Source organism: Desmodus rotundus, chromosome 6 (assembly GCF_022682495.2).
Source record: "Desmodus rotundus isolate HL8 chromosome 6, HLdesRot8A.1, whole genome shotgun sequence".
Classification (NCBI taxonomy): Eukaryota; Metazoa; Chordata; class Mammalia; order Chiroptera; family Phyllostomidae; genus Desmodus; species Desmodus rotundus.
The window spans coordinates 109,557,514-109,627,747 of record NC_071392.1 but is presented as its reverse complement, the minus strand read 5'-3'; the positions used below and the strand labels follow the sequence as shown (position 1 = coordinate 109,627,747).

Genomic DNA, 70,234 nt, shown 5'->3' with positions numbered 1-70,234 from the left:
CTGGAAGGCAGGTTGTTCAGGCCGGCTGCATGGGGCTGGAGCAGAGAGGGCCCCAGGCATGCACCTGTACTTTGAGGCCTGTGTAAACCAGCAGGGCAGCTTCAGGGGGGTTGTTTTATTTCCTTTTGTTTTTTGTTTTTTTCAATCCTGACCAGAGGATCTGTTTATTGGTTTTAGAGAAAGAGGAAGGGAGGGGGGAGGGAGAGAGAGAGAGAGAGAGAGAGAGAGAGAGAGATCCATGTGAGAGAGCGGGGATTGAACCCACAACCAAGGTATGTGCCCTGACCAGGAACTGAACCCGCAGTCCTTTGGTGTATGGGCTGATGCTCCAACAAACGGAGCCACCTGGCCAGGGCCTCACCGGGTTTGTTTTTGCTTTTTTTTTTTTTGTCCTGTTCTCCTAGTCGATTCGGTTCAAAGTTTCATTGTCTCATCCTGTGGGCTTGGGTCAGGCTTTCCGGACTCTCTGCACGTCTAAACAGCCTGGCAGCCTTGTAAAAACTTTAATCTTGATCGTGGGCAAGTGGCACGGGATGGGGCAAAGGTGTGCTGTGTAGAGGGCATGGGATGGAATGGCCAGAGAAGTAGGTCCTCAAAGTGTGGTCCACGGACCGGCCGCATCAGCAACCGGGGAACCTGTAAGACGTGCACATTCTCGGGCCTCACCCCAAATCTACCGGGCAAGAAACACGGTAGGCGGCGCTAAAGCCGGTGTTTAAGAAGTCCTTTCGGTGTTTCCTACGCACGCTTAAGTTTGAGAAGCACTGGGCAGGGGAACAGAAGGAGAGAGGACGAGGGTCCCATGTGTGACATGGAGGCTTGCCAGGGAGTAGGCCTGGCTGGGACTCCCTCGTGCTGCCCCCAAAGTCTTCTTCCTTCGTGGGGGCAGTTCCCTAAATTTGTTTTGGCAGCACCGCATTCTAACATATGTCTTTGTCTCTCTCTCCCACTCGAGGACACTTTTGCCGTGTGTTACAGCATCGATCACAACGACATAATCGTGGATAATTGTAGGCAGTTCCCTTACTCGTGTGTCTGTGTCTGTGACATCACACCACTCCTCCAGTCCAGGCCCCGAGCCCTGATTTCTGGGAGACATGGCCAACTTCAAGTGCATGGCGGCTGCAGAAGGCTCAGCTGAGCATGGGTGAATTTGCGGATGGGACATTTATGGACAAGGAGTCCCCTGGAAGCCTCCCCCACCCCCTTCACCCCATTCTTTGTCTAACTCATTCTCGCTCTTGGCCTTTCTGGGTTGCCACTCCTTTCACGAAGCCTTCCCTGCCTGCCACTCCCCCACCCCTTCTCTCATGTGGATTATGCTCCCCATCACTATGAGCCTACGGCCCCCTCAGTCTCCCCCATTATAGCACCTCTGATGCTGTTCTCTTGTTTAACTGTCTCTTTCTCTACCACAGGCTGGAACTTTGTGCATCTTGCTAGCGTGATGTCCCCAGAACCCTGCCCGCTGTCACCGCCAATTCAGCAGCTGGCCATTCCAGCATCATGCCAAGGGGCTACAGGGCACTGTGCCATTTAAATTTGACAATGGGCCCTGGCTGGTGTGGCTCAGTGGATTGAGCACCAGTCTGCAAACCAAACGGTCACTGGTTTGAGTCCTGTTAAGGGTGCCTGCCTGGGTTGCGGGCCAGGTCCCTGGTTGGGGGCGCGAGAGGCAACTACACATTGATGTGTCTCTCCCTCTCTTTCCTCTTCCCTTTCTCTGGAAATAAATAAATAAAAATCTTTAAACTTGATAATGGCCCTATGAGCTGGGTACTACTGTTTTTATCCCTGTTTTACAGATAAGCAGACTGAGGCACAGGAAATAAAATACGTTTTCTGAACCCACAGGGCTGGTGAGCCACAGCCTGACTCCAACAGATAAGCACGTTTTGTTTTCTGTTAATGTTGTTAGTGTTTTTGTTATTGTTCCAGGGAGGGAGGGAAAGAAATGCGAAACTTCCCAGAGCATCTTCATCGCCCTGGAGTCTGCAGCCCCCTCCGAGCGCTGGCCTGAAGTCCCTTCACTCTGAGGGGCACCGAGGAAGAACCTGGCAGGGCAGAACCTTGCCTGGGTCCAGGGACTTCTACATTTTGAAGACAAGGAGCAGTGTCTCTGCCTAGACCCGGTGGTGGTCCAGGGATCTCAAAGGAACTGTCCCTGCAGGTCCCTGGCTGGCAGCTCTGGCTGACAGAGCCTTTCAGCCCCTCCTCACTCAGAGCTGTACCCATTAGGGCTGCAAATTAGCATCGTAATTGCCTTTTAACTATTCACAGCTGGAAAGAGACCAAGCTGGTCCTGTCCCTCCCCCTCACTGCTCCGCTAGCAGCCTTGGCCTCCCTCCCCCACCAGGAACACCCCTTGCCCCACCTTCCATGAAGAGTGTTCACCTACCCGAGCCTCAGTTTCTCCATTGCCTACATGAGGGTGACGATCCAAACCCCAAGTCCCACTGTGATGCCTGTAAAACGACTGGCACAGTTCCTGGCACAGGTGAGCTCTGTTGTATTATCGTGTTGTTGTGTTTGGAGACTCAGGGAGGGCAAGGATGTGCAAGTCAGCAGCACGAGCAGGGCTAGAATTCAAGTCCTCTGCACGCTGAGCTCAGGGATCTTCTTGTCCTTCCGTGTCAATCCTTAATTTTACCTTTCCCTGCCAATGACAAGATGCCTTGTGTTCGTGTGAGCAGACAGTAAACAAGACCTAGGTAGACATCCGCCTTCCTCCTCATAGCCGGTTTTTACTGTGAAACGATCAGGACTTCCTTAAGAGAGGGGACTTACCCCAAATGTGTCGCAACTCCTGGCTCGTGGATTCTGCCCACTGCAAATGTGAAGACGCAGCAGAGCAGTGATTAAGGAGACTGATGCTGAAGCCTGGGTTCAGATCCAGTTCTGTGACTCCCCACAGTGTGATGAAGGGCCAGTTACTTAACCTCTCTGTGCTTCAGTTTCCCTCTCTGAAAAAGGAGGATGGAAATAATGCCTTTCCTTTCAGGTTGTTGTGAGGTATAACTCAGTCAATGTGTGCACAGTGCCTGGAAGGGTGCTCAGACATGCTAAGTACTAGGTGTTGCTCTTACTACTTGTTAGGCGTCTTTGTCTACTTGCTTGTGTGGGTTCTAAACTGTGTTTAGGAGGGAGTTTCTGCAGTGCTGCTCTTGGGCCAGTCACCACCACAGGGACTAAGTGCTTTCTGGCCCTTTGTTTCCACTTGAATTGGACAGCACAGCCCTGCAGTGCCAGCTGCTCAGAGCCCGAGACAGGATTTGGGGAGAGGAGGAGTAGGAGGGTGAGGAGGAGGAGGAGGAGAAAAAGAGAGGAGGGCCACGAAAGTGAAGGGACATGCAGGAGGAAGAAAAGGAGAACTTAAGACACTCCAGGTACTCGGCTGGGTAATTGAGAGAGGGATAGTGAATAAGAAAAAGCATGCCCTGTTCTTATGAAGGTTTAAATAAATAAATCTCTAATTACAAATTTTGGTACATGCCTTGAAAGAGAAGGAAATGAACAAGATAATATAGAGACCAACTGGGGCATGGGAATTCCACTTCTCATAGGATGGTCAGGGCGGGCTTCTCGAAGGAGGTGACATTGAAGCTGAGACGGAAGGGGTCAGTCATGCAAAGAGAAGGTCAACAGCTTTCCAGGGAGAGGGAACAGCAGGTACAAAGACCTGGGGACAGGAGAGCGATTGGCTTGTCTAAGGAACAGAAAGGAGGAGGCTGAATGTTTGAGGAACATTAAGGGACACCGTGGTGCAGGACGGGCTGGAGCAGCGGCGGGGCAGGTCACACAGGGTCTTATGGGCCATGATGAGGTGTCAGGGTTTTATTCAACCCAGGTCCCCAGATGGGACACTCTTATGTCCACAAAGAGTCAAAGTTGGGCCCAGGCTGGAAGGACCCTGGGGCCTTTGGGGGTGGGGGTGGGCTTCTCTGATCGGGGGTCCCTTAGCTCCTCCAAGTACGGAGTGGGAGGGGACGCTCAAGGGGGCCCCACGATCGGCGTCCTCGCCCCTTCCTGCCATTTGTGCCGTCACGGCGCTCTCAATTTTCTCGGCAATAGACAATTTTCTGCTCAGCTCCACGCGGGCCAAAAAATGTAAAGCAGGGCTGTTACCCGTCCGCTGATTACGGGGGAGCGAGCGCCGCACAGCTGGGACCGAAAGACGAGGGCGGTCCGCCTGATTACCCGCTTTCGCAGCAGCTGGCGGGGGAGGCATCCCCTTACAGAGCGCCCAGGCCCTGCCTCCCAGACCCGAAACCCCGCTCTGGACCCTCCCTCCCCAGGCCCTCGGGCCCCAGACGCCCAGCGCTCCTGGGTCCGCTGCGGGCGCCCTCCCGCGCAGGCGCAGAGCTGTGGCCGAGGACTGGGATCTGGACAGGGGGCGGGGCGGCTCGCTCGACTCCCGCAGCGCGGCAGTCCAGGCTCTTTGTTCTCGGGGCTCCCGGGCTCCGCCGGTGGTCGCGGGCCACCAGCTTCCGTCCGACCCAGCACCTTTTCCTGCCCAGAGTGGCGGCTCGGGAGGGAGGTTTAAGTTGAGTTCTGATCAGTCCTATGCCAAACTCCGGGGTCTGGGTCCCCTGACTCCCGGCTCAATGCTCGCCTGTCCGTCCGTTCCTTCATTCAGCGCGGACAGCCATATTTAAGACTGAGGGGGTTCTCAGGCACTGTGGGAGCCCCAGAGCAGGGCCCCCAAGTTCAGCCTGTGGGATCCGGAAGGCCTCCTGGAGGAGGAGAGTCCACAAAGCGTGGAGCCTGGGTGGGTGAGGTTAGGTCTAGGAGGGCCTTGAATTTCAGGCACTAGACCTGGGGCCACCTGAGGGCAGCAGGGATCTGCAAGGGGCCTGGGGAGTGGAGGTAGGGGAGTGGCGTGATCCCATTTGTGTTCTAGAAAGATCCCTCTGGCTTTGAGGACTGGAGGGGTGGGAAGGTGAGACTGGAGGACGGGGGACCAGGGAGGAAGCCACTGCTATTCTGCAGGTGGGGGAGCATGCTGTGACTTGGGAGGGGTGGATCTGGGGGATAGAGAGAAGAAGACTCGAAGAGCTATTTAGGCAGTAAAATCGACAGAGAAGGGGGGAGGAGTTGAGGACACCTCAGGATTGCAACTTTGGTGACCACTCCTGAAAAGCAAGGGAGACGCAGGGCTTTGCTGGACTCAGCAGAACCTTCCCCATGTCCTCCCCTGCCCACCGTTTTCTTCACAGCAGTGACCACCTGTGTTTAGATTTGTCTGTTGGCTTCTTGTTTGTCTCCCTGGCTAGACTGTGAGCTCCTTGAGGACAGAGGCTTCCTTCTCTCCGCTGTATCCCGAGGTCTTGAAGCAGCACTGGTTAGTATTTGTCAAGTGAAGGTGTGAGTGAGGCAGTGTAGGGACCAGGCCTTGCAGGTTTACCACCCCATCCCAGGCCCCACACTCAGTGGCAGTTTCTCCTATGAAGCCATGAATGAATGGCTGGTTGCTTCAAAACCTAGCAGATGAAACCTGGAGTCAGAATGTGAGAAATGGTGCCACGAGATACCGTCGCGATAACAGACGAATAGTAGCTGGTGTTAATTGAGCGCCTCCTTCACCTCAGTGCTGTGCCACCTGCTGCAATGCATCCCCTCATTTAGCCTTCCCAACGACACTGTGAAGTCAGCATTGTTGGAGGCCCCCTTCCATAGGTGAGGAAACTAGGGCTCAGAGGGATGGAATAATATACCCAAACTCACAAAAGTGGCAGGGCCAGGATCTGAACCCAAGAAGCTGGCTGCAGAGGATGCACTATTACCGAGTCACAGAGCAGCAGGTGGATGCTGTGGCTTGTTGGAAAGCGTCAAAGGCATTTTCACAGCCATAGGCAAGGCTCCCCCAGCTAATATGATCCCTTCCCAAGGGATCAGAGGCTCCATGTTTTCCCCAGCTAGGCCCAGAAAGCACAAGTCTGTATGAGGGGAAACATTGAGACCAACCAAGTCAGCCGGCCTTGGCCCCCACTGGGACCATCACCCCACTTCCTGTGTGTTACAACATTTAATCTTCACAGCGAACTCAGCGAACTGTCCGTTATTAGCCTTATCCCATTTTCCAGAAGGAGAAAGTGAGGCATGGTGAGGTTAGCCAGATTATATAAGGCACATAGCTATCATGTAGGAGAGCTGGGGTCCAAACCGCAGCTGGCTGACTCGGTTCCACATCCTATGCTTCCTCTGTGCCAGCCACAGTGGGAGGCCGGGTGCAGCCAGGCCAGCCCAGTCCAGTTAACCACTTTCTGTGCCAGGTGACGGCTTCCAGGTGTGACTGGGGCAGCATCTGCTCTGTGGCCCTCCTGCCTCTGCTCAGTGATGGGGAAGCCCCTGGGGGCATCATAAATTCAGCTGAGGCCGAACCAAGATAGCAATCGCATCCTCCATCCCCTGTCATTGGACATCCTGCGTTCAATCACCCACATATTTATTTCTTTTAATCAGTCTCTTCTTGACTGTGATAAAGTCATTTTTATAGCACCAAGAACGTGCATTTCATTTGAATTAAGTGTGCTGGAGTCGATCGGTTTTGTTGGTGAATAGGCTGATAAAGGAAGACATATTTTGATGATCCCCTGCCTTTTAACTGATTGTTCTCCAGGGCACTATTATAAGACTCTCATTCAGGGAGCGTGAGTATGTGACGATCTGCATCCCCTCTTCTAGAATTCTGGATGCTAAGGAAAGCTTGGAGCCCTCCACAGTGAGGGATGGCTATCAGGCATGTGATTGTGCGTGTGTGCAAACCCATGCGTGTGCCGTGTGCATGCACTCTTGTGCCCTGTTATGGCTGTGCATGTGTATGGGCATGTGTGGTATAGGCTCTGTGTGTGTTTGTGCATGCCCCTGTGTGTGTGTGCACAGTTGTATATGTGTGTGCCTGTGTGATGACAGGAACTAGGACCCTTGGGTAACAGGGGAAACTCCCTGACCACCTCACCTGCTCTGACAGCAAGAGGACTTGTGTGTTGGCTGCAGACCGGCTTTCTGTAGAAAGGACCACCCAGTGGGTGGCCCAGGAAGGCCTAGTTACAGCCTGGAATCAGCTGCTTCTCTGCCTCAGATCTCTCTCCTGCATGGTCGAGAGGACACAGTGACATCCTCAGTTTATCTGTCAGAAGGGACAGTGTAGCCCTGGCCCCAGATTGTCCAGGGTTCTAGTGTGTAGATGGGGTGGTGTCCTCCAGGCCACTCACTGCTTTTTGCCTCCACCCGTGTGGGAGGGGTGTCCATCATGCAGAAGGGCAGCAGTTTTCAACTGGCTCTGCTGACCTTGGGAAAGTCATCTCACCTCTCTGAGCCTCAGTTCTCTTAAGAGAGAGAAAACCTCACAAGACTGTTGAGAATTACATAAAATTAAATCCTGTGTACAATGAGAAAGTGACCTTTGATTGGGCACCTCCCGAGGGCCTGGGCCATGTCTTCTGAGGTTTGCTCCCAGTACTTTGTAGGGGACCTGATGAAAGGCAAGCTCTTAGTTCATGTTTCCCAAAGGCATGAGCGAGTGGATGGATGAAGAATAGTGTTTGAAACACAGTGGATACACAATAAAAGTCTGATTTAATTTTCATGTACTCTAAGGCTGAATATCTCAGTGATGTTCCACAGAGCCTTACTGTTCCTTCAGAATCAATAGGGACAAATGATGGTGAAGGACTACTCTATAGTCAAATAATTTTGGAATATGGAAGCCCTAGGTGTTTTCCAATATTAGTTGATTAATTCAGTACAGTTTCATTGAGCATCTCCTATATGTCTGGCACTGTTCTGGGTACTGGGGATAGATAGAGCTTTGTTTAATTCCCATCCAAGTACTAACCAGGCCCTGCTTAGCTTCCGAGATCAGACGAGATCGGGCACATTCTGGGTGGTATGGGTGTAAACTGTTTAACTCAATATTTTCCAGCATTTCCATACCCCTCCCCTTTTTTTCTGAATGAAAATGTAATCCTGCTTCATTTCTCATTACCTCTCTCACTCTCAGCTCAAAGGCCTCCCAGAAGGGCTGTGGAACATAGTAACTAAAATGATAAGTTCTAAAGCCAGACTATCAGGTTCTAAATCACATCCTCACCACTTACTAGCAGTATGACCCTGGGTAAGCCTCAATTTTTTAAAGTGTAAAATGACAATAATAATAAAAATTAAATGAGGTAATGTTACATTTCATCTCAAAAGTTCAATAGTGTGCCTGGTATGTAGTAAGAATTCTTAACAAAAATTATTTATTTATTTTCAGAGAGAGGGGAAGAGAGGGAGAAAGAGAGGGAGATAAACATTGATGTGAGAGATAAACATTGATTGGTTGCCTCTTATATGTGCCTCAACCAGGGACTGAACCCAGAACCCAGGCATATGCCCCAACCAGGAATCGAACCAGCAATGCCTTGTGTAGTACAACACCCAACTAACTGAGCCACACCAGTCAAAACTGTAGTAAGTATTCTCTTAAATAACATTTATCACTATAGATCTTCTCAAAATCTACAAAATAATGGGCAGGTCTCCCACATAGTTTCTAATGCTCTACTCACATCACCAGAGCCATCTGAAACAGTTCTCCTTCCTAATATCTGGTCATTCAGAAACACTTACCAATCTCCATGGCTCCCAGACAACCTCCACTAGGTTTATACATTTGTTTATGTGCTGTTGTTTCTTCCTAAAATGTTCTTCTCAGTGCTGCCCACCTGGAAAACATAACTTCCATACCCATCTCTGGCATCTTCTCCATTAAATTCATATTCACTGCCTGACCCTCCAGCCCCAAAGGCTCCACTAGCTGTTTACAGTTGCATGAGTTACTCAGGTGAGGCCACTAGAAGGATTAACCCATCATCAGAATCACAATAAACAATTTTTGTTTATTGCCTCTAAGTTTTGGGGGTAGTTTGCTATGCAGCACTGCACAACTAATACAAGCTTCTTGAAGCCAGCAACAGCTGGCTTCGATTCATCTTCATCTTGGCCATTGTCATACAGACTAATAGGCTAATTCTAGAGCCACTGACGAAGCCAGGACACAACTGCCCTGGATTATCCCCTCTACAGGTGATAGCTGGGATCATTGAGGGACCTCCCCTAAATCATCGATAGAAGGACCCTAGTAAGAATGAGAATCCTCTGAGAGTGTACCTGCCAACAGGTCAATGGCAGACGCTGTGAGCTGTCCAGGGTCCTGATTCTGCTGTTTTAAGGGAACCCCGTACCTTTTTCAGTACCTGGCCTCTGCTACCCCAGGGTCATCCTTCTTAACCCTTACCCAAGGTTTGACAACATCTGCTTAAATGAAATTTAAGTAGAACGCTTGCATTTTCACCCTCCTTCCTCCCTTCCACCTTTCCTCTCAGGAATCATCTGACCATTATAATAAAAATCCAGCTTTATGTAAATACCCTATCCTCCAAGTAATAAATGCCATTAGCTAAGCCTGTCTGAGCAACTGCAGGCTTTTAAACATCCATTTGAAGATCTTTGAAAGCTCTCTCGAGGCCCTTGCTCATAATTCACTAAGTGGGAGTTGGTAATAACTGTGTTAAATGGCCAGGCCCAGCAATTCGCAGGAGATGTGTCTGTTTGTGTCTTGCTGTTGGTGGTGGTGGTGGGGTGTGCACTGAGAAAAGGTTGCCCTTCCTTCCATGCTGATCGGTTACTTATTTTTAAGAGTCCCCCTGGGAGCTCACAGTCCTTTGATGAGCTACTAATGAAACAGCCAGATCTGACAATTAATTTCCACAGAGTTATTATTTATTGTTTTGGCAACAATTCTCTGAAAAGCCTTAATACTCACCTTGGCTTCCCAATGGTTTAAAGGAGCCACGAGTTGAGGGAAGCAATGGATTCTACTTGTTTATTCACTAGTTAAGTATTGGGCACCTACTGTGTGCCAGGCACTGCATTAGATCAAGACACACCCCCTACCTACAAAGATTCCTCAGTCTGGTGCATGAGGAGGGGAGTGTGTGGAAGATAGGCAAGTGTATAGTAAGTCATTACAGTACAGTGTGAGGCATACCATGAAGGGGACAACGTAGGAGGCTATAGAATTATGGGAGGGACACGACCCAGATTTAAGGAGTCAGGGAATGCTGCCAGGAGGAAGAATCCTTGATGATCACCTACTAGCAAGATAATAAGAAAACAGAGAAAGAAATACTCTAGGAAAAAAAAAACCCTCAACATGTCCAAAGACTCCCAGAAGAGACCGTGTATCCAGAAAGTTTTGGCAAGACAATGGAGCACTAAGAATTCTTAGTCACAGCTGCTGGGAGTGTAAATTGGTACATTTAACAAACAGTTGGGTATTATTAAACAAAGTGGGAGATATGCAAGCCCTGTGGCCCAGCAATTCCATTTCTTTCTAGAAATACTGTGTATGTAACACAAGAAGACGTACACAACAATGGCCAAAAAGTGGAAACAACCCAAATACCCATCAACTGTAGAAGGATTAATTGTGTGATCACACAACAGAATACTATACAGCAGTGAAAACGAGTGAACTACAGCTACACATAGCAACGTGGACAAATCTTTCTTATATTGACACCAAAGAATACGTACAACATGAGTCCATTTATCCTAAATTATGAGCAGCCAAAACTACAACAATGTTTGGATACACATACAAAGGGGGTAAAGCTATAAAAGAAAGTAAGGAAATGATTGACCATAGCACATGGAATCATGATTTATTCTAGGGAGAGGAGGGCATGACTCAAAGGATCACACAGGGACTTTCAGGCAATGTTCTATTTCTTAACTTGAGTGGTAGTTACACAGGTGTTTACTTTAGAATTATTAAATAACTGTACATTTGTGTCATAATTTTTTCTAGATGTATGGTATTTCATGGTTTTTGTTAAAAAGGCAATTACTCTGGTTATGTCCATGGGAAGCCTGGCATGCTGATGGGAGGGCTGGGGGTGTCTCTTGGGGACTGGAGCCGGCATCCTGCTTTGTTGTGTATGTGGCCCATAGACAGCTCTCCCAATGGTGGTACCAGGGCTTCCTCAGACCCGAAGTCCCTGGGAGTCCCCTCAAACCATTTCCATGGAATATGGCAAGGCTCAGCCTCTAGAAAATCCCAGGTGGGCTTGGGTGTTAAGTTTCACAAGGTTGAAAGGAGCTGGGTGACACTCTGGAAAAGCCTGAAAAGATAAAGGACATCTTTCTTTGTCTTTTCACCTGCTAAGTTCCCAGGTTGGGATAGGGCCTGGAGGTGCAGTGCGGTCATGAAATCCAACTTCAGGGGCCTGCGTCTCTCCCACGGTGGCTCCGAGGTGGGTGTGCTAGAAAGGACATCACATGAGGACCTGGTATGGCTCTGGGTGACCCTGAATCCTTGATATAAACTGATCGTGATGCTGAGCAGAGGAAGGAGAAGGGTGTCCCAAGGTGGTCAGAGCTGGAAGAAATCTAAGTGATCCCTTGAGTCTGACCCTTAATACTTTGTGGCTCTTGATTAAGTCTAAAGTCAACTTCACAATTATTCACTTATATAAATAAATATATTCTTTTGGAATAAATTATACACTGTGGAAGTAAATAAAGACAATATCATAGTTTCCTCACCCCCTTATAATCTTATTTTGTCAGATCAATATTAATAAGCTTATATAATTTCTTCTACATGTCATGGCAAGCTCATATATATACATATATATATACATATATATATGCACAATCTAGGGCATTATTTTTTTTTCTCTTTCAAAAATTGGATCATATTATATCATTACCCTGTAACTTGACATTTCACATTATAATATGTTATGAACATCATTCAAGATCAGCCCTTCCAGATCTAATACAGTTTTTCATAACCGTGGAATATTCTTCAATTTGGATGTAGCATAATTTTCTCAATCAGTCCCTTGTTGGTAGACTTTTAAGTAATTTTCTATTTTTGCAACTAACAATAATATTCAACAAATGTCCATGGCTTATATCTATATGTCTTGATACATTTTCTTTGTAGAATAGATTCTCAAAGTCAAATTGCTGAGTGAAAAATGTACTTTTAGTTTTAATAAATTCTGACAGATTACTTCATCTAAATGTTGTAGTCACACTTTTACCAACAATATAGGAGATTTTAAAAAAGATTTTATTTATTTTTAGAGAGGGGGGAAGGGATGGAGCAAAAGAGGGAGGAAAACCTCAATGTGTGAGAGAAACATCCATCCAAGTCGTGTCTCACAGGCGCCCTGACAAGGAACCAAACACACAACCCAGGCGTGTGCCCTGACCAGAGATCAAACCAGCAAACATTCACTTTGCAGGAGGGCACCCGACAAACTGAGCCACACTGGTCAGGGCACTATGGGGGTGGGAGTTATTTTCCACTCCTTTTTCAGTGATGGCTATTATCCATTCATGGGTTTCCTCCTCCCAATATGATAAGCAAATGAGTGAAAGAAGAAAAAATAGAAATCAAAGCAAACAAACACTGTCAAAAAACACTTATTGCTATTTTTATGAGCATTTACCTGGCCATTCTTAAGGTTGATTATCTTCTCAAATGTTTGTTCATCATTTCTATTTTTTCCCTCCAAGAAATATTTTTTCTTATCACTGATTCATCTTTGTATGAAGTGGTTGATCCTTTTATTATGGATTTACAGAATATCTTTGCACATTAAGTGTATTAATTCCATTGTCTATTGTGTGATCCTTCATTTACAAAGAGAAGTAACGGGAGTGTGGGGAGTGAGTTGCCCAAGGACGGTAGAATGCAAGTGTCCAAGCTGGACAGAACCACACGTCTAGATTCCCTGCACAAGGCTGCATTCCAGGCCCTCTCCACAGCTCAGACCCTTGTGGTAAAATTTCCTGGAATTGCTAGAACAAATTTTCTTGGAGTATGATCTCCCTTCAGAATTATCTGGTGCTTCATTAAAATTCAGATATTGGGGCTATACCCAAACTCTATTGAATCAGAATCTCTAGAAGATCCAAGGAATCTGCCAAGAGTTTTAATATTTTTTCTTGTATTTACTGAAGTTAAAGAACCATCAACCCAAAAAGCTCAAAGTTCTTACATGAGCACGAAGGGCACCATCTGGAAAGGTGGGGTGGAGAAGTCAATGGGGAGATGGTATGTGATAGCATCTCTTCCCCACCCACCATCAGCAGCCAGAAAGGGAGCTCTTAGGGCTGAAGCATCAAAACAGAGCTACCACTGGGGACCTGTTGGCCTCCTGTTGCCCTTAAGCCAAAAGCAAGCTTCCGTGGCAATAGGGGTGAATCTAATATATCACTTCCTTGCTGGTATAAAGGTGTAACTGTCAATTTCTCTTCGTTTTTGAGAAGATTTGACAAAGCACTTAGAGCAGCACCCATTTTAATCAACAAAGCAGCCCAGAAAGATCACAGGGCAGCAAGCGTGCCACATCCTATCTGAGCTGTGGGTGGATTTGAAAATTGCACTTTTAATTAAAATTGGCATTTCTGAAGCTCGGGTTGGAGCTGGCCATTTTGCTGGGGAATTGCAGGCAGTGAGGCAAATAATCTGAGAGGGAGATTTAAATGAGCAAAGAGGAAGGCTTGTGTATGAACAAGATGCGCTTGTTTAAATAATGAAGCGAAGAAAAGATAATGTAAAAATGCCTTTGTGTTTGGTTAGGTTTCCTCAGAGATGCACGCAGAATTACAGCTGAGCTGTCCGAGGTGCTGACAGCTGGGCGAGAGGCTTTCTTGCCAGAGGTAAATGCCTGGTTCGTACTTCTCAGTCCACCAAGTTTGACCTCTTTCACCAGTTTCTTCCCAGTCAATGGCAAACACACTGCCAGATGTTATACCACAGTATCACTCGTTCATTCATTGCTATGTATAGTGGGCGGTGCTCTGAAGAATGGGAAAAAAAATCAACCCAGAATCATTGGATCTGACTCCGCAAATAATGCAGTGAACCTCAAAGTTGATATTATTGCAATATTTAAAATTTTTCTGTGATCCAGTAAAGTTTTAAAAAATCACAAACAACGCCAAATACTGAACACTAACTACCAGCCACTCTGTCCATCTTTTATTAAAACACACAAAATTTTACAACTAAAAAAGTAAAAAGAACATAATCTCAAAATAAAAAATAGTTATTTAAGATGACTTTATAAAAACTCACTTCATCGTTTTATTGTTCACATTTCACTAAGAGCCACGGAGCATTTCCTCATGCACTGGCATCAGTTTCAAAACCAGCATGTGGGAGGGGTCAAGCCGCCATCCGGGTCCTCGGGAAATAAACAGAATCTCTCTGTAAATGTCCCAACCAGAGGTCATCTGACTTCCAGGTGCACACATGACCTCCAAGGTCAGCCTGTTGGGCAGTCTTGTTACAGAGTTGTTCCTTTTCCATAGTTACGGCCCCTTGCATATGAACGGGGCAAGTGTCTATGCGAGTGAGTGGAAGGGGATGGAACTAGCACTTGTTGAGACCCTACTGTGTGTCAGTACTGTGCCTGTGACAGATGCTGTACTTTATCTCACATAATCTGGTTTTCACACTCATTTCATGAGGTGGGCAGCACTAGCATCCCAATTTGGAGACGTGAAATGTATTACATATAAATATTTCATTTATAATAAAGTAATTCTTTAAGATCAACTTAGAGGGGAACAGCTACTCAACAAATGCTACAAGGATAATTAGTTAGAAATAAATCTATTTCGACCTTCACATCAGAGCAGTCATCAAGCAAATTCTAAGTGAATTAAATACTTAAATATAAATAACACAAACATATAAAGTATTTTTAAAACAGAAAACATGAAGTTGAAATATTATCAAATCTCAGAAGGAAGATGTATTCTCAAAGCTTAGAAACAATTGAAGAAGAAAGGAAAAGTGAACAATTTTAATAGCCCGGATAGAAGAACTCTATCACACTTTTAAATGATATCTTGCAAAAGTTGGTAATTTGTAATAGTGGATCTCAAAGACTGGAAAGTGAAACTCATAATGACTAATTCAGCAGCAGAGGATTTGACTGGGACTCTTATAGGGAAATCATTCTCTATTTTGATCTGAGTGAAAATCGATCAAATTGAAAATATACTTGAGATTGTCATGCTTTACTGTGTATTAGTTGTACATTGCTTAAAAAAAAAAGCAGAAGAAAGTGAAATCCAACCTAAATGCAATACCCCTGTTTTGGACTCAGGTTACCGAGTCCCTATGGCAGTAAAGCCTCTTGAGACCATTACGCTTTGTGTAAATTCAGGCCAGACAACATGGACTGGCTCCCAGCTCCTGTGAAAAACATCTGGAGGCTTTAGTTGACACAAACTCAAGACTGCCAACCATGTAATTCAACTAATAGCAAGAGAATGCCCAATTTGGAGGTTTTAATAATAAAAGCATAGTGCTCCCCCTTTCAAACAAGGGAAGTTAAGAGGCACCTAGCTAAGGGACCATTACCCTGCCAGACTGGCTAATTCTTGAATAAATTAATGAAACTGACTTACTGTCTTACATGGCAAAATGTAAGAAGGAAGGAAACCCAGTCTGGGCTTTGGAGCTGCTGAAATCAATGTCCAAGGCAGTGAGCAAGGCAGGGGAGGGGGCTGTGTAGGATCGAGAAGAAGAAATCGAGAAGCCAGCACAGCAGCGACAGCAGCTCATTGACTCCCTCTCCCCAAGGGCCAGCTGGGCCAGCTGGGGAGGCCTGTCATTAATTCTCTTTATTGTCTTCATTTTCTGCCTCACTGGCACATCTGAGAAGGTGAATGGAACCGGCTGGAAGTCACTCCTTGCATGGACATTGCTTTATTGGCTTTTGGAACTTTGTGGAGCTGGAATCACTGAAAACATTGACTGCCCAGGAGGCATTCAAATGTGTGAGCTGGGAAAGTGGGTATGCACATAACTTGGTGTCTATACAGGGAACCTAAATGAATCGTGGTAGTTGCCACCCAACCATACCTTATTCTGTGCCCAGAGTCTCCTACAACTGCTATTTGGAGGGTCAGCCTTGTCCTTTCTGGCCAGACTCATACAGCTCACCCTTTGCATTAAAAAGTGTGTCTATATGGTACTTCCCCACAAGGGGAAGGGCATTGTGGAGTAGACTTTGCATGTAGACATTGATGTGCTGCTTACGAGCCATGAGACCTTAGACTCTCTGAGCCTCAGTCTCCCTGTCTGTAAAATGGGGATGATTGCATGGGCCCTGAAGTTCCGGGTGGAGATAATGGCATCATTCTCCATATAGAGCATTTATCAGACCCTAAGTGCTTGAACACTAGTTATCTCAATCTAACCCTCAGAACAATCCCACAAGGGGTGTATTACTACGATCCCCATTTTTAGGATAAGGAAACTGAGACACAGAGAGGTTAAGCAACTTGCCCAAAGTGATGCATCTCTTTTGTCTCCCAGTCTCCCACAGGAAACTCATTCATTCCCATGGCTTTCATATCATCTAGAGATAATGGCTCTTATGTTTATTTTTTAGCCCTATCCTTGCTTCTAAGGTCCAGCTTTGTATAACCAATGGCCTACTTGACTTTTCAACTTGGGGATTAAAACAGATCTTTTAAGCTTAAGTGTCCTCAGACAGATGAAGACAGTGAAGTGATTCTCCCAAGGCCAAACCACTAGAAAGTCATCAAGGCAGAATCTGAACCTGGGTATCTGCCTGCAAAGTGTGCACTCTTGGGCACACACTATCTACCCATGAATTGGTTCTCTTTTCAAAATATCCCCCTCCATTCTCTGGCTTATACCTTAAGTCAGTTTGCCAGATCCTTCCCCTGGACCACTGTGATACCCACTAAGCCACCCTAACTGCTCTCTCTCTTTCAAGCTGAAGAGGCCCTGGGCACCGGTCTCATGGGGTAGTAAGGACAGGGGGGAGCCTCAAAGAGGTCTTATCAGAGACAGTCATGGGGAGAAAGAGCTGTAAAGGCATCTTGTCCCCTTTCATTAAAAGTTACACCCCCCTGCTCTGTGGCTTGAGAGTTATGTCCCTGAGAATTCCGATGTATATAGGTTATTAAGGAAGATCTCTGAGTTTGCCCAAAGAGTTGAAGCATATGGTAACTCATTTATCCAAACTACCCAAACTTCCTCCCATCTGCCATGCACCTACCCCCTTCTTGCCCAGTGTTAAGCTCCCCCAAAGAAGATGCTCTGCTGTCTCCTCCAGTTTCATCCTCAGTGTGGGACACAGGCTCAGGCACTCAGGTGGGCCATGCTACAATGCAGTGAGGCCCTTGACTAACTAAAGAAAATTAGGTGGAGAAAACTCACACTTACTCAATAATGTATCTGCCAAGTGTCTGCCATGTGGCCAAGTGTCTGCCATGTTTGAAATTGTGGAGCCTCTGTGATGTTCCTCTGGGCCATAGAGAGAAGAGGCATTTTTCACAGGATCACCGAAGGTTGACAGCAAAGCCAAAGATTGACCTTGTGTTTACATCGCTTTCTGACTACTCCTTTCACATTGGATCTGCCAAAGGCACACAGAGCTTTCCTGAGATAACTTTATACTTGACAATATCAAAGACACATTGACATGCATGTGAGTCTCGCCCCTCCTTGGGAATCCGCCACAGTGTGACCAGGGGCAGCAAGTCAGACCTCAGGGCCTTGCCTGATAAGCTCCCTCTCTGGCTCAGAATATGTGGAACTAAACCATGTACTCGTTGGCTGATTCTGGCCCAGGAAATCCTAAAAGAGCTTTTTAAGCTAAAAGATGGAGCCCAGGATTCTCCTCTTGGAAACGTGGGGATACGTGAGCCAGTTAGTTAAAGGGAGGCCAGTTTTGTATTAACAGTTCAGAGAGGTGCTGGGAACTCAAACTGGATGGAGGAGGGTCAGGAAGGGTAGAATGGAGAGGGAGCTAAGCAGGATCAGTCCCCACCCCCACCCCACCCCATCACAGGCCATCTGCTGATAGTGTGACTTCAGCTGGTTATTAAGTGTCCCTCAGGTTGTGTTTCCCCATTTATAATACAGAGGATATAATAGCACCTGCATCACAAGGTGGGTGGCTGGATTATGTGATTGTCACCTATAAAGAAGTTAATACGGAGCATGTCACAGTAAACTAAGTTTATTATTGTTGTCACTTCCTTCAAGTTCCTCCTTTGACTGCTATTGGTGTAAAATATCTAATCGCCCCGAGTCCTGTTTGTCCAAGGTTTTATCTCACTCACGCTGCCTTGGCCAAATAGTCAGTCTCTTCTTCAACCACTAGGCAAGTTGGAAAGTGCAAACCCAGAAATAACACACCACTGTTTGGCCTGCAAAAGAATTCTCCTTTCCCTCGCCTGACCATTCTCTCCCCTCCCTCCCTCCCTTCCTCCTGGAAAGCCGCACAATGCACTGTCCTAGGTGCTGACTCATTTTTCTCCCTCGTTCAGCTGGGGAAGAAAACTACGTGCAAATGAAGACATGTTCCGCCACACCACCAGCCAGTGTTGAAGCTGGCTACATTCCCTAAGCTACGTTTTGTGCCTTTGATGTGGCCAGGGCTGCCACAGTGCCCTCAGGAATATACCTCAGAGATGCCAGCCTGATGCTGCTGCCCCTTCCCACAGCCATTGACTTCAGAGCTCAGGGCACAGGCAGCTAACGCTTTACCCGGGTGCTATAGGCACAGTGATGGCTCCACCGGGACCCTGAACGTGGAGCCCAAGCAGGATACCCAGGTCGGAGATAAGGCCAAGAACAGATTCCCTTTGGCGCTCAGGTGCTGTTCATCAGAAATCAACAGCCCCACAGCCCTGGCCGGTGACAGGCAAGGGTGATAACAATGCCACGTGATCAGCAGCCTTGGAGGACTGTCTGTCACTGCCTTCCAGAGATAAGGGAACAATGAGTAACTCCTCCACTGAGGGAGGGACCTGCCCAGAGCCTCCAGGGCAAAGCAGCAGGGGCTGAAGCTTGTCTCTGATCCCTACACCTCACCAGGACCCCTCCCCCCAGCAGGCCCCTGAAGTTCCCCCCTGTTAACCAGGGAATCCTGGCCCTCATTATGCTCCCACTCTTCTGACCCCTGTTCTCTGGAGTTAACCATGTTATCTCTAGAGCAGGTGTTAACTAATGATAACATGTAAGAGGTTCCCTTTCCACCTGCCTGTCCCACAGAGGCTGCTGAAGGAGTGGAGTAGGGAGGGGGGAACAGAGCCTCCTCCAGAAGGTTAATCCAGGCCTTGGACTCCTCATTAGCAACTGCTCTCTACAACCAGACCCCACCAGTCACACAAGTCAACCTCAGAGGCCAACCCCAGGCCAATGGAGGACTCTTGAGCAATCAGGAGAGTGGGTGTGAAGGGGCTGTAAGCAACATTTTTAATTATTCTCCCATCACTGTACTATGGAACCAAACTGCTACCCCCATACTTGGGCCCTAGTTTTTGGATAGGTTCTGCTGGCCCTGGCTCAGCTCCAACCTTCCCCTGGGCCACACAGTGCTTTTCCACCACCTTTCTCCCATGGCTGCCAGGATGTCTGGGTTCTAGTCCTTTCCCTTGCCCAACTTTGATGAGTGATTGTAGGGAGCAAAGGTGAGTCGGTCACTTCACCACCTGGCCTCCGCTTCCTCCCCTGTAAATTGGGTTGCTGCTGGGTGACTATTGCATCTTCCAGGAGGTGTGAAGTTCTAGTCTGGTAAATACATACACATACGGAGGATCTGAAATTCACCTGTCCCAAAACAGGCTCCCAGAGCAGAGGATCCACTTCCAGGAGGACTCACTCACCTGGAGAGCAAACTGGTTCTGGCTGTTGGTGAGAGGCCCCCGTCCCTTCCCACATGGGCCCCTCCCCAGGGCTGCCTGAGTGTCCCTGAAACACAGCAGCTGGACTCCCCCAGAGCTCTGATCCAGGAGAGAGCAAGGTGGAAACTGCAGGTCTTTTGTGAAAGCCTTGGGAATCACCTCTCGCCACTTACACAATATCCGATTGGCGATACAGGTCAAGGGGGATGCCACTGTGCTTGATCATAACCTGAGAATTTCTCAGTCATTCTGCTTGTGCTTTGGGGGACATTTGTTAGTCTTGTTCATTTCCCTTTGCTTTCCAGCTCCATGAAGCTAACTAGCAAAGCATATTTCTCTTTTGCTATAAGTGCAGGGTGTAAGTTGTCACCACGTCAGGGTAATGATAACAGCCAGGCCTCATGTAGCAGTTATTATGTGTCGGGCACATCCTAACCACTCTACATATATGAACTCATATATGAACCCATAACCATTACAAAACACAAAAGTTATCACTGCTCCCCCTCCCCCCATTTTATAGATGAGAAAATTAAGGCACACAAAAACGAAATGGCTTTCCCAAAGCCACATAGCTGGCGAGTGTGAAAGCAGGGGTCAGAACCAAGGCAATCCAGGGAGCAGTGCTCCTGACCACTGCACTTGACCACCGACAGAAGGGCTCGTAGATACATGGGGTGTGGGAGCTCTCAAGTTCTTCTAGGAGCATTTAGAGAGAGTCAGCGGCGGGGAGGCTGGGGAGCACCAATGCCTAAGGGCAGCAGCCAAGAAAGAGTTGGGAAGAAGGTGGGAAGACACACGGTACGGGGCAGGGAAAGATGTGGGAGGGCAGAATTGGGCCAAGTTAGGATGACTTTAGAGTCTCTGGATGAAGCCATGTGGGAGATGTCGAGTGGGCTGGGAGACCCATTCCCCTATAACAGCAGGTTGGGAGGTGACGGGGGTCGAGGCCGCAGGTATAGACCACTCTTAGGAGAGGCTGGTTGTCAACGAAGGGGGAGGCAGTGTAGGGAGTGTGGGGAGAGGGGGAGAAGGGCCATCCCAGCACAACACAAGGGGTCCAGGACAGATCCCAGCCTGGCCCCCACCTCCTGCCCAGGCCAAGTCAAGCAAAATCTGCCTGGCAAAGGCTTATTCTCAATCCCAGAAGGAAACCTCTTCCCAGGGAGTGCCAAGTGAGGCCTGAAGACACAAATATTTGCTCGGCTTCTGCCCTTCTTATTCAAATAAGGCATCTGCTGTGGGGCCGACTCTGTGGCAAGGAAGTGGGAAGTCAGTGAGGGTGGAGTGTGAAGAGGAAGCAATTGCTCTGGGGCCACTAATGAATCCCGCAGGTCCCCAGCTACTGGAATCCATCAGCTCATCAAAGCAGCTAAATAACGCCCCAGCTCCTTTAGCAAACATCTGTTCAAACAAAGCCAACCTTTTCCCTCACATCAGTCTCCACCGCACCCCTATGCCTGCCCTGCTCTATCTGACTGTGGCTGAACTGGTCCGTTGGACTGTGTGCTAGGGGCACTGAGTGGCTGAAAGATGGCGTGTTATTTCAGCAGGGTGTGTGGTTATGTCGTGGCCATGGGCTTCTCTGGGGCTGTGCCCTGGGTGGGTTTCTTGTTGCAAGTGTATGAGTCCTTGTGTGCTGCCATGGACTGAGTGTGCGTGTGTGTCTGTCTGGGCAACCATGTGTGGTGTGTGGCTCTGTCACCGTAAGACTGTAAAGCACCTCTTTCCATGCTGTGGCAATTTGTGTGCCCCTGTGTTATTGTGCGCTGGTATGCTGCTGGGTGCAATTTGGCCATCCACTGTGAGGCGTCTCCTCTGTGTGTGTTTGTGTGTGCACACACTGGGAAGCCGTCACAGTTTGTACATAGCTCATGCTGCCATCTGCTCACACACAGAGGCCCCTGAATAGTGCTGTGACTGTGTGTAACTCTGTGAATTGGATATTATGCTACATACAGTGAAGTAGCCAGACGAGAAAAGGAGCCTGGGGGACGCAAGGTAGTCAGACAGTGGCAACCAAGCCCAAGGAGGCAGGTGGTCAGGTGGGGGTAAAGGCAGGGACCTGGAGATTCCAGAATGGGCCAGCAAATCCCTGCTGCCACCAGGACGTAGTGGATTAAACTAGCAGCTTCCACACGCAGCAGAATCATTTGGGATATGTGTTTAAATGCGGCTTCCTAGGCCCATAACCTAAGGTTCTGCCTTAGTAGGGCTGAGGCAGGCACCTGGTGTCTACATTTTTAAGAAGAATCCTGGGGTAGTCCAGGACCACACTTTAAGAAACACCGGGTTCTAGGCACCCTGGAAGAAGATACTGAGAAGGTGGGGCACAGTAAAAACCTAGAGGTGAGAGGTAGAAAGCAAAAGAGGAAAAAAAGAGAAAGGGAGGAAAGATGGAGAGGGTGATGTAGCAGGTGTGGTCAGTGCCCTGCCCAGACCACCCAAGCACGGATCCATTGACTCCCAGCCCCATGTGGTTGGGGATCACTCCCCACCCTCCCCAGCAATTCTCAGTATACACAGCTCCGTGTCAGCCTTTTCCCCAGGGCTGTACCGTGGGGGCTCTGGGGCTGATCCATGGTGCTCAGGCATCCCAGTTTGCACCGAGTCCTGTGGGCTCCTCCCCTGACCCTGTGCAGGGGCAGCCTGAACTGCTGGGCGTCAATCCCCAGCACAGAGCAGGGGGTGGAGAATAAGTGAACCGCCTGCCCCCTTATCCCTCAGGTGGTAGAATCAGAGGTGAGTACTGCACTGCCTCCCAGGGGCCCCCAGTGGGACTGAACCCCAGTTGCCCTCAGCAGAACCTGCTTATTAATCCCCCTCCCATTTGTGGTTGGCTCCCCTTCCCTTGCGCGGCTCACTTGCCCTCTAGCTAGTGCTTCCTGGAATCACCTGTCTGAACTACCAGCACCCACACCCTTGTCTCAGGGTTGGCTTCCTAGGGATCCCTGCTTAAGACAGGTAAGGAGAAAGAAGCCCAAAGTTCCTCAGTGTGAAGAATCAGGGACGCTGGACAGAGTTGGGAAAACAACTCGTGGAGGGGAGTCAGCCCCAGGCTCCCCTTCCCATTGGCTGTTTGAGATCTACTTGCTTTGGGTGGGGAGGGGCTCCAGCTGCCTGCTCCAGCGCTCCAAGGAACAAGTGGTGAAGGCTCGCTCAGTGAGCCTGCTTCCTCTCTGGACTTTGAGGTGACTAATCGATTTGATTGATCTTTAATAGTCTCCACTTCCAAAATGCAGTTTTGGGGACCACAATCTGTGGTCCCCAGGTCTGGCAGCCAGCAGTTCCCCTCAAAGGCCCCTTCCAGAGACACCCGGTAGCCCCCAGCCTGGGGAGGCAGCACCAGGCCAGGCAGGGTGTGCTGATACCCCAACTGCATCTGGATGGGATTCCTCCGCTCAGGGTGTTTGGAAGCGGAGTCGGCGCTGTCGGATGCTGCTGCGGCTCTCCGGTAAGTCCAGCCTATCTCCCGGGGCAGCCCTGCCATCTGCCTTGGCAATCGCCTGCAGGAATGTACTGTGTGAAAAAGACCCCTCTGCGGTGGGACGCAGCTGCCCAAAGGTCGGCTCCTGGGAGGAGACAGCGTGGGCTTTGTGCTGGGGTCATTTCCATGACAGTCTGAGGAGGGGTGCCTAGCGGTTCTCGGGGGTGCCATTCCGGCCTCTGGCCAAATGCTAAAAAGGGGGCATTTCTGAGTCTGATCTATGGGTCCGCGGGTCTTCACTAGAACAGCAAGTATGCCACCCTGACGAGCTGGTGACTGCCCAGGGCACCATGGCGAGACAAATTTTGAAGCCATGTATGAACTCAAGAGGAGGTTGCAGAGTGGCATGGTGAGGGCTTGGAGTCTGGAGTGGGGGACGGTCGCAGGCTGTTGCTGTCCCGCCCCCCATTCCCTCCGCTGCCTGCTTGCTCATCTCCAGGCTCAGTGGCTGCAGCTTTCATCTCAAGTGCCCGCTTCACTCTTCTCATCCCAAAGGCTTTTTCCCATACCATGTGACCTAGAAGTGCTGGGGGCAGAGGTCGGGGGAGCAACCCTTGACCTGTGAGACTGGGAGTCAGTGGGTCAGTACTCCAGGCTCCTCTTCCCTTGGTGGGACAATTCTGAGGCCCATTCTGCCCATTTTCTCAGAGGAAAGAGCCCCAGGTGCCCGCAGCTGGCAACCTACTCATTAGCCCACCCTCCTCCGCTGGCTTTCGCCCTGCCCCCTTCCTGACCTGCTTCCTGGGATCATCTCACAAATCAACCCCTTGCACCTAAGTCCTTGGTTTGGGGGGAACCTTAACCAAGACACAAACGCTGGTAAATGTGTCCATCCTCCATCTGTGATGGGGCTGTGACCCCAGCCCTGGCCCACCCCATGTGGGCGGTCATGGCCCTGCTCCTCCTCACAGACCCCTGTGTCACCCTCTCCCCAGGGTGGATTCTTAGGGCACCAAAGTCATTCCGTCAGGCCCCTCTGAGCTGAGGTGTCTGGATGTACCCCAGGCCAGCTCCCCCATCCCCACCCCTCCTCTTCAGAAGTTCTGGTGGCTAGACCTTCCCTGATGTACCAAAGACCCTGCTTCTCTCTCCAGGTCAGTCCGTGCTCCAGCCACTGAAATACTCCCAGGCTTTTCCCCATCTCTGGACCTTGTTATGGCATCCCTCCCCATCCTCTTCACTTGGACCTTTCCTTCTACCCCCCAAGACTCAACCCAGGTGTCATGTTTTGGAGGACCCCTCCTGAGAGTGCTCTCAAGCTAGGACAGCTCTCTCCCCATTCTCCTGGTCACGAGACCCTTTCTTTGGGGGACGGCCTCTCCAGCCTTTACTACACACCTAAGCTACCCAGATCTATGACCTTGCTCCAGAACAGTCAATGCCTCCCTGATGCCTGATGTTTGGAGTATAGTGTGGCCTCATCGCGTCCATGGCTGACTTGCTTTCTCTGTTCCCTAGCTCCCTCCACACTTGACATTCCCTGTTTCTGAACCTTGCCCTGAACTTTTCCAGGTCAGTGAGTAAGAAGTGGCCCAGTGTACCCCCAGTGCCACCTCAGTACATGCCCTGTACAGAGAGGGGTGGACTGGGTAACTGGACACTGGGGGATGAGAACCAAGACACATGCACAGGAGTGAGATGAGGTTTGAGCTGCCAACTTTTGGTGCAGGAAGGAATCCCATAAGCTCTGGCTTTGACTGGGTAAACTCACCCCTGCATCCTATGGGCCCAAGTGATAGCCAAGATAATGACAATGATGGTGATGATCTTACTCAAAGATCTACCCTGTGGCTTGAGGCTTGCGAGGTACTATCAACTACATTATGTCCATAGCTCACGCCTACTCCCTTCAGTTGTAGATATGCAACTGTATTACTCAGTTCTTGTAGGTTGTAACAGGTGAATTTTTTTTCTCCAACATGCTGGATAAAAGGCCTCACAGAGAATACAGATGTTGAAGCCTGGATCACATCTCTGTTTCTGGGGCCTGCAGCGTTGCCCCCCCCCCCATACATATTAAGGAAGGTTATTACGAAATGGGGAGGAAAGCAGGTGAGTCTCCAAGAGAAAGGACTCTGGAGGCACAAAAAGCTCGAGTCCACAAGAGCATGACTGTCTCCCCTCTGCATCGTTTTCCAGAGGAGGAAAGTGCTTGCTCAGTGACAGCAGATGCCTTGCTCAGAGTCACACGGCCAGTGGGTGGGAGAGCCAGGAAAAAATCCAAGGTCCTAAAAGTCTGAGCCCAGGATGCTTTTGCCCTTCACTAGAGCAGCTTCTCAAAGGCTGAAGCAAAGAATCACTTATTACCTTTGAGGGAGACCCCAGAACAGAGGTAACGCTGACCAGGAGCGAGAGGTCTTTTTATCAAAGAGGGCAGATGTCCCTCCCCAGCTGGCCTGGGCATGGATGGGTTCAGAGGAGGCGGCAGAGGCAGGATGAACAGAAACACTCCCCTTGCAGCCGCCAGCCAGCCCAGGCCCAGGCGGGAGCTGTCCAGCCTTCTTCCGCCCCCCCCCCCCCCCCCACCATCCAGGCAACAGCAGGAGTCCAAATAGACAATTAATTACTGCCTGGGGGGCTGTTGGCTCCCCTTCCCCTCTGTTCAGCCAAGTGTGTAATGGAAATGGGACCAAAACAGACTCCTCTGTCCAGAGGGACCCTGGCCCACTCAGCGGAGGATGAGCTCCAGGAGAGCCAGCAGAGGGGGTGAAGACACAGAGGCAAGTTTATTAAAACAATGAGCTTCTCCTTTTCTCTCACTTGGCTGCAGGCGGGCGCAGTCTTCTTCGAACGCTGCTCAGAAGTCCTTTCCTGGCAGCCTGAGTGTAGGAGTCTGGTCGATATTGACCTTAGATTGTAGTGTCAGTATGCTGGGCAGTGTCCCACATACTTGACAAGCCTCATCTCTTGAAATCCTCAAGTCAGTCCCCTGATGTACTTCTTATCCCTGTTTTGCAGATGAGAAGGGTTGAGGCCTCGAGTGGCGACGTGGACTCTCAGGGGATGGCGCATTGTAGTGGCTGGAGCGCAGGTCCTGAAATCAGACAGGCCCGCTTATGTCCCCTACTACTCATTTGCCCCGGGCGGGCGAGTTGCTTAACTTGTCTGTGCCTCCTGTTTCCTCACCTGCAAAGTGGTGATGATGGTCATTCTCACCTCATAAAACTGCCAGGACATCGTGTGATGTTCAGGGTCAGCAAGTGGTAGGCTAGGCGCCGTTCTCTCCTGTTCTACAATGACTTTAAAATAGTAAACACACTGTTTTAAAGTGGGTCACAATATGTGCATACTATTTGCACTCTATGCACGTGTAATGACGAACACGTCATTCACAAAATTTCAGGCACATTCTGAATCTTCTCATCCCGCCTCTATACCCCTCACCAGTCAGCACCTCAGTTGGACATCATGTTCTGTTTTGTTTTTTTAATCCTCGCCTGAGAATATGTTATACTGACTTTTAGAAAGAAAGGAAAGACGGGGGAGAGAGAGAGAGAAACATCTATCAGTTACTTGCTGTATGTGCCCTGGCTGGGAATTGAACCCACAACCTATTGGTGTATGGGATGGTGCTCCAACCAATTGAGCTACCCGGCCAAGGCCATTTCCTGTTTTCTTTTGTTTTTTTAATTAAGACCATAATGGGAATTTTTGTTTGTTCCTGGATGAGCCATGTAAATTATGATGATGAATTTGCTTTTATAAAACTCAGACACCCTTGCTAGAGAGTCTTAGAAATTCCCCAACTTTGTTGAAAAGTCTTTCCCCTACAATGGGGAAATTGACTCCCCTAGACATCCCGATGGTGACTTTTGTGCACTAAAGGGAAGAGAAGGGAAAAACCCAGTTCAGATCAGTGGCATAAAGAGACAAGTCACACACAACAAAAGTGAGCCAAGGAGTGCCCTCCACTCACGGTTTTCTGGGTGCCCTATTGCCCTGCAGCCTCTGAGCCCAAGAACAGTGGAAGAGGGCTGGGCGAATTCATTTCTGCAGCCCCCACACTCTGCATGGGGTCCAGCACAGAGCCCAGGTTTGGTAAAGGCTAAAGAAGGGATGGATGGGTGGATGGGTGGATGGATGAGTGGATGGATGGCATGTCTAAACTGTAGACATAAAGAAGGAGGGAGAAATAGAGAGTGCTGTCTACTCAGTGCCTTTAGAATGCTGAATAATCTCTATATTCTTTATGAAAGATCTCCAAAAATAAATCAAGTGGAAAGAAATAATAGTGTGCAACAAGGTATAGAATGGTCTATCTTTTGTGTAAGAAAGAAAAAGGAGAGACAGTGTGAATATACATTTGTACTCGTTGCACAGGCCAACAGCAGGCAACTGAAGAAGCCAGTAAGGGAGCTAGGGGAGAATCAGAAGGTGGGTGGATAGGAAACAGGAGTTAGAGAAAGACTTTTCACTCTATACATTTTATATATTTAAAATTTTTTTTCTGAACCATATAAAATTAAAAAAGGAAAAAAACACAAAAAAATAGGAAATTTCTGTCCAAGAAAATGCTAAATAAGAAGTCACCCTCTCACTCAATGCCAGTGAAGGGAAAAGAATGTTTAGTTAATACCTAGTTACAGCTCATCTTCTCAGGAACTTAATTAAGGGCTTGGCGATCTCCTCACCTATTGATCTCAGACCAGAAAGCATTAGGTAAATTCCCCAAAGCCCCTGAGCCCTAAACCCCATGTCTTTTGTCAGTAGCCCCTGCAGCCTCCTGCACTGGGGGAGGGATACAGTTGGTAGTGGCTGTGGGGCTAGAATTGACAGGAAAGAAGTCTGCCTGCATTTAAGTGTTTGTTCTGAATGGCAGAAATGAGAGTTGTGGTAATGGGCTGGGAGGCAGCTCCCTCCATGTGGCAACGACCCAATTAAACTCGAGAGGAGGCTGCTGAGGCTGGCTGGGGTCAGGACGAGGGCTTGTAGGTTGTGAGTTGTGGAGTGGGGCAGTTTGGACTTCATCATCAGGGTAGCTGGGTGATTGAGAAGGCCAGACTGGGCTTTAGAACTCAGCCAAGTAAGCATCATACCCAGAGATGCATCCTTAAATGGCTGGGGATACCAGCGCATAGACCTGGAGAGCCCCCACTACCCTGGGTGACGAGGTCTCTTCCTGAGCCCTGCCTGCCTCTCGCAGCCCACCTTGGGGGCCAGTGCTACAGAGAAGGAGCAAAGGGACTGGGTTTCCAGTGCGTTTGCTCAGACCCTCTCCATCCCGAGTGAGAAGCAAGCTGGGGCTTCTCAGCCAATCACCAAGCCCACCCTAATGAGCCATAATGACTCCTGATTGCTCCTTTGTGTCACTGGGCTGGCACTCAGCACCACTTCCATCTGAGTCTGGGGGAGTGGGGGATGAGGACCAATGTGACTAATGAGAACTACTGGTTTTCTATTTTAGGATAAACACATATGGGGGGGTGAGTCGCCCCCCCCCCCCCGAGATCCAAGTGCCAGGCATAGATGACTGGGGGTAGGGGTAGAGGTAAATAGAACCCGTTCCCACTGCAGGAGGGACTTTACAGTTTGCAAGGTACATCTCTGACTGTGGGGCAGGATCATCTCCCTGTTTGACAGAGTGAGTGAAGCCCAGAGAAGGGATGGCATACAGTCACAGATAGTAGATATGGAACCAAGTAAGGCTTCATTCGTTCATTCAGTCAACAAACATCTATCGAACATCTACTACTCGTCAGGTACTGCGCTCGGTGTCACGTATGAACCCAGAGCTCGTCCAATTGAGACAACAATCAGCCCAGCTAGCTTTTATTCAGCACTCAGTCTGTGCCGGGTGCTCTACCACCTACTTTGTGTGTGAGGACTCCTTAGTCCCCCACCAACACTGAAGCAGAGTGAAGCAGGTGCTCGGATGAGGCAGAATGTGTTTCTCTGTCTCCATGCTGAAGGGTGTCATATGCCAAAGATAGTTCACGAAGAGGGGCATTTGGGGAGAACAGGGACCAAGGGGCTGGGGAGATGAGAGAGGGACCAAGGGGAGGGGTGACCTCAAGATGAATGACCCCAGGGACTACCCCGAGAGATCTGATCAAAGAATTCACATCCTATCCTGGGCAGGGTGGGGAGCCTGACGAGCGGATCAGAACACACACACACAAACCGATCACACTGCGCACACGCACAAGAATACACACAGATTGTGTTGTGTTGAAAGATGCTACTTGAAGACAAAGTAAAAGCCTCCTCCGCATCTTCCTTGGGGCTCCACGTGCAGCTCTGTGCCCTGGCCCGTTTAATGATGAATGCCTCCGCCCTTTCTCCCACTGCCGGGGTGCGGGTGCAAGACATCGTTTTTATCCCCATTGCACACACGAGGAAACTGAAGCTGAGACCCCGAGTTACCTGCCCCGGTCTCTCAACCAGGAGTGGCCGAGTTGACTCCGGAGCTGAAATCTGAACCAAGCCCAGGCTGTCCCTGGAGACACGGGTCGTGAGGCCAACCTCGGTGCCCTCCGTAGGTGGAAGGCAGTGTGTGTGGGGGGCAGCCTGAGCCTCTCACTGTAAAACAGAAATCCCCTCCCCCTCCTGCCTCTCCTCCCCATGGCCCAGCTCCGCTCAGAGCTATTAACCAGGTCACGCTGGCTTGTCCCAGTCCAATAGTTACCTTAATTGCCTTTTTATACCACGTCGTACAACTGTTCATTACGCTGTCATATTTCCCCTCGAAGGCAGCAGTGGGGGAGCAGAACCGAGGATGGGGACCCATCCAGGTGGCAGGGGCTGTGTGCAGGGCGCCAGTGTGTGAAGCTTATTTTCTACTTGGTCAGAATGAATTAAACGCGTGCTTCTCACACGGGAGTAATACAGAAGCCATGTTTAAAGGAGGAAAAATAAATCACAGCCCCCTCCCAACGTTTGACAAATGACCTTTATTACAATTTTACTAAAACACATACAAACATAAAGCTAGGTACACACCCTTACCCTTTTAGCTCCATACAACTGCGAAAGCTACGACAGTATACCAGTGTGATACGAGGAGAGCTACAGTATCAGGAATTTCAAACTAACGTGATTAATTTAATGTGATGGATGATGTGTTGCTAAAATTGAATGGCCACTCACACAATGAGTGTGGCTCTGCATGCTTCAGCATTTAGCCCCTCTCTTTGGTCCTGAGGCCCATGACAATTCAAGTAGTATTTGGTCATCCAAACACTGCTTTAGAATCTGCTGGTAGATTTTTTTAGATAAAAATCAATATAAAATGAATCAATTCTGGGTGAGAGCTCACACACCCCAGGTTAGGAAGCAATCCGTGTTCCAGGAAGCTTCATGAGCCAGGCAGGGCTAAGCCATCCTGTGGGAAGAGCCCTATGTTCTTGAGGCTGGAAAGCCCAGCACAGAGAGTCCAGCCCTCTGAGGCTGGACCTCACCAAGACTTCAGCGACATCCACGAGTGCTTCGGACCACCTGCTATATAAGCTACATACCGCCCTGGTGCCTCCCACCGCCCTGCCCCAGAGGAGTTACCCAGGTGGTCAGAAGGAAGATAAGGGTTGCCTGAGTGGACATATACAGCGGGCAGTGCAGGGAGAATGCCCGAGACCAGAAATGGAGATCTGTATCACCAGTGGGAGTTAGTTCTGGGTTGCAGCCTCTCCCGGAAGCCCAAGGTCCAAGTCCTCCTGGGCAGACTCACCTAGAAAGCTGAGGTTATCAGGGCAGCTCTGACCTGGGGTTCGCATCCTGGATCTGCCACTGTGTAGCTGCAAGACCGTGGGCACATTAATGAGCTTTTCTGTCCTCTAGAGTCCTCATCTGAGAACGGACAGGAAACCAACCCAAGCTCACGGGATGCTGTAAGGCAATAACGAGAGAAAGCATGTAAAGCACTTATCCTAGAATCTGGCACAGAATAAGTATTTGTTAAATGTTAGTGTGGATATTTCACCTGAATCCGGCTCTCAGCAGAATTGGAAGAGAAAGAAATTTCTATATTGGGCTCTTAGGCTGGAGGTCACAGAACAACCATGGGTGAGCTACAGAGGATTTGAAGTTGTGTGACATTGTGGGTGTGTTTCTGGAGAGAGGATCTTCAGCCTCGTCAGATGTCCAAAGGGGCTGTGACCGGGGAGCATCTTTGGCCACTGAGCCAGTGCTGGTCAGGTGCTGGCAGAGGCACTCAGCGTCCTAGTCAGCTCGAGTACCATAACGAAACACCCCTGACTAGTTTCCTTACACAACAGGCATTGATTTTCTCACAGCTCTGGAGGCTGGGAGTCGGAGATCAAGGTCTGGCAGGATCAGTTTCTGCTGAGGACTATTCCTGGCCTGCAGGTGGCCTTCTTCTCACTGGGCCTTCCTGTGGCAGAGAGAGCAAGCCCAATCTCTCTTCCAGAATCTCTCCTAAGAAGGACACTAATCCTATCAAATTCTGGCCTCACCCTTAGGACCTCATTTAACCATAACGAGTTCCTTAGAGGCCCTACTTCCAAATATAATCACAGGGAGGGTTAAGTCTTCATCATAATGAATTTGGGGAGGGGGTGCACAATTTGGTCCATAGCACAGTGAGGCAGGCCGTTCTAGATCCGTGTGAGGGAAGGTGCTGACCCCCAAAGGCTAACCCTTGATTCTCCTAAGCAGGGATCAGCCTCAGCTTCCCTGGCCCAAATAATCCAACACCTCCACCCTCACTACTCTCTCTCCAACCGTCCCCTTGCCCCTGCCTGTGCCCGTCCAGCACCACCTCCACCTCCCCATGTCCAGTCCTGCAGTGCCTGCCTGCAACCTTCCAAGATGATAATGGGCTACCCTGAGGATTGTATGAATTCAAGAAATTAATCCTGAGTGCTTTCAATAGTGCTTGGTACACAAAGAGTATTTAAACGTTAGCTATGCACCAACAGGTTTGAGGGTCCAGGAGGTCAGACCCAAAGCCCCTGTGTGTTTCTAGAATCCAGGGTCCTTGTCACAGGGCTCACTGAAGTCACAGCCTCCACAATGCTGCCACTCTCAGTAGTTAAAACCGGTGACCCACAGATCCCTAGGGGTGCAGAGTGGTCTGACAATGAGCCCCTGAATCTGGGTGTGTAGCCCCTGCCCGCTCTGAACAGCACTCACATCTCACACGGGTATGTATGGCTGGCTCTCAGCTACAAAGAAGGCGATGTGAGCGTAAAGGGAAAATCTGTCTGGAAAAGCTACAGAACTCAGAATTCAGAGCTAGATCTCGGCCACTGGGTTTGCGTGTTTCCTTAACCAATTATCTTAAAAGTTCGTAGGGGAAAATGGTTTTGTGACATCAATTTAATTCAACCCCACAAATGTTTATTGAGTGTTTACTATGTGCTGGGGACCCTGTGGGGGAAGGAAGTTGCCACATCCTTGCTTCCCAGCATAATAGGAGGCTGTGTTCTCAGAAAAAAGGGCAGAAATCATTGATTCAACCCACCGACACTGGTCCAAGGCTTCTCTCTCAGTTCCAGGCAGCTTTTCCTAGTGTCAAAGGCTTCTGAGGGCCAGCCTGAGTCCCCATGTCCCCTGCTCCCTTCGCCTTTCCTAGAGCCATGTGCACAGAAGGCTTGACCCACAGAAATCATAAAATCCAGCTTCCCTTGCCCTGAGGCAGGACTCACTGGGACATGATCTCTGATAGGACATCCAGCCTCTACCTGCATGCCCCCAGAGATGGGCTGTTCACTACCTCAGCAAGGTAAACTGCTGATATTTACAAAGTGCTACTGTATTTTACTAGGTTTCACCCTGAGTCTGCAGAGGCAACACCTATGCCCTCCATGGTCCCACCTGATTTGTCCCACCAAAGGCAGAAGAATAGGGTTTTTGTTTCGGGCCTGGGCTGCCCACTTGGAGCCCTCAGCCTTGCTTCCCATCTCTTCCTTTGTGCCTGTGGGCCCAGGATTAGGACACTGGGTTTTGGGTTGGGGCAAGGTGGGCATGGCTTCCTCCAGCTGCCAGGAAACCTCGCCAATGCCCCAGCTTAGAGGTGGGGGGGGCGGGTGACTTATAGAGCCAGCGCCTGTCCCCTCTGCAGGAAGCTCGGGGACAACTTGCTTTGGAAGGGGAAGAGGAGGGAGTCTGTCTGTGATCATTCAGCCCCGAAATGATGCTCATGATGTTGGCTTTCCGGGCCATTAATTCAAGGGCTCCATGCCCCACCCCCATGTTGTTGCCTGCTCCGGGAGATAAGCCCAGTTCTATTTAACCCTATTTATTCCCCCAAAGTGGCCTCCATCTCCATTAGCCAGGCATTTAACCCCTTGGGTACTGAAAGCATCAAAATAGAGAGATTGCTGTCTTGTGGAGAGAGGCGTGTGCGTTTCTCCTGGGCCTAGGCTGCCGGACTGGTCCAGAATACAGTCTTTGCTTCATGGGGGTTGGCAGGAGTCCCGGCAGCCCCTCACTCACTCCCTCTCAAGCAGCCCAGCCCCACCCCCCCAAGACAGCGGGACCTTGTGTGGCCCTCAGAGGAGACTCCCTGTCCCTACTCTGAGGTCAGCAGCAGGAACAGCTCTGGCTCCCTCGCCACACATCCACCCAGCCTCCATTTTCTTTGTCACACATCTGGGTTCCAGCATTGTCCAAGAGGAAGGCGGTGGCACCCCTCTTTTTGTGCCCTGCTGGCTGGCACCTCTGCCTGGCATGCCCTGCTCTGTCTCCCTGCTGCCCTCTTCTAGTGTGTTTCTTTCTTTTTTTAAAGATTTTATTTATTTATTTTTAGAGACACAGGAAGGGAGGGAGAAAGAGAGGGAGGGAAACATCACATTGATGTGCTACAGAAACATCCACCACTTGCCTCTCCAATGCCCCGACTGGGGGGGACCTGGCCTGCATGTGTCCCAGCCGGGAGTCGAACCCAGCGACCTTTTTGACCTTTGGTTTTGCAGGTCAGAGATACCCCATCCACTGAGCCACACCAGCCAGGGCAGCGTGTTCCTTTTTTATGTCTCCTCTGCCCCTTCCCTCCCTTTGTTCTCTCCTCTTTTCCCCTTCGTTAATCATGTCGGAGTATTCCTGCATCGTGGGTGCCTGGCGGTCTCTGTGAATCGTGCGCGTGCGTGTTCCTGTGTCTGGGTGTCTGTCACTGTGTGTATGAGTCTCCATGTCTGTGCCTGTCCTTGCTCTGCCACGTGTCTAAGCCTGTTACCCGGTGATCCTGCCTGTGGGTGCCTCTCCCGGTGTCTTTGTGTGGCGGGCAGTCTCAGTACAAATCTCGCACGTGTCCGTGTGTGTGCTGGCCCGTCCTTGACTCCTGTGCGCTGCTCCATCAGTCTGCGTAGACCTGCCCTTGTGCTTGACGCTGTGTGTTGGCCTCATTCCTTTGTGCACCTGTCAGTTGGCCTGTCATTCCCTGTGTGTGAGTGTGTGTGTGTGTGTTGCGTTTCAACTCAGGGGGCCAAGCTGCTGCAAATTCCTCTCATGAGGGTGCCCCTAGAGGAGCTATCAGGAGAATTTGGAGGCTGTTGGCTTCACTAGAGCAGAGCCCAACTCATTACCAGCTAGGTAGGTCATCCTATTTGTCTCCTGGGGCTAACAGCCAGGTCCCCTGCCCTCTGCCCTACTCCTGACTTCCATTCCTTTCCCTTCAGGTCAGCGCAGGACTGGAGGGGTGAGGACAGAGAGGTGGGGTACAGGCAGAAGAGGGTGCATGCCAACTCACTCCGACTAATCACAGGCTTTTCCTTGCACACCGATTTTCCCTCAGACAACAAGAAATGGCCACTGGGTATAACAACAGCAGCAACAACAATAAAAAATAATGGCCACCACATATTGGGCACTTAGCATGTGCCAAGCATTTAATACGCAATATCTCATAGAATTCTCTCAACATGAGGTTGTTATTATTTTCACATTTAATTGATGAGAAATGGAAGCTAAGAGAAGCTAGGTAAGCATTTTGATGTCTCACAGAGAGTCTTTGGTGGAGCAGGACATTCCAACAAGGGGTGGTCTGCTTGGGAACCTGCCGCCCAGGAAAGAAGAGAAACGAGGTGTTCCTCCCCCAGCAGCTGGTATGCAATTACAGCCAGAAGAACTGGAATCTGATTTCAAGTTGCATCTTTTTTGACAGAGAATTGGCCAGACACCAAGCAAGCAGGGAGGGGAGATGGAAGGACAAGATGAGGTCGTGGATGGAAGGCACAGTTAGGGCACTGGGATTCTAGGGTCCTAGCCTCGCTCCACCCTGGACACTCGGTGACCTTGAGCAGGGCACCTCCCTGCCAGGCTGGGCGTGCTCCTATGCACACTGAGGATGAAGACACAGTTCTGCTAGGAGGGTTCAAGGGTGGTTTCAACATCGCAGACAGGATGACTGGACAGAATGCCCTCTCAGGTGCCCCCTAGACCTGAGAATTGGGGTGGAGAGCACAGACAGGACCATGCTTGGGTCGTCTTGGTGATTCCCACAACAGCCGGAAGACAGCCACATGCATAGTAGGGCTGTGAGAAGGTGTGCTGAATAAATGAATGAATAATGAACTTCTCACTACTGAAATAGCTTCACTGTCCACCTGGGGTGCTACAGCAGTGACCATCACAAGGGAAAAAGGAAAGAAAGGGTAAACACTTTGGACAATCGCAACATCCATGAATTGGCAACAACCAACTGATACATGTATGTAATTGATTTACTTGTCCCAAAAGTCTTCAATGGCCATCTTCAAGTCTGGGGAGTTGGAGGAATTAGGGAACCCTAGTCTCTGTCCAGATCATCTGGGGGGGTCCTAAAGAATTTCACCAGGAACAGAAGTGGTGGGAATGAGGATTAATCAGAGGTGAAGACCTTTGTCTATAGGAATCTGGGGAACAGGCTCTTTCTCCCCCAGAATCTGGGGGTTGGGGTTGGGGGTGGGGCTCTGGGTACAAGGACAAATCTCTGGGATTTGTTACCTTGTTCATCTCTCTGGGATGAAAGATCAGTTCTGTTTCAAAGCCTCTTTGGAGGAGAGCATCTCTGTGTGGGGCAGGAAGGGTCTCTGTCCTGTCTTTGCACTGAGTCCTATCAAGGCTCTGAAGGTCTGTTTGGGGAAGGTCTCTATGGAGAGCTTTCCTTGTCCTAGTTGGGGGTGGGCGGGTCTTCAGGTTAGAGCCAGGAGGGTTCCTGTCTTAGTTTCTGCCAGGCAGGCTCTTGGGGGAATTTAAGGGATATATTGGGAGGAATTAGCAACATCTTTGTTCCATGTGGTGGAGGTTTTCTAACTGGAGAGGAGATTCCTCCAGACTGTGAGGCAGTGGGGAGGAGGAGGGAACTTTGTGGGGAGAGCCTGTCTTGTCCTGGCAGCTCCAGTGCGCTGGTCAGAGCCCTCCGGCCGCCCTACTTGTGCGCTGACTGTGAGCTAATCTAGAAATACTGCAAGGGAGGAGGGCACTGGGGTTCTCTGCGAGTCAGGGCCTCCGGAAGAGAGAGACCGAGGGGTCCTTTTCCTTCAGATTGTCCCCACCCGAGGCCGTCCCCAGTCACAGTCGCTAGACCTCCTCACCTGGGCTGGGACAGCAGGGGCGGAAAAGGCACTGTTCACTGCTTAGGAGGGGTCGGGGCCGGAGCCCAGCTGGGAGGCATACCGGGACCCTTCCGGAGCAGCGGACCCGCAGGAAGCCACAACTAGAAAGGACTCACACACGCAAAAACGCAGGCGATCCATTCGGAAACATGCACACAAAATCCAGCACACAAGCGCTGCACACGCACAGGTTCAAATGCGAACAAATTACACACTTAGAGAATAAACACACTTACCAAATCTCACCCTCAGAATCCACTCAGACCCAGCTCGTATCAATATCTGGTAAACTATCGGTCTTTGTCTCTTACTCTTGCACGCGCAACACACCCACACACCCCACTCAACAGAAACGGTCTAGCTTTCCATGGCCCGGCAGCCCCCGAGCGCCCCCAGCCCGAGCTCCCCGAGCCCGCTGCAAGCGCGTCCTTCCTCCTCGGTGGACACCGGGGCTGGAGAGAGGTGCCCTCATTAAGTCCTGCCTCCCTCCAGACCCTCCAAAAGAAAAGAAAGCAAAAAGCCAACCTTTCGTCTCCATTCTGCACACATTTGGAGAGCGGTTGGTGACGAGCGACCCGAAGATTTGCTTCCATCGCTGCATCCTGGACGGGCGGGGACAGTCCCAGTGACCGTGGCCGGGCTAAGCATTCTCGAGAGCGGTCCGTGACAGACACTTCTGTTTTCAAGTGGGGCTCGTGGCCAGTTTTAAGTGCCAGTGTTGGGTGCCATGGAGGCAGATCCACCCGCAGACGGCCCGCGCAGTCGGCGACAGGTAGCTGTCCTGCTGCCTTTCAGGGTCTACACCGGCCCTTGGCCGTGGAATCTGGGGATGAAAGGCTCCCGGACTCTGGAAGGGGTTGTCTGGACCGCGGGACCGCGGGACCGCGAGAATCAGCACGCCCCGGCCCCCTCCCTCCCTGCGGAGGCGAAGTGGGAAGGGCCAGGACCCGAGCTTAGCACCTCCCCCAGAAATGCAGCACTCCAGCCCCCACCCCGTCCTCCGCACCCCTCCTTCGCGTGCTCCCCCCCTCCTGCTGCCTTCTCGTGGGCGCCCTTCTGCCCCCACTTCCAGTTTCCCGAGTTCCCTAATCCCCCTTTTCTCTCCCCCTTGCCCCCTCCTCACACCCCCTGCCTCCGGGTGGTTCCCCTTCCTCATCACCGCCCCCCCAACCTCCTGATTCCGAGGGGCGGGAGCGCATTGGGCTGCGCACGGGTGGGGGCGCCGCGCCAGCTTCGCGTAGCTGCTCTGACGCCGTCGCCCGCCGCCGCCGCCGCAGCCCGAGGAGCCCCGCGGCAGCTCCGCAGTGCACTCGCCGCCGCTCCGCCAGACCCGCGGCCCGCCAGCACAGCGTCAGCCCGGAGCAAGCCTCAAACGCCAGCCGAGGGGGGTCATGAGCCAGAGCGCCCCGGGGCACCGCGGGGAAAGCCAGCAAAGATAGCGGCCTCGCGCGCCCCTGGCCCCCGCCGCTTTGCCGCGCGTCCCCCGCATCCTCAGCCGCTTCTGTCCTTTCCGTGGACCCCGCCGCCGCCATGGCTACCCTGCTCCGCAGCAAGCTGTCTAACGTGGCCACGTCCGTGTCCAACAAGTCCCAGGCCAAGGTGAGCGGCATGTTCGCCAGGATGGGGTTCCAGGCGGCCACGGACGAGGAGGCGGTGGGATTCGCGCACTGCGACGACCTGGACTTTGAGCACCGTCAGGGGCTGCAGATGGACATCTTGAAAAGCGAGGGCGAGCCCTGCGGGGACGAGGGCGCCGAACCGCCCGTCGAGGGAGACATCCACTACCAGCGTGGTGGCGGCGCGCCCCTGCCGCCCTCGGGCTCCAAGGACCAGGCCGTGGGGGCTGGTGGCGAGTTCGGGGGCCACGACAAGCCCAAGATCACAGCGTGGGAGGCAGGCTGGAACGTGACCAACGCTATCCAGGTGAGCCAGGGATTCCCAGCTCTGCCACCCCCCGCACCCCATTCCAGCTGCGTGTACCAGGCCCTACCTCCCGTCCCCCACCAGGTCCCCAGGCGACTGAGCGAGAAGACCCTGTCCTGTGCCCGGTATCTCCCCCTTTTCCCATCTCTCCCAGCCGCGTGCGGGAATCTACGCCTCCAGGCAGTGTCTCCCGTCCAGAACCACACAGCACCCCTCGGATCCAGTTAGGCCGAGGTTCGGTCGGAGACACCTGCCCTGAGACCCCGGAAAAGGGAGGGAAACAGAAGCAGGGTATCTGGGAGGGGTGAGGGAGAAAGAAAATCAGGATCGGAGGAAAGGGTTTTGTTTGGGACTCTGGAATGGATTCACAACTTCATTTTCGGGAGGGGAGGAGAAGGAAAATCCGGCAAGCTGAGTGGGAGTCCCCTTCCTGACACACCTGCATATCCACGCACGCACGTATTTAGGGAGGCACACACGCCCACAGCCATCCTCCCCCAGGAACAAACGCCGGGTACAGGTGCACACAACACGCATCTTTATAGAGAGCACAGGATTATCCTCCAACTCACCTTCCTTGTCACTACACCTCCAACACGCAGAAGCACACATCTGTACATGCCAGCACACACACGCAAACCCGTCTGAACGCCACACACGCGCACAGATGTACACAAGCATGTGCACCCAAGTGTGGTCACACCGGCACATGTGGTCCGTGGAACCTCAGGTGCACCTGTGCACAGATTCACCCTTGTCGCCCGAAATCCCGGCTACACCGCAAAGAGGGGACCAGCTCCTCCGCATCTGACCTTGGCGAAGCCGCCTGTAACTGTTCCGAGCCGCGCGCCATCCTTTCACCCCTACTCTCGACACCCCTCCCCCCACTGCCCGCCAGGCGGCGCCGGACTCCTCCGCCTGGAGAAGGTTTGAGGTCCGCACCTCCACCCCGGGAGCTGATGGGGGCCGGCAGGCCGCGGCTCTCGGGGTGGAAGCGGCCTCAGCCCCAGGCGCCCGCAGGCCCTGGGGCTTGCCTCCCCCTACTGCGTCCCCGAACAGCACGGTCGTTGGCGTGCAGAACGTGGGTTTACCGGGAGCGGGAGGCCGCGGCGGGGTTGCTTGGGGTCCCGGGCTCTGTGCGGCCCTGCGCACTAAGTGGCCGGTCCCGAGGCGCTTCCTTCTCCAGGGCTCGGGGACGCAGCCCGGCGGTACCAAGGACGCGGGGTGGGTGGCGCCCGCAGGGGTTGCCGTCTGCGCCTTCGCCGGGGTCATCTTTGCAGGCCCCGTTCCGTAGGCCCGGGAGGAAGCCAGGGCGGGAGCCTGGAGGCCCGCAGGCCTAGGGAACCCTGGATTTCGTTAGCTTTTCTTCCCCCTATGGATTCCAAACCCTCCTTCCACAGCTGTGCCCGCCTGATCCACTGCGTCTAGTTGTAGATGCCCACTTCACGCCGCGCTCATCCCGCTTGCCTCTACTCTTCCCACTCGGTCCCCTTCTCGGGGATCGGCCTCTCCGACCCAGCTCCCGCCTGGCCTCAAGGCTTCTACCTCCAACCTTGCCTCCTCCTCCCCCCGCGCCTCCGGCCTCAAACCTAGAGCCCTGCGCAAAATTCCTCACGTTCCCTACCTTCCCGCCTGCCTGTGTCTTGCCTCGCACTCCGACCCACCTCCTCTCCGCCCTCGTCTTCCTCCCATTGCCGCCTTCAACGTTCTCTTCTCCGCTTCGGCCTCCAGGCACCCACATTTCCCTCCTGAGATCTGCTGCACCCCCTCGCAGTCCTACCTTAAATCCCGCGCCCCTCTTCCTAGGTGGCTCAGACTCAGCCCTCACCTTTCCCCGAGCTCTTTCTGGCCACGCCCCCTCCTGCGCCTTCTCACCTCTTGCCACGTCCCCCACTTCTGCTTCTGTCCCCAGGAAGCACCCTCACTGATCTCCACATTCCCGTCCTCTCCTTGTGGTTTGACCTCACACGTAGTCCACACCGCTCTTCCCAGCCTTTAGCACACCTTTCCTTCTCCATTCCGTTTTTACACACCTCCCTCCCCACCTCTGACTCAACACCGGCACTCCCATTTCAGCCTACCTTTAACTTCTGTTGCGGGCGCCCCCTGCCTAGGACTCGCTCTCCTTAGCGCCCCCTACGGGCTACCGCCTTAAGTCACGCCCCCAGCTTTAAGTCACGCCCCCAGGGCCCTTCTTCCAAGGCCGCGCCAGCTCAGCACTCGGTCTGCTTGCTTCTCCGCTTCACAGGGCATGTTCGTGCTGGGCTTGCCCTACGCTATTCTGCACGGCGGCTACCTGGGGTTGTTCCTCATCATCTTCGCCGCCGTGGTGTGCTGCTACACCGGCAAGATCCTCATCGCATGCCTGTACGAGGAGAACGAGGACGGCGAGGTAGTGCGAGTGCGGGACTCGTATGTGGCCATCGCCAATGCGTGCTGCGCTCCGCGCTTCCCCACGCTGGGCGGCCGCGTGGTGAACGTGGCGCAGATCATCGAGCTAGTGATGACTTGTATCCTGTACGTGGTGGTGAGCGGCAACCTCATGTACAATAGCTTCCCGGGGCTGCCCGTGTCGCAGAAGTCCTGGTCCATCATCGCCACGGCGGTACTGCTGCCCTGCGCCTTCCTTAAGAACCTCAAGGCCGTGTCCAAGTTCAGCCTGCTGTGCACTTTAGCCCACTTCGTCATCAACATCCTGGTCATCGCCTACTGCCTGTCGAGGGCGCGCGACTGGGCCTGGGAGAAGGTCAAGTTCTATATCGATGTCAAGAAGTTTCCCATCTCCATCGGCATCATCGTGTTCAGCTACACGTCGCAGATCTTCCTGCCTTCGCTGGAGGGCAACATGCAACAGCCCAGCGAGTTCCACTGCATGATGAACTGGACGCACATCGCCGCCTGCGTGCTCAAAGGCCTCTTCGCGCTCGTCGCCTACCTCACCTGGGCCGACGAGACCAAGGAGGTGATCACGGATAACCTACCCGGTTCCATCCGCGCTGTGGTCAACATCTTCCTGGTGGCCAAGGCGCTGTTGTCCTACCCGCTGCCCTTCTTCGCTGCTGTCGAGGTGCTGGAGAAGTCGCTCTTCCAGGAAGGCAGCCGCGCCTTCTTCCCCGCATGCTACGGCGGCGACGGCCGTCTCAAATCCTGGGGGCTGACGCTGCGCTGCGCGCTGGTCGTCTTCACGCTGCTCATGGCCATCTATGTCCCGCACTTCGCGCTGCTCATGGGCCTCACGGGCAGCCTCACCGGCGCCGGCCTCTGCTTCCTGCTGCCCAGCCTCTTCCACCTGCGTCTGCTTTGGCGCAAGCTGCTGTGGCACCAAGTCTTCTTCGACGTCGCCATCTTCGTCATCGGCGGCATCTGCAGCGTGTCCGGCTTCGTCCACTCGCTCGAGGGCCTCATCGAGGCCTACCGAACCAACGCGGAGGACTAGGGAGCCAGGGCAATCTCCCGCGCTCCTTCCCCTCCCTACCAACCCACCCCCACTGACCCAGTGCGCCCGGCTGCCGCGCTTGGGAAGCCAAGCTTTAAACATCTCCGGTTCCTAGTTTCTTATTATTGGGGATGGGGTTGGGGTGGGAGGGGTTAGGGATCCACAATCCATAGCGTCTGCGTTTCTCTTGTCCTATCTTTTCCACAACACCTTGGTTTCGGGGGAGGCGAGGGCGCATTTGTGGGCAGGGTTATCTGACCTTCCACGAGGGGCCCCGACACCTTGGCCCCGTCACCAAGAGAGGTGGGAAGGGAGGGAGAGGGGGCGCAGCTCGCAGGCGCAGAATCTTGACCTTATGGGGACATTTCACAGCCATCCAGTGCTCGGAATATGCAGCCCAGCCATTTCCTGCAAGAGCGCTTCCCATTCCGTAGACATTTCAACCCTGCAACGGGACAGGCTGGCGGGAAATCCGTTTCGGGTGGGCGATTTCCCTCCGCAAAGCGGGAGGCAAAAAGCCGCGGCGGGGCGGGCTTGCCCGAGGGTTTTCAGGAATCCAAACTCATCTTGTGCAATTAATTTATCAGGTCGTGGAACTGTTCTGTGTGTGTGGTGTGCTCGTGGTGAATAAGACGAAATGTATATCAGAAAAAAAAATCTATCTCTAATTTAGAGTGCGGTGCATAATTATATCCGCAAATAAAGAAGAAACAATGGTGCCCGCGGCCTCGCGTCAGTTCTGCGTTTTGCATCCGCTCAGGTCCCAGCGCTCCTTGGGCGGCGGGGGAACCGGCTCTAGCCGGCCTGGTGAAGCAGGTGGGCGTGATGAAGCACCTGTATTTAAAGGGTCCTGGGAAAGCTCCAAGGACCGAGACGGAAGGTTGGGCCGAACCAAGGGGCGACTCTACAGGCTCTTCAACCGCCCGGAAAAGGTTTGTTTGGAATCTCTCCTCAGGGTTGGATCCAACTGAGAATTTGGTGGATGCTCTCAACCTCCAATTAAAAAAAAAAAGATTTTATTTATATACAAAGCACTACACGTTTGTTCAATGAATATTTATAGACAGCCTATCATAGCTGGGACCGTGCTAGGTTCCAGGAGGAACAAACTCAGTCCTGCCCTGTGGAGCTTACAGCCTAGTAGAGAGTCAGGCAGCAAACAAGGACATGCAGAAATTCACAGCATGACTGCCTGGTCTGGAAGGCATCTCTCACCCTAAAGAACACCCCACCCCACCCCACCCCTAAGCCCAAACTGAGGTTTACACAGCCACAGTGAAGAGATCGGGCTGTTTTAGAACCAGCAGCCCTGAGCCTTTTGGGTCAGGTCTTCCCTTTGTTTGTGCAGCCTGTTTAAACATGTGTTTGCTTGAATTACCCAGTCTTTTTTCGTGCAGTTATTATTGCACGAGAGGAGCCGCACTCACACTGCCTCCAGGAATGCCTGTCCTGGAACGGTTAGAAAAGGCTGTGGTTACACTTTCTAGACGGGATCAGGAGAGCAGGAAGGCTGGGGAGTTCCTGGGGTTCCTCTCTCACCCCAAGAGAAACCACTTAGGAGGTTCTTGGTCTCTACCACCAAGGCAGAGGACTGTTTGGAACGATTTCTCCGGATGCAGTTGGTATGGGGAAGAGCCCAGAGAATGCCTAAGCACGGCGTCCATCTCTCCCTGCGGGCTGCGACTGGCGTGGGTGTCTGTGGGTATGAGAGAGAGCACGCCTGGATAAAGGTATGCGTGTGGCGTGAGGGAAGACCTGTATTTGTGTCTTGTGAGAGCTTTGATGAGTGTCTATGTGTGCATATGTGTGCAGAGCATCTCTGGGGGCCTGCTGTGATAGTGATGATTTTGGATTGCCCTGGTTCTGCTTCCACCGAATGGGAGTGGGAGCCGGAAGAGGATAACATTTGTTCCCCTCTGCTGCTCTCGGTCCTCACAATTTAAACGGACCATTTGAGATGTCTGCTTTTATCTCCCTAACCCACTTTGGTCACTATGGTTGCTCATTCAGGATTCGGAGCTGGCCAGAGGATTCTCAGTTTCCAGGCCCCCTACACCCTGTGATATCTCCCAGACCTGGGGAGTTGACCGTTCCTCTCCCTGCCCCGCCTCCCACTGCTCCTCAGTGGATCCATGGACCTTAGGGTGCGTTCTGAGTCGGAGCGAGGTGTGTGGGCTTCAGGGAGAGCCCGAACTTCTGCAGTGGAAGGGAAGGTGGGAATGTTAAGCTGCACCAGCTCTATCCTTCCCGTCTTTAAAAGGACAAATGAGACACCTGCAGACTCTGAACAGCGGCTGACACCTCCCAGACTCGCCTGGCTCCGCTCCACCTTCTCCTGGCTCCTGGCTCCTGGCTTTGTGCTCGACTTGCAGGAGCCTGTGCGTCCCCCGAGTAGGTCCCGAAGGAAGTAGGGGCTGGAGAGCCAGCCTCCTAGCGCTCCTAGGGAATCCCTGCACTGTCGTCTGTAGGGCATTCATCCCCAGACTCGCTTTCAGGCAGCCGGGAGAAATAAGGAGCAGGAGTAGATGGGGCCCATCTCACATCCCTCCCCCCCACACCAAGTACGTGGGTAGAAGTTAAAAGGAAGAGCTCCTACGCTGTCCTCCCGGCCTCAGTGAGCTCGCAGTCGGAGTCTAGTGATAGGCCAGGCAAGACTCATTAGTCCAGTTCCCTTCCAAACACCTAGGCATGCAAGATCAGCAACAGCGACATTCAGATAGAGCAGGCGGGTAGCAGCACTACCTATACTAAGCCATATTGAGTCTGAGGCTAAAGGAAATATTAGCAATACCAATTCTGTCTTTATTTCAAATTGTATCATTTTGTTCATTGTGTTATTTTGAAAATTACAGTTCAGTTTGGTTTTTGATTTTAAATAACTGCCCCAAATGTTGCCTTGCTTATTCAATTTTTTGCACCCCCTTAAATTTTGCTCTCCAAGCAAATGCCTCTCTTGCCTTCTGCTGATCCCATTCCTGGGTGTGAGGTAGGGCTTGGGAGATGGGCTCTACTCCCTATAGGTTAGGATTGAGTATTTTCAAGGGTCTGGATACAATTCCACAGCAATGCTGTGGGTGCCACCCCTCCCAGTTGTGGGGTCCAAAAAGGTCAGGTCAGGAGGGGCCTCTGGCCAAGAACACCCCAGCAGGATGGTCCATCGGTGCTGAGAGCCCAGCCAAATTGGGTGAGGTGGGGGCTGGGGGGAGGGAGGAGATCTACACACTTCCAGGAACTCCCAGCAGCCCTCTGGGGCCGGCATAGGAACAGGGCGAGGAGATTGAGGATGTGGAGGGAATTACAGGCTGGGGAAGGGAGAGCCCAGTTAAAGGAATTATTAGTATTACCCAGGATCTGGTACAAGTTCTGGCATGCACACAGAATATACTAATCAAATATTTATTGAGCACCCGCTCTGGGCTCCGGGGGTGCAGCAGTAAAGACAGGGACTCTGTTGATCTTGACTAAACTCTATCTTACCAAGACCCCATAAATCTAGGGACTGGAGGTCAAGTGTAAGGGGAAAGAGCCTCAAAATTTCAAAGCTGCTGAGTCCTTGTGAAACTCTTGAAGGGTCTGCTGATCTGCCAGGCCCTGTTAGGATTTCTCTGTTTCGGTATTTTGTCATTTTAGCTGGGGTCTCAGCTGGAGCCAAGACCTTATGCTGAGGGCTGCCTGGAGGACATGGAACTGACTTACCTACAGTATCTCATCAACCAAGGCTCTCACTCACCTGCAGTAAAGGGAACCCGCCCCATGGCAAGCACATTTTGGGACACTCCGCTCTGGCCCCCAGCAAAGTAAGACCAAGGTGACACAATCTGGTCCTGCAAAAATGAGTAGGATTCGAGAGGCAGATCCCAGGCTGTGTCAACAATGTCTGCAAAGGGACAGGCTACTAAAAGGCCACAGCTCTCCCATGTCCAATAATACTGTCAGTGAGTTAGCAGAATCTGGGAGGAAGCTGGAGACCCTGTGCTAAATTCCTGGCCTCCCGCCCAAATCTGCTGCTTGTCTCTTTGGCTACATGGCTATCTCTTCCTTTACCCCAGCACTTGGCCTGTGGATCCCTGAGCTAGGCCCAGCACAAGGCTGTGATCAGCCATGATGAGTCACAGCTCAAGAGCCCACCCAGTTTGATGCCTATTCCCATCACATCGTCCTGGTCAAGCTTTGGGAGACTGGGTGGCACATGGGACAGTTTTCTTGGAACAGGTTTCTGATGGCTCCATAGTCTTAGGTCCTGCCATGTAGAACCCCTCAGGAACCAAAGCACGTGCATCACCTGGTCACCTAAATGTGTGTTTGCCGGTCAGGACAGAGACCAACCTGAGAGTGGCTTAACCAAAAACAAGCTGTGTTTCCTTTTCACATAAAAATCAGAGCTGGTAAGAGGACCAGACCCATGCTTCTCAAACTTTAATACACACATGAATCCCCTGGGGATCTTGTTAAAATGCAGGTTTCTGATTCTCTAAGTCTCAGTGGGGCTGGAGATTCTGCATTTCTAATGAGTTCCCAGGTTGACGCTGAGACTGCTGGGCTGCAAGCCACATTTGGAGTTAAAGGCCCTGGAACACTGATTCTCAAACTTTGCTTTGTACTGTAAAGCGTCCCGGGTCCACGCTGTGCCCCACACGGTACAATCAGATTCCCTGGAGGGTAGGACCCAGACACCAGCGCCTTTCATGCTTCTCACACAGCAGTCACTGGTGAGTAGCGATGATCAAATTGTGCTGGGCACAACTGTCCCTCAGAGGGCAGTCTACAGGAATCTGCATATCTCCAGACATTGACACACAGCTGCAAAATTCAAAACTTGGAGTCCCCAGGTTTGTTCAAGTGCAATGAAATCTACTTCCCAGGCTTCAGCCCATTTGGTCAGACCCAGTTTTGCCAGTTTGACCGCACAGACTCCATTTTGCATTAGCTCAGCGGTACTGACGTCATCTTTTCCTTACTCATTCCTCAGCGGGTGTTCCCCAGCCTGGACAGACTTCTGGAAGCTCTTTAGCTTTAGTTGTGGTGGGGGGTGGATGGGAGGAGCATTTATCTGCTGATCATTCTCTTTCTTGGGACACTTCAGCAATAATTTGGATTGGGTTTTATCGTAAGTGTTGTTAAACCTGTAAGGCTTTATAATTGGACCAGCAATATCCATGTGCTGATCACTTTTCACAGTAAAGGGCATTGCAAGAGGAGGGACTCAGTTCTTCCGTCCATCGTGGTTCTGCCAGTCTTTGTCACAGGCATTCTTTTAGCCACTGTGAGAAGGTGTAGCCGAATGCTAAAGTATACCAATAAGAGTGGGAATGAACTTGACCAGAATATTACAAAGGCCCCCAAGGGGGAGGCTGATAGGCCTTCTTTTTCTTGGTTACAGCTCTCTGTCTCTCCTTTCCAGGGAGAACTTCTTTGTCCATTGTTCTCAATGGCTCTTCGCTTTACCTTCTGAGTTTTTTCTTATTCATCATCCTCCTGAGGATCTTGGAGAGTATATTCTTTTGGGGGTTGTACAGCTTCCATACCCAGCTTCCTTCTGATCAGCTTTTGGATCCTATGGTTACATTAGGGGTAAAACAATTCCAGAATTTTGGAGTCCAAGCTTGTGTTTTCTTGGCAATACAATTCCCTCAAAGCTTACTAGGAGTTGTGGATTGGACTGTGCCTCTCTAAAAGATATGTTTGAAGTCCTAACCCCTGGTATCTGTAAATGGGACCTTATTTGGAAATAAGGTTATTGCAGATGAACAAGTATAATTAGTTAAGGTGAAGTCACACTGAAGTAGGGTGGGTCCCTTATCCAACATAACAGTTGTCCCTAAAAGAGGAGGAAAAGAGATACATAGAGAGACACACAATGAAAGCAGGGAGTGGAGTGATGTGTCTATAAGCCAAGGATTGCAAGCAGCCCAAGAAGCCAAGGGAAAGGCATGGAACAAGTTTTTCCCTAGAGCCTTTAGGCAGACTGCGGATCTGCTGATTCCTTGAGTTTTGGACTTCTAGCATCCAGAACTATGAGAGTATGCATTTCTGTCGTTTCCAGCCATTTCAGTTTGTGGTACTTAGTTTTGGCAGCCCTAGGAAACTAGTACAGCAAGCTTAGGATCTATTTCCTTCTAGCGGTTTCCATGGGCAAATAATCACAGCCATAGATTTTTGTCTAGTGCTACATTGTGCATCAGAGTAGCCACTAGCTACATATGGTTATTTAAATGTAAATAAGGTAAAATTAAACATTCAGTTCCTCAGTTGCATTACTCAGATTTCAAGTGCTCAATGGCCACTTGTGGTTAGTGGCTACTGCGTTAGACATTACAGATTGTAGAACATTTCCCTCAAGGCAGAGAGTTGATTGGACAGCACTGATCTAGTGTATTGGTCAGTTTTCTGCAGCAATAATGCTGCATAGCAACCCCAGAATTTTAGTGGATCATAAGAACCAACACTTTTCTTGTTCATGGGTCCATGGGACAGCTCAGCTTTAGGTTGCAGGTGGACTTGGCTTCAGGCTGCATTTTGGGTTCAGGTCCTCTCCATGTATCCTCTTTAGACTCCGCACATGCTCTTCTCATGGCTCATAGCAGGAGTGCAAGAGAGAGGTCTACACTGCACAAGCACATTTAAAGCCTCTACTTGAATTACATTAGGTTAACGGCCCATTGGCTAAAAGCAAGTTATGTGGTCAAGACCAATATCAGGGTCTATAGGGAAAGACCCTACAAAGTCACATGGCTGACGGTATGGATGCATGGTCCTATTATAAGTGAGTGAAGAACTGGGAATAATAATGCAATCTACCTCACCCATACATAGTGCTTTTTCTTTTCTGAAAAGGGTATACATTCACATGGTGAAAAATAAAAACAATGTATCAAAGAGCATGCAGTAAAGCAGTCTCTCGCTAGTGACTCACCCACCTCATGCCCTCTTTAGGGGTAAATTCTTTTTATTAGTTGGTCTATCTGCATGAAAATATAAGCAAAAACATATGTATTTGTCTTTCCCTCCTTTCTTAAAAGGAGTCCAGTATACACAGTACTGCCTTCCCTTATTTCTTTAAAATATATATCTTGGTGATTTTCCCATATTGGTATACACATAGACATAGTTCTTAAGCTTACATTCACTGGCCTCTGTGTTCTGCTTGTCCCTGCTTTCTTAGCTTAATGATGGACACATTCAGATAGATGTCTGAAAGGATGGGCTATATCGGAAGGCTACACTTCTAATCTGATTTCGTCGCTAGGCTAGGTCCAAATCTGGCACAGAAGTGTTCAGAGAGGTTCTTGAGAAAGTTATGGGGTCTCATCTCTTGCTAAGGAGGTTTATTCATTGTCACTTTTTATAATGAGCTTGCTTTTATCTCTCAAACTTAAGTGTTCTAGCGCTGGGAGGGTAGAGTCACAGTGCTGTTCTAATTCTTGTTATTCCCCCTAGCTAGTGGAAAGAGGAAATGGGGGACGGGGGAGCGTGCCCAATCTTTTTGGAACTAAAACCTGGGGGCTGGGGTGTCCACATCACCTCCACTCCCACCCTCATTGGCCAGAATTCAGGATCACAACAAGTGAAATGATCACGAGGGGAAGTTATGCCACCTCAAGGAAGAGAGTATACATGTTGAGAAGCAGCAGTACTTTTCTTAGTGTTTGAGATCTCCAGTTAGAGGGCACAGTCTTTGTAAGTTCATAAATACATAAGGCTATTTTAAAACTTTATACTGTATTATAAAATATAACACATATGCATAAAAGTGCACAAATCACAAATGGAGAGCTTGATGAATTTTCACAAAATGAACACGCGTGCGTAGCAAGCTCTCTAGTTAAGAAGTTCAACAGCCAGCAACTTTGCGTTTCCTCGACTGGGAGGCTTAGGAGAACGTAATCACGTGGAGGTGGAGCCAAGGGCGGTTGAAGGTGAGTTACCCAAAAATAGGGTGTGGCTAAGGTAAAAGGCGGGCACCAAGGAGCTTAGCGCCCAGTCCTTGAGACCAGGGGGCGGGGCTTGGTGACGCACACATGGGGCGGGGCTTACTGGCCCAGAGTCCCGGCTAGAGCGAAGGGGCGTGCTCAGGTCGGTTATTTGATCAGGAATGGCAGGATTTAATGGCCAGGATGGACGGGCCTAGCGATCCCGAAGGTAGCCTGGGCTACGATGGGCGAGTCAGTTGAAGAAGGTCGAGGGACTCAGCGACAGATGAGGTTTGGAAACTGTTTAGGACCGGAGCCACAAGGCATTTTTACGCACGGGGGTGGGGCTTCGCGCCGTCTGGGCGGACGCTGCGGAGAGAGGCGGAGCCAGCACGCGCCCTGCAAGATGGCGGCCGGCATCGCTGGGCCGGCGGGGAACGTCTTCTCGTTCCGTGACGCCCGTGCCACTCCAGACCCAGTGCTGGAGGCCGGCCCGGTGTCACACGGGCCACTGCCAGTGCCTCTGGTGCTGGACAACGGGTCGTTTCAGATCCGCGCCGGCTGGGCGTGCCTCGGACCGGACGCGGGCCCGGAACCACGGCTACAGTTCCGCTCCGTGTGCGCCCGCGGGCGTGGCGGTGCTCGGGGCGGGGCGGGTCCGCAGGTGGGCAACGCGCTTGGTAGTCTGGAGCCGCTGCGCTGGATGCTGCGCTCCCCCTTCGACCGCAACGTGCCAGTCAACCTGGAGCTTCAGGAGCTGCTCTTTGACTACAGCTTCCAGCACCTGGGTGTCTCCTCACAGGTGAAGGGTCGGGGGAGGGAGGTGGGTTGGGCTTCAGGGGGGAGGATGCGGTAGTGTCTATGCACACTCTGCCCTCGGAGAAATAATAGTTATTCCAGTAGCATTCATTGTTATCTAGTCATTCATTTAGTCACTCGATCAAGTGCTAAGCTCCTAACGTGTGTAAGCCCTGCGCTAGGCACAGCAGTGAACAGAACAACGCTCCTTTTCTCTTGGAGCATACATTCGGACATATCGTTTGTTAATACATTTATTTTTAAAAATATTTTATTTATTTATTTATTTATTTTTAGAGAGAGGGGAAGGGAAGGAGAAAGAGAGGGAGAGAAACATCAATGTGTGGTTGGCTCTCACATGGCCCCCGCTGGGGACCTGGCCTGCAACCCAGGCATGTGCCCTGACTGGGAATCGAACCAGCGACACTTTGGTTCGCAGCCTGCGCTCAATCCACGGAGCTACACCAGCCAAGGCTAATACATTTATTTCTTAACTAATATGTATTGAGCACTTAAGTCTGTGTCAAGCACTTTTCTGGGCATTTAGAATACGTTTGTGAATGTAACCCAAAACTTGTGCTTATGGAGTTAGTAGGGACAGAGATTCTAGTATGAAAAGACAGACAATAAATAGAATTAAGTAGTAGATTCTGTGGCATGATAGAAGATAGGAGGGGATTATGTTTTTTCAGTAAGATGGTCAGGGTGCAACTCAGGAAAAAGGTGATGTCCCAGCAAGGACTTGAAAGGAGGTGGTTGAGGGAGCAAGCCAAGTCAGTGTCTGAGGGGATGGTATTCTGGAGAAACCCGGCAGGGAAAAGGCCCTGCGGCAGAGGTATGCCCTAATCCCAACTGCAGGACAGCCAGCGGGAGGGCAGGGGAGCAGTAAGTGGGAGAGGAAATCAGAAAGGTAACACGGGCCCAAATCACACATCTTCTGGGCTTTTACTGAGTGAAATGAGGAGTCATGATGTGGAGCAGAGGAGAGACATGACTTATGTTCCAGAGGGTCACTATAGCTGCTGTATGGAGAACGGACTGGCCTGGGTCATAGGGTGGAATCTGGGAGACCAGCAAGGGGGCTGTTGCAAAAACCCAGATGAGAGATGAAGGTGACTTACCTGAGGGAGGTAGTGAGGAGGGGAGGATGTGGTAAGAAGCTGTTGGATTCTGGAGGTATTTTGAAGATAGAGCCAAGATAATTTGCTGATGGTTTGGAAGAGGCTTGACTTAATAACCTTAAATTGATGCTATGTTCATATTTTCCAAAGGTGAGATGAGTACTTTACATTTGCTTCTGATCAGGTTTTTGATTGGAGACCAAAAGCAAATTCAGCCCTTGCAGTAAGGGTTTTGATGTTTGTAAGAAGAGTATTCTGTATCAACCATCTTTTTGCTCTTTTCTTTCAAAGTAGGGCTGTGTTGATCATCCCATAGTTTTGACAGAAGCCGTGTGCAACCCACTGTATTCACGACAAATGATGTCTGAGCTGCTTTTTGAGTGCTACGGGATTCCCAAGGTGGCCTACGGAATAGACAGTCTGTTCAGCTTCTACCACAGTAAGCCAAAGAACTTGATTTCCAGTGGGCTCATCATTTCATCTGGATACCAGTGTACACATATTTTGCCCATCTTAGAAGGGAGGTGAGTTGCACTTACTGCATTTGAGTACTCTTTTGAGAAGCATTCAGGAAACATTTATTGGGTGCCTGCTATAAAGGTGGAGTTGAAAGAGCAAGCGCAGGACCATAAACTGACCTCTGGGCTTAGCTCTGACCTGTATCTCACTTTGTGACTATGGGTAAGTCACTTCACCGTCCATCCTTTCTGACCTCCTGGAGGGAGCTGGGGGGATGGTCTCTGAAGTCCAAATCCACAGTTCTAGAATTTTACAATTCTGATTGATGGTGAGATAGCTAACACAGTCCCTGTGGGTACTAGGGGCTCAATAAAAATGTTTGAATAAATTATTTGAATAAACTTAATTTAGAATGTCTTTGTGTTCAGGAGTCACTTTTTTATTAAGACAGTATTATTTTTATTTAAAGCTCTTTAATCACCATAGTTTAGACCTTTTTCAGGTACAGTGCCTGGCACATGATAGGTACTTATTAAATATCTTTGAGTTAAATAAAAGGTGAGGGTAGTTTTTGTCATGTTTAAAATCTGTTCTCATTTTAAAGTTGGGCTTTTGTTGCCTGGTGAGAGACAAGGCCAGCATCACGCTCTCCTGAGAAGATAGCACATTGAGTGAAGAGGGTGTGTAAGTGGGGAAGGAAGCCCTGGCTTTGAGGTTGAACGGCTGGTTTGCAGCCCTGCTAAGGATGAGGCACCTAACCTCTTCCCTTAGTTTCCTCCCGTGTGAACTTAGGACCCACGGATTGCTCGGGGTACTGTGAGGATGAAGTGAGGCGACGGAGATGATGGCTCTTTGTGACCTGTACAGCTGTCTGTAACAAACACTGGGGAATATATTGAGCTCTGTAGTGGGAATTTCTCTTGAAGGTTTTACAAAAATTTATGAAGAAAAAAGTAATTCGTAGACATTAACAAACACTCCTGTACAGAGTTGTCTGCATTATGTAAGATAATATGCAGAAATTAAAAATAATTTAAAATAATAATTAAGAAATAAAATAAATAAGAAATTAAAAATAATGTTATTTTTATGTATCAGAAAATGATTTTACCTGAAGCCTAAGCGATGATCAGATTGGAGCATATCCTGTGCTGTGCTGGCATCTGCTGGTGAGGTGTGATACTGCAGCGACATTTCAATGTGCAGCAATCTCCTAGTGCTCTGCTGCTTTCTCACGTTAAGAAAGTGACGTTACTCTGGCTCTTCCCCTTCAGTTCATGTGAAAGGGACCTGGTACTCTGAGGAGATTACAGTAAGCCAGCATCCATGTGATTACTTCATAGGTTTGTGTCAGTAGAAGTCGAGTGTCTGGGGAAGGTGTTCCCAAAGTCTGGCCTACACGGGAGTTGCCTGGCAAGCTTGTTAAAATGCAGAGTCCCAGACCACCCCAGAGCAAGTGAGTTGCTCTGGGAATTCCTGGGAATTGGCACATGTAACATTTTCCCAGCTAATTCTAGGGTACTTGGTTCCAGGACCATAGTTAGAAATACATGGTTAGACACACAAAGGTCTGACTTCAGAGTACATGTTCTTCCCATTATATTGGTGTCCTTCTGAAACCTTTGCCAGAAGTGAGATGGCCACATGCCTGTCTGGGTGTGGACTAGGAATTCTGCATTGGTTGAGAGGTTGGACCAAGGGAACTTTAAAGTCCCTTCTAACTGTAAGGTTTTAGGTTCTCCCAGCTGGTCTGTTTCTTTCCATTTCATCTACATTAAATTATCTTTTCTCCCTAAAGGTGTTCCATGTTCTCTTTCATGTTGCCAAAAATCAAGTGCTATTTTCCACTTCTTGGTTGTAGGTTAGATGCTAAAAATTGCAAACGCATCAATCTGGGAGGAAGCCAGGCAGCTGGCTACCTCCAGCGTCTCCTGCAGCTGAAGTATCCTGGGCACCTGGCAGCTATCACGCTCAGCCGCATGGAGGAGATTCTGCACGAGCACAGTTACATCGCTGAGGATTATGTGGAAGGTAATGAAGAGGTCGTTTGCTTGCGGCTTCAGATGTTGTCTGCTTTCGGGGGGTGTTCCTTCAGTTCCCAGGATGACTCTTTTCTCACTTTTTTTACCCATTACTTTTTAGAATCCCCTTCCCCTTTGGGTATTTACTTTCATAAACTAGTTAACTGATAACTTACATATGTAGGCTATTTTCAAAATTGTTTGGGCTATTCGAGTTCCTTTGCCTTTCTATATAAATGTTAGGATTAACTTATTCATCCGTATCTACAAAAAAAGTTTTATTGGGATTTTGATTGAAAGTACATTAAATCTACAGATGAGATTGGATATTAAACAACCACTTTCTAAATATAAATCCAGATAAGATATTCAACCCATTGGGGAGAATTGACATTTTTCTCTCTGTTGAATCTTCCGGCTAATGAACATAGTATGTCTTCCCATTTATTTAGGTCTTTATTGATTTCTTTCATCAGCATTTTGTACTTATCATCATACAGACCCTGTACATGTTTCATTAGATTTATTTCTTCATTTTTTTCCCTTTCACTTTCAGTTGCTCATTGGTAATGTATAGAAATTCAGTTAATTTTTCTGTGTTAACCTTGTATCTTGTGATTTTGCTAAACAATTCTGTTTTGTTTGTAGATTCCTTGGGAATTTCTATGTGTAGACATGTGATCTGTAAATACTTTTATTTCTTCCTTTTCGATTTTATTTTGGCCTTTTATTTATTTTTTCTTGCCTTATTTCAGTGGCCAGGACTTTCAGTGCAGTGTTGAGTAGGAGCGGTGAAAGTGGGTGTCCTAGCCTTGTTCCCAGTTCCCTATCCCGGGGGTTGGGGGAAGCATTTGGTCTCTCACTATTAAGTACGTGATATTAGCTCTAGGTGTTTTGCAGATGCCCTTTACCAAGTTAAGGAAGTTTCTTTCTGTTCCTAGTTTTGTTGAACATTTTTATTATGGATGGATTTTGAATTTTGTGAAAAGCTTTTTCTACATCAATTAATATGATCCTCTAAGGTGTTTCTGCTTTGGACTGTTCATTATAATGATTACATTTTCAAATATTGAAGTAGGTTTGATTTGAGGGGAGCAATAAACCCATTTGTTCATGTATATATTTTTATATATATTGCTTGATTTGATTTGGTAATATTTTATGGGATTTTTGTGTTCATGAGGGATATTGGTCTAAGTTTTACTGCCTTTGGATTTGGTATCAGGGTGATGTTAACCTTGTCGAATGAGCTGGAAAGTGTTCCTTCTACTTCCTGGAAGAGACTGTATAAATATAATTGATATTACTGTATTTAAAAAAAAATGTTTAGTGAAATTCTTCAGTGGAACCATTTGAACCTAGGAATTTTATTCTGAAGGTTTTTTATACTGTGAATTCAATTTCTTTAATAGAGATAGGACTATTTAGGTAATCTCATTAATTTCTTTTTATTATTTCCTTCCTTCTACTTGCTTTAGGTTTATTTTGCTCTTTAGCTTCTTAAGGTAGGAGCTTAGCATATAATGAGACCATTGTTCTTTTTAATGTAAGCAGTAAAATTCCCCCAGCGCTGCTGCGTCTGCATCCCACAGGTTTTGATATGTTTTCATTTTATCGAGTTCAGGTATTTTCTAATTTCCCTCAAGACTTTGTCTTTGAGCCATTGATTCTTTAGAAATGTGTTGCTTTATAGGCAAATTGTGGGAGATTTTCCTGTTATCTCTGATTTATTTTTAGTTTAATAAAATCAAAGGACTTTTTTTGTCTGCGGTCAGTTACACTTGGGAATGTCCGCTTTGTTGAACGTTGCCCATACGCGTGAAGAGATCAAGAGATGATGTGTGTTCCACTGTTGGCGGTGGAGTGTTTGATGCCGTTCAGGCTCTGCTGGTTTGTGGGACTTGTCAGTTCTCTGTCCTGGCTCATTTTCCATCTGCTAGCTCTATTGGTTATTAGGAGAAGAGTATTAAAATCTCTTGTTATAATTGTGGATTTTTCTATTTTGCCTTTCAGTTTTTGCTTTCAAGTACTTAAAGCTCTTTAGTTAGGTACCTATTTAGGATTCTTGTGTCTTGGCAAATGAACAATTTATCATTATGTTGATATAATGTCCCGTTTTATCCTTGGCAATTTTCTTTGCTTTGAAGTCCACTTGGATGTTAATATAGCCACTCCAGCTTTCTTATGATCAGTGCTTGTGTGGGATGTCTCTCCATTCTTTTACTTTTACTCTTCCTGTAATGTATTTTCTCAGTCTCTTATCTGTTAGTTGGTATGTTAAGATGATTTTAAATTGGTTTAATTTTTTGTATATTTGGACCTAACTATTTTATTATTTTCTGTTGTTTCTTGTTTTCTGTTGCTGCCTTCTTCTGGTCTATCAGAACATTTAGAAAATTTTTGTTATTACATTTTACCTGTTGTGTTTTTTTACTGTACCTTTCTATAGTTTTTTCAGTGGTTGCTGTAGAGAACGTACTTTACAAAGCCTACTTGGAGTCGCTATTTTACCAGTTCAAGTGGGATGCGGGAATGTTGGCATGCTAGAGGCTCCTTTTCGCTGGAGTTGTCTTATGTAATAATCTGCGTACATTGGGAACTCATCAGACAGCGTGATGGTTTTTACTTTTAATTGTCAAACATTTTAAACTCAGGAGGTTAGTCACATTTAACCAGATTTTCATCATTTCTGGTTTTTTTTCCTTCATTCTGAATGTTTCAGTTTTCCTTCTGGTACCATTTGTGTTTGAAGACCTTTATATAGCAATTATTTTAGAACAGGTCTGTTGGCATTATGTCCACGTTTTATAGTTGCATTTTGCTGATTAGGTGGTTCAGGGACTGGATGATGTGTGCTTTTTTCATCTTTTCCAGACCTAGAACCCTGGCATTGACTTTCTCATTTCTCTGCTGGTAGTGTTGCTATGTTTGATAACTTTCAAAGTTATTTCTTTGAAGAACTGCAGAAATGGCAGTGCCCGGACTATTATGAAAACAACGTCCACAAGATGCAGCTCCCATTCTCCAGCAAGCTCCTCGGCAGCACGCTGACCGCTGAGGAGAAGCAGGAACGGCGCCAGCAGCAGCTGCGGCGGCTGCAGGAGCTCAACGCCCGGCGGCGGGAGGAGAAGCTGCAGCTCGATCAGGAGCGTCTGGAACGACTGCTGTACGTGCAGGTAACGGCATATCCTGACGGGCCTGCGGCCTTGCTCAGCAATGTGGTCCCAGGGAATGTCCTGTATGCTCTTCCTCACCCATAAAACACCTCGACTCAATGACTGTTGGGGCCTAGAAGGAGTTTCAGATCATCAGTGTAGAGGATGGTGTAGCAGTAGGTGTTTCTAAAAGAGCAGTGGACTCTGGCTTTGCTGATTTATGTCAGCCTTACAATCTCCTGTATTTGTAACTTTTTAACTGACGTGCAGCATGCACACTGTGAAGTGTACCAATCTGACACGTGTGGCACGTGCATTCTCACAATGTGAAGCACGCGGTGTGTCTGCTCTCCAGACCTAGAAAGAGCATTGCCAGCAACCCAGCAGTCTCCCCCATGTCTGCTGCTGGTTCCCTTCCCACCTCTCCCCACCCAAACGATGACCGCGTTTCTGATGCCCGTCACCATCGGTTAGTTTTGCCTGATGACGTGGTGCTGAAACCAGGATGTGGTGGCAACCTGGAGACAACTGGGGGGAGAGCAGCAGGATAGCTATGGGAACCTTTGCGGGGAGGTGTGATTTTGAGGTGGGGCAGGCTGGGGAGCTCTGGGAGCCCTCTCCTGCTGTCGTTCCCTGTTTGGCTTCTAAGTTACTGCTCTTCCCTTCCTGTTCGTGATTGCCCTGGTGACTCGGATGAACTGTGACTGCTCCGGTTTCAGGAACTTCTAGAGGATGGCCAGATGGATCAGTTTCACAAAGCTCTGATAGAGCTGAACATGGACTCCCCCGAAGAGCTGCAGTCCTATATACACAAGCTCAGTTCGGCTGTGGAGCAAGCCAAGCAGAAAATCCTCCAGTCAGAGGTCACCCTTGAGGTGGATGTGGTGGACAACAAGCCTGAGGTACCAGTGCCGGGTGGGGGGGGCCTGTGGGGTCGTTTAGAGAGAGCAGCCCTTCCTGAGGGTGGGAGCTATGGCTTAAGAAAGCTGACGTAAAAGGCAGCGGCTGTGACCAGACTGGGGGCAGAGAGCCTGTGTAGCGAGTGGCATCCACAGGCACACAGACGGGGCAGTGACAGCACTGACTTACACCCCCTGATGTTCTGACCCGAGCGGTTTCACCCTGTATATCTCCAGTCCCCCTGGGGGCGGAAAGTGTGTGTGGAGAGTGGAAAGAACATGCACACGCCGATCAGGTGGTGCTGTCTGGAGCCCGGACCTCTCCTGTGGGGGCTCTTCGCCAGTTAGTCATACGTTCCCCTCAACTTTCTTCGTTGATACGACTGACAGGGCAGGGGTCAGGGTGGTGATGCGGGCCCTGAGTGGTGATGGTGACAGGGCAGCCTGCAGGTCACACCTCGGCCGGAAGTCACTGGTTGCTCTCCCGTCTTTACAGCTAGAAAAAAGTGTTCGTGAGTGCATTCAGCGTTCCTGAATCTGTCATCTCCAGAGTTCTCTAACAAAGGAACTTGTGTGCTGCTTTGTGACGTTTCTGGGGCAGGATTGATCAGTCTAGCTTATTGATTTTTTGTTTTTAAAGCAAATTACTTTAAATCCAAAACCTGTACTTCTAAAGAGTCCTGCAGAAAAATCCAGTTTGATGCTGGGTACAGTGTGGTCCTGGCCAGTGACTTCAGAGCTCTCTAGCTCTGCATGAAGCTGGCGTTTTCAGTGACCGTCTCCCAGCTGGAGGGTCCCTCTCAGCCCCTGCTCTCACCCCGTACTCTCCACCCCTCTCTGATGGGCCGGGCCGCCGTAGGTGACACGAGCATAGCCCCTGGTCATGAGCGTGCCTGTTTGACAGAGCAGATCCTGAGTCAGGTGTCCCAGCTGCAGCTCACTGGCTCACTGTGGTGTCGGGTTGAGGGGATCTTTTCCGCGTCTTACTCACACACAGCACCCAGATCAGCTTTGGTAGAACCAACGTGCATCTTCTAGTTTGCTTCTCCCGGTTGTCTGATCTGTGTTTCGGTTTGAGCTCTTCTTTACTGGGATCCAGAACCAAGTTGTCTTGGTGGTTTATTCATCCACATGTAGTTTTTATCATGCTTAACATGTCACCAGGATGTTAGTGTCCTTACACCTGATCTGTGCACTCAGCCACCAGCAGGTGAGGGATTGCAGATTTAAAAAGGAAAGAAAAGAAAAACGACTTTGAAGGTGTGTCTCCTAAGCAGTTGCGGAACTAATTTTTCCTTTGTTCGTTTTTCTGCGTTTGTTACATGCCGTGATTCAACTACTCCTTCATTCATTCAGCAGATAATTTTTAAGTCCCTACTTTGTTTTGTGCTCAGGGTTACATATTCAAATCCCTCTGGGCTTAGGGAGATTTTGAAATGTCAGACTTTAAAAGATTTCTCTCTATATACAAATTTGGTTAATCTGTCTTGAGCTTTAATAGTCAGTAACTATTAATTAAGGGTGATTGTTAGTGACCAGAGTCCATTGCACCCATACGTGGGCCACCCATCTATGAGCCACCTATGTCATGTGACATTTGGGGGTTGTGTTGAAGGGCATTGCCTCATTTAAGAGTGAGTTTGGATGCTGGTTTGCATCTGTAGTACACGTGGGTAGGTTCCAGAGGGTGTGTCTGTGTGTTCCCAATTATGTCGGTAATGCTTCATAGATTTTAAGAGTAAGAAGGTACTCGGAGAACGCTGAACGCAGGGATCTCAGGCAAGCCTGGCTGATGGTACTGAGTCTGCGTGAGCCCTCTCCCAACCCCATTTCATGAGATGGTCCTTTCTGCAACAGCCGTCCTGTTAGAGCGGTTTCCCACGGACTGCTGCCTCCCTTTTGCGTCCCAAAGGTAAAACTCATCTGCCTTTCATGTGGCAGCACCACAGATGGCTGAAGATGTCATCTAGAACCACCCCGACTCCCACCTAACCTCTTTCGTCCAGGTCAAAGTTACCACATGTTCTAAACGCTTTACTGGGAATGTTACCGGGTGCCAGGCCCCACCCGGGCTCGGTGTTGCTGAGGAGGAAAGCCTGACCTGCAGGACTCCACAGATGGGAGCGTTCCGCCACCTCGGGAGCTCTCTGTCACATCACCAGCCCAGGGGACCTGCTGCCAAGGGACTAATTGTTAAGCCCATTAGTGTTGGCATGCTTATTTATTAACTATGAAGAGATTCGTTTAATTTTGCCGTTAGTGTACGCACTTTGTAAGGCAGCAGCGGGCCCGTTGGAAGCCTTCAGAGAAAGGGTAGGAGCGAAGGCTTATATGTATAGTAGGAAAGGCAGGGACAAGAGCAAAGCCCAGTCCTGGCTTTTCAGTCTTTTAATCCTTGCGTTCATGCACGTTCTTTTTTTTTAATACTTCAGGAAATTTTTCATAGTTTTTGTGAACTTTCGGCCATTGGGGGATTCCAGTTCTTTTTTGTGACGATGAACTAACAGAACCAAGGCTCGCAGAAGTTACAGGATCCATTCTGTTTCCTTTGTTCTATTCTTAGACCCCTGACCTGGAGCCCCTAGAGCCGTCTCTGGAAGACGTGGAGAGCATCAATGACTTCGAACCCTTGTTTTCAGAGGAAACACCTGAAGTGGAAAAGCCAGTCCCCACTGTCCAGGTTGGACCCCTGTAGCCTAGACCATGCGCGTGTTTTGAAGCCGTGACATAAAAGACCAGGCTGGTCTAGTCTGCTTCAGGGATATTATTTAAACAAATCCCAGTTGTAGTTGCTAGAACAGGCGGTGAGGGGGGCAGGGAGTACCAATACTTAAAACATCCAAAGTCAGGGTTTTTCACTCAGTTACCAATTGGGGTTCTAGCACTGAGATCCAGGAATCTGTGCATAATAGTCTGTCCGTTGGAAACAGGTGAGTGAGTAATTGGAGGCTTTAGACCTGAAGACTAGCTTTAGTGGTTTCGTTTGAATTTAAGCCAATGACGTTATGCTTAGTTCTACTTTCCTGTCATCACAATGGCAACCGGAGAGACCGACCCGAGTCTGAGACACACCTGGGAGGAGGCTGGCTCGGCTGTGCAGGGACCAGGGCGCAGAGCGAGGCCCTGGACGGGAGACCTGGTCTCCCAGCCTCTCTGCTGTTGCTCTTCACGAAGTCCCTTCCCTCTGCTATTTGGGGGCCGTTTCACGATGCAGATTTGTAGGTGGAGAAAAGGTAGAAAGGTGGAATTATCAGATCAGGAGAGCTGGGGAGGGGTTCCTCTGGCGTGGACACAGCTTTATTGGAGTAAGCAGTGCAGCGGGAGGAAACTGGCAGCTGGGACGTTTGTCATGTGGCCTAAAAATATCTTCTAAACCTTGGGTTTTCAAAGCCCGTGTTTAACTTGGCAGCGTATCATCAGCTGTTCGTTGGGACAGAAAGAATTCGAGCTCCAGAGATTGTCTTCCAGCCATCTCTCCTAGGCGAAGAGCAGGCTGGGATAGCAGAGACCCTTCAGTACATTCTGGACAGGTGAGACTGGGACTTCTTTTCCCCCAGACTAGTCCCTTGGCTTTGAATGGTAGATTTGACGGTCAGGCGTTGGAAGTCTCTCACTCTCTCCTTCTCATCGACTTGCTGTTCTCAGATGGTATTCTGTATCTCTCACCAGGCCTGGCGCATGGCTGGGGCTCTGTAGTTGTTTTCCGTACATATAAATGCTCAGAAAAGAATTTTCTTGATTTGAGGAGCTTCAAGAATTTCTTTTAAGTTTGAGCAACATGACAATGTGTGTGTACTGGCTGTCATAAACACCTTCACATTACTGAAGATGGTGATTGTAAATCCCCCTAAAAATTTGCAGAGTTACAAGTTTTTTTTCCCTTCCCTGTAGACATTTCTATAAGGGCACCCCCCCCCCCCCCCCCCCCCCCGTTTACACAGGCATTTCCTCGTAATGTGGGTTTTCATAATTCAAGTTGGACAGGTAAGGAACGTAACTTTCAGTGCTGTGGCTGCTGGTGGCCAGGCAGGCTGGATGCTTACCTCCTAGTAAGGAAGAAAAGCTACTGCAGCTACCTTTGGTGGCTGTCAGCTTGTCTAGCAGTGGGTGGGAAAGTGGTCGAATATGTGTATGATAAAACTTACTAAAAATAAATGGCCCCTCAAAAGGGAGGCAGGGCTTCTTGGGGTGATGGGAATGTTCTGAATCGAGAGTGTGGTGACAAGGGTTACTGGGGTGTATGAGTTTGTCAGACTTGGTCAAAATGTGTGTGAAGCATACCTCAGTGAAGTCAGTTTTTAAAAACCATGTGTTAGGCACAGTAATCATGCAAAGCAAATGAATTGACCATTCCAAGTAAGGTTTTGACTAGCTGTTTGGCATTCTGCAAAGACACAAATAAAAGTTTGAAGTTGTTTAAAAAACTTCCTGTGCAAATGTTTTCTCTTTTGCACTGAGAGCTTATGTGCCCACATCTCCGTTCTCTTCTGATACACAAGTTGAGGGACTGTGCCGGAAGGAACCGTTTCTCTCCTAGGTACCCAAAGGACGTTCAGGACGTGCTGGTTCAGAACGTTTTCCTCACTGGCGGGAACGTGATGTATCCTGGGATGAAAGTGAGAATCGAGAAGGAGCTGTTGGCGATGAGACCCTTTCAGTCATCTTTTCAGGTACTGACGGTTCATGTAGCAGCTGCTTTGAAGATAGTGTTAGTCATTCGTTTTCTGATTGCAGAAGTTAGAAGTAAAGTGTAGATGAGAAAACCCACTTGATAATTTCATCATCTAGAGATACCCACTTTCCACATTTTTGTGACTGTCCTGGTCTTTATGTTCAGTTTTTAAAGCAGAATCAGAATCATGTTCTATATATGTTTTTTTAGTTGAAAAAGGAGGCATGCATAGAATGGGGTGCAGAGGATACGAAAGAGTGTGCGTGGGGAAGGTCACCCCCTCACCTCGCTCCCACAGCGAGCAGTGCAGACCAGGCATTGGTGGCACTGTCCTCTGCTCTCACTTCTCCTGAGGCCCGTTGGCCACCACGGCCAGAGCCGCCCCGTATCAGCCTCTGTTCCCTCTGCTCCCCTCTGCTCGCAGGGAGGGGATCGGGGCCAGGAAGGCCTTTCCTCTAGGTCGAGTGCCAGCTCTGCTTCCTTCTCCGTCTGACAGCTCGTGATCCACATCACTGGAGCAGGAGGGGAGGCAGCTGGTCCCTCTCTGACCTGGAGTGGCAGGTCTTGTGTTCATAAGGTAGCTGACAGCGGCTTATCCTGCGAGGTCGAGTCTTCTGGAGAGTTGGGGGCGTTTCAGCTCAGCTTTGTTCAGAGGGTGCAGAGATAGTCTTGCACTGTCCTGGAATTCACTGGGGCCCGTCTCTGTGTATATTTCTGGGGCTAAAAGGTAGGGAGCCGTGGCTGGGCCTGATGGGAGACGGCCTTCTGGTGAACATTCTCTTTGTGTCTCAGGTTCGGCTTGCCTCTAACCCCGTGCTGGATGCCTGGTATGGTGCTCGGGACTGGGCCTTGGACCACCTTGATGACGATGATGTCTGGGTCACCAGGAAAGAGTATGAAGAGAAGGGAGGAGAGTACCTCAAGGAGCACAGTGCCTCCAATGCCTACGTCCCCATCCACCTGCCAAAGCAGGCTTCACGCTCATCAGAAGCCCAGGCATCAGGCAAAGGCTCCGGGGCCAGTGGAGGGGGCGCTGTTGAGCAGGCATGACAGGGGCCCCTCCTGGACCTGGGCCACGTCGTCCAGTGTGACGGGACAGTGACTGTGCTAGCTGTCTCTGGCCCGAGTCTGCTGGTAACCTGGGGCTGCAAGATGGATTTCTCCTGGGGAGAACAGTGAAGGGACACTGAGAGTTACCCTGTAAAAGTCACTCTTCGTACGGGGCCTCTGCAGGGAGGAAACGTGACCTTCTGGTGTCTTTGTTGAACCGAGATGAGCTGTGGCGTCTGCCTCCCGCAGCAGTCAGTGGAGACAGTGGAGGACAGCATGTCCTTATTTCTCACTGCGTTGTAAAGCTCTTTTTGTTTTTTAAAAAACTGTTTAACATTTTTATTGTCAGTGTAGATCTTTTTCTACTTGCATTCAGAAATTGTGTGAATGCCCAGCAGGTGGAGGTCTTTCCCACACATGTAAAAAGGTGGTATTTATGTAATAAGAACAATGCCCCACAGATTGCGGGTCCTGCCTCCCTCTTCCTGTGTGTCCTCTTACAAATGAGGAGAAAGGGCCCGGAGAGGGTGATCCGGTTGTGCGCCGGCAGTCTGCGCAGGGCCTGCTTGGTGCCCCCTTCTGGGTGGGCAGAAACGGAGCTTTGGTCCAACTTTTGTTCAAATCTTTTTTGCTGGAAACTTTTCCACCATATGACGCCTTCCTGCAAATTTAAAAAAAATTTTTGTCCATGTGTTTGTTGGCTCCTTAACATTTTCTGGCCTTACTGAAGAAAGAAATGGACAGGAGAGACTGCAGTAGTCTCTTCAGTTTTGCCATAACGTCACATTCCGTGCACTTCATCTTATGTGGACAAGTGGCCCTTCTCTTTTACACACACTGCTTGGTGGGAATTGTAACTCCCCAATACCCGATAGTTGAGCCCAGCAGGCCCCTGAGATGCCAGTGTCCTACCACTGGATCCATTCACGTCAGCCATGGAGCCTCTAGCTCCGATGCCTCTGATGAGGCCATTTCAGAACCTGTTCTCTCAGGTAACTCACCAAGGTGGGCACCTGGCCTCCAGCTCTCAGGGGCCTAGAAACTGAAGAGCAGGAGGGCACCGTGATGTTGGGGTGGGAGGTAGAAGACTCATGCCGACCCACTGCTCCCCGAGCATTGCCACTGAGCCACTGGTTGGGTCCAAGGACCTGTGAGACGGTGATAAGCACGAGCCACAAAGAAAGGGTCAATGTGAAGAAGGCAGCAGCAACCTCCATGTGAGAGAGGTTTCAGATCATGTTTCCAGGAGGAGGAGCCACGGTAACTGCTCTCAGACCTGGGAGTCTTTTTCCATCATCAGTAGATTAATCAGCCTGAACAGCAGTGGTTACAACAGAGGCCAAGACGGCCGTGGGGGTCAGGCCCTGATAGGGAAGGGCCCTGGGTGGGTGGGTGAGCCGGGACACACCATAGTCGAACAGGTGTGGAGATCGCCCTGCTCAGGGGTCGTGTAGACTTGGGATGGTGGCGGTGGCTTGGGGCTGTGGTGAGGCACAGGCCATGGGGCTGAGCCTCGATCTCTCTGACTTCGTCTCTAGCATGCAGCCATAAGCCTGTATGGCCTCGTGCCACCTTAGTGCGTGCGGTTCTCCGTGGGGAATCTGCTCATCCTTCCCAGCACATGGGGCAGGCTTCCCTGGGCCCTCCCGCAAACCACCTGCAGGACACTCGCCACAGTGTCTTGAGCCTCATCTCTGCCTGAGAATGGTCGCTTCTAAACTGGATGGGGAGTGAGGCTGAGGGCCCCCAGGATTTGTAAAGGGTGACTGACTGCCTGGGTAGGTACAGGAATGACTGCATCTGGGAACGGAGGAAGTTCGAGAACAGTGCGATTGTTTACTCTGGTGAGAGGACCAAATCAGGAGTCCACACTGAGGACTTGTCTTCAGCCAGGGAGCCCTACACCCCGAGGCATCTTTACGTCCCTACCGCACGCTGGCCCCACCACTGTGATGGCTGGAGCGGAGGTAGGTGTGACCGGCTGAGTGTCTCGGGGAAGCTGTGAAGGAATGGACCCGCTGGCCCAGCGTGAGGCGCGGTGTGGAGTGCTGCGGCAGGAGGAGAGGGCGCAGGGAGGGTCGGTCTTGCGGGTGTTCAGGACCACCTAGGTCAGGGTTGAGTCAGGGCAGCTCTGAGGGTTGGGGGGCTGCCTAGGGTGCTCAGGGCCCCTCCAGCTAAGATGTGGGAGGGGTGCCCCCTGCTGCCCACATGCTGCCTCCGCCTCCTGCTGGACCTCTGGAAATCAACGGTTTTACCAAGGGAACAAGCAAGGTAAAAAGGCATGAAAATAGAAGTTAAAAATGACATGTGTTAAAATATGGGCAGAAAAGGCCAAACCAGGAAAGGGAGAAACCAAGTTCATAGAAATACAGCACACAGAGATTACTTTATCCCTGTGTGAGGGATGAGGTCTGTCATTACAGAACTCCGTGGTTGGTCATTTCAAGAAAACCAGGAGGAGTCAGGACGGAGGAGGGACTGGCAGTTACCGAATACATTGTCCCTTCCTCCTGGCTGCACTACACTTCCCAGCTTCCCTTGCAGTTACACACGTGGCCATTTGCATTCTGGCTAGAGAACGTGGGCAGAAGAGGTGTGCCCCGCTTTCAGGGCTGGCTTCAGGGACCCTCCCATGAGAGTACCTCCATCCTCTTCCCCAACCACCTGCTGAATGGGGAGCAGTGTAAGGCCCACGAGGGGTGTGGAGCGATAAGAGGGAGCCAAGTCCTTGAAGGCCTGGGGCAGAGGCCCTGCAGCTTCACTGAGTGAGAAATAAAGTCTAATGGTTAAGCCACTGAGAGCTTTAGCCTTTAGTGTGGGCCCTGAGTCCAGTGAGTGACATCCTTACGAGGGAAAGGAGAGATTGGAGTGACGCAGCTAAAAGCCGTGGAATACCAGGAGGCACCAGCAGCTAGAACAGGCGAGGAAAGATTCTCCCACATCTTGGACAGAGAGTGGGGCCCTGAGCACCCTAGGTGGCCCCCCAGTCCCTGGAGCTGGCCTGACTCAACCCTGACCTAGGTGGTCCCGAAGACCCACAAGACAGACCCTCCCTTGTGCTGTCTCCTCCTGCCGCAGCACTCCATGGGCAGGGTGGCCCTGACTGAGGACACGAGCTGGTCTCCAGAGCTGGGAGAGGATCTGCTTCTGCTGCTTTGGCGCCATTGTCTGTGGTCGTTTGTTACTGCCACCCTGGGAAACGAACACGGTGGCCAGGCTAGTCTGGGGATGAATGTGCGTGTGGGTCAGGAGTTGTTCAGTCATAAAGAAGCAAATGACTTGCCAATAAATTGGAGGAGTCCTAGCAATACCAGCACCTGGATAGCAACAAAGGTTTACCAGAGGTGAGCTGGCTCCAGCAGTGAAGGAGTAGAGAGGAAGGAGCTTGGGAAGTGCACAGCACCAGAGCTGACAGTCTTGGGGAGGCACCCCTCCTGGGGGTGAGGGAGTACCTCGGAAGCCACAGCTGGTGCAAATAGAAGCACAGGAGGGGCTGGTGATAGACTTACTAAAGCAACAGAATCAGAGGGAGCCTGTCTGCAAAAAGGTGCCAAATGCTAAAAATCTCTCTCTGGCTAGCGGGAGGGGGAGCCCGTGAGAAGCATGGAAAACCACCCAAACCCTCCCCCTGCCCTGCTCCTTCTCTGTAGCCTCCTGCGTTAGGTTGTTTAGGTCGACCCAGCATGGTCAGACGTGTGTGTGTGTGTGTGAGCAAAATGGACTGCTGCGTCTTCATGGGGACGTGGCAGAAGAGACCAAAACCAGGAAACTCATTCAAACATGTTAGCAGATGAAACATTCTTTAAAAAAAAGCCCCTATGGGTAGAAGAGAAATGTAATGCACCGCTCCGACGTGAATTAAAAGTGATTAGATAAGCAGATGCAGTGAGACGCCACAGAGCAAATGGAAAACTGAGATGATGTAAGAGCAGGTAGAAGTGCAGTGGGAGCTGAAAGGACTCAGGAAAGAAACTGAATTAAAAAATGTTCTCAGAAATCTAAATGGAAGATGCCCAAGGGGGAAGATATTCAGCTGAGAAGAAAAGAAAAATGAGAAAGTGATAAGAAAAAGAGGCAAAGTAAGTCTAATTAAATTGAATGTTCTCGAAGAAAATTCAACTATATTGAACTTTATATTGAAGAATCAAAGAAGAAAATGGAACAATTAGTTTTTAGCATGGTAATTCCATTAAACTTTCCTCCTCCCGAAAAGAAAACACCCTGAATGTAAATACTGCAAAGACACACTGTGTGCTTGGAAAAGTTGACTCAGAAGTGTCAGCTCTAAGAAGGTCCTGCTAAAATTATGTTAGCTCTTAGAAAGGTCTTAGTAGAAGAAGAAATCCTCTGGGCCTCCAGGCAAAAAGACAAAGTGGCTTACACAATAAAAAAATAATTAGATGCCATCAGGCTTTCTCATAGCACTATATGTACCTATAGAAAAATAGAAATAATTAGAAAACAAAAAATGGGAAGCATTGGAGGAGGTCATTGGGAGAACGAGACCACTGGCTGACCTTGGAGCTGGACCTCCTCTGTCTGTCCCCATGGCCGGAACTGTTCCAAGGATGCAGCCTTGAGCAAGTGAAGTGTTGTCGAGACTGTCTGTGCTGTGTGTGTAACTGAGCCTCTTGACGAAATATAAACCTAAGATTCTGGCAGGTGGCTGCGGAGATCTGCTCATCCTGTTGCCGCCCCAGGACAAGCCTCGTATATCGGTTCCCTTGCGTATTAAACCTGCCGCCCACCGATCTGCACCGGCTGCCCCTTCAGTCTCTCTTTGGCCTCTATGTACAGGGGCCAGTCTCAGATTGTTGTCCCAGGGGACTCCCAAGGTTGCAAACCAACAGTAAATAAGCTTGTCATTAAAAAAAAAAAAACAACAGAGCCCTCACCAGTGTGGCTCAGTTGACTGGGTTTTGTCCTGCAAACTGAAAGTTTGCTGGTTCAATGCCCGGTTAGGGCATATGCCTGGGTTTTGGGTTTGATTTCCAGTTGGGGCGCATGCGAGAGGCAACTGACCAATGTTTCTCTCACATCAGTGTTCTCTCCCTCTCTCTTTCCTTTCCTCTCTCTAAAAAGAAGTAAAATCTAAAAAAAAAACCCCAAAAAACCAACACAACTTAAGAACTACTAGAAAAAGACTAAGAAAAATTTAAAACTACTAGAAAGAGAAAGCACAAATACACAAAAATAATAAGGAAATAATCATCAAAATAAGAATAAAATTATTTACACAACTCTGCAAATACATTTGAAAATCTAGATGAAATAGTCAAAGTTTTTTAGAAAATGTAATTTACCCAGACTAACCCTAGTAGAGATATAGAAAATCGAAAAAAGACCCATTTCCATAGATGAACTTAAACATGTTGTCACACCTTCCCCTCTAGAAAAAAGCCCCAGGCCCAGTTAAGTTCACAGAATTCTATTAGCCTTTAAAGACTAGATACTTCCAATGTTCTTAAACTTGTTCCAAGCATAGAAGACAAAAGAAATCATCTAAATTATTTTTATGTAGCAAGTATAACATTGTCATCAAAATCTGATAGATTGCACACACACAAAACCATAGACCCATCTCACTTAAAAATATTAATGTAGTAAACAGGTAAATGATTCACAAACAGAATCCACCAGCACATTAAAAAATGATACGCAGTGACTAAATGGATTTTATCCCAGGGATGCAAGTGTATCCATCAAATACCAAAAATCTCAGAGGCTTAAACCAAGTTTATTTCTCGTGGGGCGTGCCCAGTGACTGCCAGCCTGTGTGTGGGTGTGGGGGCTGCACCGTTCCACGCAGTCACTGCACAGCATCTCGAACCTGCCACCTCTACGCAAGGAAAGGAAACAGAACAGCAAGAGTCAAGTCCTGGCTCGGAAATGCTCCCACCCAGAAGTGACACCTGTCACACCTACTCAGATTTCACTGGCCAAAGCAAATCATGTAGCCACGTGTAATTTCTCAGTATTACACTTTACTCCCTCTAATTATGCTTCTCTTTACTGGTGGTTGCCCTGCGGATCACAATAGGCGTCCTTAACTTATTACAGTCTGCCT

At 49.8% G+C, this 70,234-nt stretch overlaps 2 protein-coding genes across 3 annotated transcripts; both read left to right on the top strand.

Annotated features, from left to right (window-relative positions):
* Window positions 1–38,017: 38,017 nt before the first annotated feature.
* SLC32A1 (solute carrier family 32 member 1) lies at window positions 38,018–42,799 on the top strand. The gene is made up of 2 exons (XM_024559828.2): window positions 38,018–38,646; window positions 40,895–42,799. Exons 1-2 carry the CDS (start codon window positions 38,254–38,256, stop codon window positions 42,080–42,082), a joined length of 1,581 nt encoding a protein of 526 aa, XP_024415596.1. The 5' UTR covers window positions 38,018–38,253; the 3' UTR covers window positions 42,083–42,799.
* Window positions 42,800–50,185: 7,386 nt separating this feature from the next.
* Window positions 50,186–65,068, top strand: ACTR5 (actin related protein 5). 2 transcript variants are annotated; one of them, XM_045194878.3, is made up of 9 exons: window positions 50,186–50,794; window positions 52,206–52,435; window positions 54,232–54,401; window positions 57,350–57,567; window positions 58,266–58,448; window positions 61,009–61,125; window positions 61,836–61,975; window positions 62,983–63,115; window positions 63,910–65,068. In XM_045194878.3, the coding sequence occupies exons 1-9, from the start codon at window positions 50,237–50,239 to the stop codon at window positions 64,165–64,167; spliced, it is 2,007 nt and encodes a 668-aa protein (XP_045050813.2). In that variant the 5' UTR covers window positions 50,186–50,236; the 3' UTR covers window positions 64,168–65,068. The 2 variants fall into 2 exon arrangements, with proteins under 2 accessions (XP_045050813.2, XP_024415510.2); XM_024559742.4 differs by having other exon boundaries at window positions 50,676–50,794; window positions 52,203–52,435.
* Window positions 65,069–70,234: the final 5,166 nt, after the last annotated feature.

What these genes read in the sequence shown, in the direction of transcription:
- SLC32A1 (XM_024559828.2), top strand. Translation starts at nt 38,254, where the DNA reads ATGGCTACCCTGCTCCGCAGCAAGCTGTCTAACGTGGCCACGTCCGTG. An exon ending in ACGTGACCAACGCTATCCAG is followed by an intron (nt 38,647 to 40,894) that starts GTGAGCCAGGGA and finishes TCCGCTTCACAG; the next exon opens with GGCATGTTCGTGCTGGGCTT.
- ACTR5 (XM_045194878.3), top strand. Translation starts at nt 50,237, where the DNA reads ATGGGCGAGTCAGTTGAAGAAGGTCGAGGGACTCAGCGACAGATGAGG. An exon ending in TTGCCCATCTTAGAAGGGAG is followed by an intron (nt 52,436 to 54,231) that starts GTGAGTTGCACT and finishes TCTTGGTTGTAG; the next exon opens with GTTAGATGCTAAAAATTGCA. An exon ending in AACGACTGCTGTACGTGCAG is followed by an intron (nt 57,568 to 58,265) that starts GTAACGGCATAT and finishes CTCCGGTTTCAG; the next exon opens with GAACTTCTAGAGGATGGCCA.